Source organism: Salmo salar, chromosome 19, assembly GCF_965601325.2.
Source record: "Salmo salar chromosome 19, fSalSal1, whole genome shotgun sequence".
NCBI classification, from domain to species: domain Eukaryota; kingdom Metazoa; phylum Chordata; class Actinopteri; order Salmoniformes; family Salmonidae; genus Salmo; species Salmo salar.
Genome location: NC_138309.1, coordinates 12,260,978 through 12,333,066, shown reverse-complemented (window position 1 = coordinate 12,333,066; position 72,089 = coordinate 12,260,978). Strand labels below are relative to the sequence as shown.

The following is a 72,089-nucleotide window of genomic DNA, read 5'->3' as shown; positions in this document are numbered from 1 at the left end:
AATGAGTTTACATGCAACCAGGTGCCTTCCTTCCATCACAGTCAGCGAGGTTAAACTCTTGAGAAATTAAACAAATTGTTCCTCTAATGCGGAATAAAACAAACTAAGAAGTTTGGTGTGTGGTGGAAAACCTCTTGGGTTCTAATTATGTAAAGCTTTAGACATCAGAAGGCACTGTAGTCTTTAATGAGCACTTGAGAGAACAAAGGGAATTTAAGTGCATGTTAATAAGAAGAGCGAGACAACGGGAGAGACAGAAAGAGGAGGCAATGAATACAATCTCTCTAACACGCTGTTAATGGGAGCATGCACACACCCCATGCAGCACTCATAGATCTAACTGCAAAGACGTTAGCTATTCACCCTCGCTGTTTAGTGATGAGTTACCCCACCCTGAAAGAGGGTGCTTACACACATCCAATGAAGCACAGGACCTAGACAAAACAATAACAACTGTAGGAATTAGGTAGCTCTCTCTCTCTCTCTCTCTCTCTCTGGGAGCAACAAACACAGAGCTGACATTACATGACCTTATTTATCTGGTATTCAGCACTCTACCACCAACCACAAAGAGAATACCTATCCACTCCCACTTTATTTAGGAAAACGTAAAAAGGTATATGTTTAATTGTGGATTGTCTGTGTACACCAGACAAGTACAGATGGTATAGCAGTAAATAGGGTAAACATTTCTTCATGAAAAACATGCAATTTAGCTGAAATTGAGATTAATGGAATGTCAAGGAAAGGGAGAATTGAGATTTCTGTATTAGCTCTGGAGGGAAATAGCCCTGGTGTGAGGTGTGTGTGTGTGTGTGTGTGTGTGTGTGTGTGCGCACGCATGGCAGGCAGCCTCAGATACTTTCCTCCCTAATCCACTGCTTAGGCTGACTCCTCCCTTCTGCCTCTACTGCATGGTCCCCTGGTAGGATATCACAGGTTAATCTAGCTATCCCTCTCTATCTATCTATCTATGTTTCTCTCTCTATCTCCCTCTCTCTCTCTGTCCCTCTCCCCTCCTCACTCTTTCTTTCTCTCTCTCTATCGCTCTCTCTCCCCCCCCACTGTCCACTGCTCAATGCAACAGTACCTTCACTTCTACAGCTCCAGTTGTTAGCATCAGGATTTACTTGCTAACAAACAAGGTGTGCTGTGTACAGGATGTAATGTTCCACTTCATTTACATTTACATTTTAGTCATTTAGCAGACGCTCTTATCCAGAGCGACTTACAGTAGTGAATGCATACATTTCATCCCTTTTTTTTTTCTATTTTTTTTTTTCTGTGCTGGCCCCCCGTGGGAATCGAACCCACAACCCTGGTGTTGCAAACACCATGCTCTACCAACTGAGCTACCAACTGAGCTACAGGGCCAGACTACTCACTTCACTGGTGAGTAGTCTGGCCAATTAGCATTGACAAAGGCTTAATCCCAATAGCCCCTCTTAGACCTCCCCCTTGCTTTCAAGTGTCCCTCGGTGGGGGAGTTGCACTCGAAAACGGAGCAACTAGTGGTAGGGAGAGATAAATAACCCTGGGTAAAGGGACATCACTACATCACTTGTGCACATCAGAACCCGCCAATGAATAGATAGACTACCACGCAATTCATTGACAACATGCCTTGTGTTTTTCACAGGGATGTGGCAGTAATAGCTTTCCTTATACAGTACTTCTCATGCAACAAATACGCACTTCCATATGAGCCACAAATGAGAACAGCAAAACAAAAATGTGCCTTTAATGTACCCGGCCTCTGGCTGTGGTTCAATGTGGAGTAGTACTGAAGCAGGGCTTTCATTCCATAATAGCAGTTTGAAAGTTTGTCGCATTTCCTTCACTCAGTCACTTTCTGCAATGTCTTAGGGATTCATGATTAACTAGTGGAAGCATTTTAGAACAATTAACACCACTACATTGAACAAAAAATATAAATGCAACAATTTCAAAGATTTTACTGAGTTACAGTTCATACAATTCATATAAGGAAATCAGTCAATTGCAAAATATAATTAGGCACTAATCTATGGAATTCACGACTGGGAATTTCAGATATGCGTCTGTTGGTCGCAGATACCTTTAGAAAAAAGGTAGGGGCGTGGATCAGAAAAGCAGTCAGTATCTGGTGTGACCACCATTTGCCTCATGCAGCGCCACACATCTCTGTCACATAGAGTTGATCAGGCTGTTGATTGTGGCCTGTGGAATGTTGTCCCACTCCTCTTCAATGGCTGTGCGAAGGTGCTGGATATTGGTGGGAACTGGAACACGCTGTCGTACACGTTGATCCCTGGTGTGTATGCAGGCCATGGAAGAACTGGGACATTTTCAGCTTCCAGGAATTATGTACAGATCCTTGCAACATGGGGCCGTGCATTATCATGCTGAAACATGAGGTGATGGTTGCAGATGAATGGCCCGACAATGGGCCTCAGAATCTCGTCAAGGTATCTCTGTGCATTGGCCATCGAAGGTGAGCATTTGCCCACTTCAGTCGGTTCCGACACTGAACTTCAGTCAGCTTAAGACCCTGGTGAGGATGACAAGTGCGCAGATGAGCTTCCCTGACAGGGTTTCTGACAGTTTCTGCAGAAATGTTTGGCTGTACAAACTCACAGTTTCATCAGCTGTTTGGCTGGTCTCAGACGATCCCACAGGTGAAGAAGCCGGATGTAGAGGTCTTGGTCTGGCGTGGTTACATGTGGTCTGCCAAATTCTCTAAAAAGTCATGGTAGAGAAATTAATATTCAGTTCTCTGGAAACAGCTCTGGTGGACATTCCTGCAGTCAGCATGCCAATTGCATGCTCCCTCAAAACTTGAGACATCTGTGGCGTTGTGTTGTGTGACAAAACTGCACATTTTCGAGTGGCCTTTTATTGTTCCCAGCACCAGGTGCACCTGTGTAATGATCATGCTGTTTAATCAGCTTCTTGATATGCCACACCTATCAGGTGGATTGATTATCTTGACAAAGGAGAAATACTTACTAACATGAATGTAAACAAATGTGTGCACAAAATGAAAGAGAAATAAGCTTTTTGTGTGTGTGAAACATTTCTGGGATCTTTTATTTCAGCTCATGAAACAATTTACATGTTGCATTTATATATTTTTTCAGTGTAATATTTACACCAAACCTTTTAGGGTCCATACACAGATTGACTACATAGCTACTCATTCATAGGCAGGAGTTAGCTATGTTGCTTCAGCTGCATTGCATGGCAAATATCTTCAATTATTAATGTTAACGATTCTACAATAAAAAACAATGACAAGTGATTGAGTTGAACAACAAGGCAAGCTTACAAAATTGTATATTCAATTTGCAGTAAATGCTTTAACTAGATTCTTTACATTCACTGAGTTTCACAAGATGACAGCCTGGTTTGCTGGTTACAATTCATACAAATGTCAAATGACCATGTAGCAAGTTAAATGATAGCCAGCTGGCTAATGTTAGCTAGTCAGCTAGCTTGTTAAATATAGATTTTCGTGAAATAACTTTATGACAATTAAATATGCATAACTGTTAGTCTCTACATAAACTAACAGTCTTCTTAACTGTACATTTTGTGCATGATTCATTATGAAGTTACAATTACTTACATTTGCTTCCATCCTAGTATTTTTATCAGCCATCATTCCTGAAGCAACTTTTGAGCTTTGGGTCACAGAGCTTCATGGGAGTTTTGAGTACCACTCGATAGGAGGTCAGCAACTTGATTCACTTCGTTTGTAGGGCCAACTAGAGGGCTGAAAAGACACTACACCTAACTCAAAGTTGAATTGAGACACAACGTCCACGTCATATGGCTCGTAGGATCGCGCAAAGTGGAGAGGGAGGGCTAAGGGGAAGGGATAATGGGGAGGGCTGGGGGGGATATTGTCAATAAGTCAAATACTCCAAAGTGTATAGGCAGGCAGTGCACGGCCGGGTAGCACATTTCGGTTCAGGAGCCAAAATGGATTGCATCAGTTTGTCTTCCCACAGTTTCACTGCATAATGTGTCAAATGAGGAAACTGTGTTGAAGGATGTGCTGATGCTGTAGCCATATGCCCACAGCCTTTGTAGTGATGCTGTGTTGCATGTGGATGGTGCTTAATGAGGGTGTGTGTGTCTGCGTGCGTACATGCATGTGTGCGTGCATATGTCTGACTGTCTGCTTGCGCGCATTTGTGTTTGTGTATGAAAGGGAGAGAGAGAGAGAGAGAGAGAGAGAGAGAGAGAAAGAGAGAGAGTGAGAGAAAGAGAGAGAGAAAGAGAGAGGAAAAGCGCATGAACATATGCTGTATTTATTTTGTAATTTTTTATTTAACCTTTATTTAACTAGGCAAGTCAGTTACTGTAAGAACAAATTCTTATTTACAATGACGACCTAACCCGGCCAAACCCGGACGACGCTGGGCCAATTGTGCGCCGCCCTATGGGACTCCCAATCAGGGCCAGATGTGAGGCAGCCTGCATAAATTCATGCACCTTTTCTAGGGTTGTTGCGGTGACAGTATTACCGTCACATCGGAAGTCATGAGTCATGACCACAGTCAAATTTGACGTGACTGTTGAGTCATGGTAATCTCCACTTATGCACTCTGGACATGCATTAGTAGTACCCAGCTTGCTAACGACCATCAGGTCACTAATAGCCTGGTACTCAGGGCTCTATGATCCATCTAACCACTCTGACATCAATGAAAATGCAATCGAAAATCACATCAAACACTTATCATCAAAACAGTATGCGCTTTTAAAACTCACCTCACTGTGATTGATCAAGTTGAAGAAAGAAGTTCAACAACAGGTTGAAACTGAGTGTAAAACATGGTCGTTGTGGATGTTGTTTCAAAGCTTAACACAATGAAATGGGCAGGGCTTTCTAAGGTGATGATTCATTCAAAACACCCATATGCATATTAGAGTTTATGCCTATGCATAGGCCTATATATGAGCCCAAGCCCAAAATAAAACCCGAATTAAAATAATAATTGTGCCATTACACAATACATAGGCTATGCATATTATGCCCAGCAGAAAAACAAACAAAATAAGTGATATAAATTAAACAAATTCAGAGTTAGCCTACAGTTATAATGAATTTGTATTTGATTTTGAATAGCCTAGTAATAGGGCTTTTTCCCCCATAATTAACAGGCTGACACATTACCTTGAGCTACAGAATATCTCACCACCCTTCGTTTCCATCTCCGCCCCTCTCTCCTTCATTCCTTTCTTAAGGGAGCAGAGAGAGGGGCTCTCAACAGTTTAAGGAAATATGTTTAGTTCTGAAAACATGTTACTACTTGGTTTCCCTAATGAAGCACTGGGCATTTGCAGGAACAGAGTTGGCGAGCCCATAGCATACAGAGTTTGGGCGGAATATCACCTGTCGTGCAACAAGAGGCTGCATGCTCCTCAAACAATGGTTGATGCGTGGAGTGAAATAACTGGAGCTATTCGAGTGCATATAGCTGACATGTCTATTTTCCCCTTGCCCTGTTCCTGCCCATATGACAATGGGCCATTCTAAAGCTAAACAATTTTACATGTAGCCCTTTTCAATTGTCAAAACAATAACACGTTCTGTATACATGTGCATCTAAGAGGTTCCCCAGTAAACATACGGTGCTGCAGCGCACCACAATTACTAACTAGCTAGTTAGTTGGCTAGCTAGCACAAAATTACAAGTTTGTATTTATTGATCCACCAAAAAATGTAACAAATTAATTATATACACATAATGACTTGTTGCTACCAGATGCACTAAACAAAATCATCAGACAATGTTTGTTTCCTGTTTATTATCCGTTTGCTCTGGTGGGGTTACATTGGGCTAGCACAGTAAATAACCACAGAAGTGGCTTAATGTGAAGGCAGAGAAAGATCAGCTTACCTTGTTCGCCAGCTAGATTAATTTATTTAATGACAGCCAACAATATAACTAAACTAAACGTATCTAGCGTACGCGTTCAATGTTTGACGGCCACATTGTTTTCATCAAAGTTAGCTAGCAGCAGTAATTACCCCACTATCAACCTCTCTCTCCCCCCTCACTAATCTGTCTCTCCTAGCTCTTCAGCTAACGCAACTATATTTTACACAGGTGTATTGCCCACTTAGTTTCAGTTAAGAAACATACTGTAGTTTTAATGAATCGCTAGTTTGTGTTAGGCATGTATTATTGACCTCACGTTACGAGACCAAGCTAGTGGTTTGTTTACATGTATTAAAACAGATGCTAGTGCTGACACCTTGTGGTGATAATGTTGACTGCATATTAATTACACCAGGATGATACATTACATGAACCAAACAAATTGCAACTTTACTTCAAGCAACATGTATTTTGAAATTAAATCAAATTAAACTTAAATTATTCCTTTCTACACCGTCTTGATAGTGATATTTGTCCAGTAGCTGTGGAAGTTAAATCTGGTATCCTTCAACATGGTTAGTCTTATTAATTGTCTAATGAAAAAGAAAACCCACACACTGATCTTGCCAGGATCAATCAGCATTTTCTTTCAAGTTATTTGCGAATTATTAACCTCTTACATCTAGACGTTCCGCTAGCGGAACACCTGCTCCAATATCCAGTGATGGGTGTGGCGCGAAATACAAATTCCTCTAAAATCCGAAAACTTCCATTTTTCAAACATATGACTATTTTACAGCATTTTAAAGACAAGACTCTCGTTAATCTAACCACACTGTCCGATTTCAAAAAGGCTTTACAGCGAAAGCAAAACATTAGATTATGTCAGCAGAGTACCCAGCCAGAAATAATCAGACTACCCATTTTTCAAGCTAGCATATAATGTCACAAAAAACAAAACCACAGCTAAATGCAGCACTAACCTTTGATGATCTTCATCAGATGACAACCCTAGGACATTATGTATGCATGTTTTGTTCAATCAAGTTCATATTTATATCAAAAACCAGCTTTTTTACATTAGCATGTGACGTTCAGAACCTCCATACCCCCCGCAAACCCCCTCAAACCTGAATTTACTAAATTACTCACGATAAACGTTCACAAAAAACCTAACAATTATTTTAAGAATTATAGATACAGAACTCCTCTATGCACTCGATATGTCCGATTTTAAAATAGCTTTCGGTGAAAGCACATTTTACAATATTCTCAGTAGACAGCCCAGCCATCACGGCTAGCTATTTAGACACCGACCAAGTTTAGCCCTGACCAAAGTCAGATTTACTATTACAAAAGTTTCATTACCTTTGTTGTCTTCGTCAGAATGCACTCCCAGGACTGCTACTTCAATAACAAATGTTGGTTTGGTCCAAAATAATCCATCGTTATATCCAAATAGCGGCGTTTTGTTCGTGCGTTCCAGACACTATCCGAATGGTAAATAAGGGTCGCGCGCATGGTGCATTTCGTGACAAAAGATTTCTAAATATTTCATTACCGTACTTCGAAGCATGTCAACCGCTGTTTAAAATAAATTTTTATGCCAGTTTTCTCGTAAAAAAGCGATAATATTCCGACCGGGAATCTGAGTTTCGGTAAATAGAGGGAAAAACAGAAAGACGGGGGCGGCCAGTGCACGCGCCTAAGCCCACTGTCCCCTGATCGGCCACTTGACAAACGCGATAATGTGTTTCAGCCAGGGCTTTGAATTACATCATTCAGCTTTTTGCCGCCTTCTGAGAGCCTGTGGCAGCCGTAGGAAATGTCACGTAAGAGCAGAGATCCTTTGTAATGGATAGAGATGGTAAAGAAGGCCATGAAATGGTCAGACAGGGTACTTCCTGTACAGAATCTTCTCAGGTTTTGGCCTGCCAAATGAGTTCTGTTATACTCACAGACACCATTCAAACAGTTTTAGAAATGTTGGAGTGTTTTCTATCCAAAGCTAATAATTATATGCATATTCTAGTTTCTGGGCAGGAGTAATAATCAGATTAAATCGGGTACGTTTTTTATCCAGCCGTGAAAATACTGCCCCCTAGCCATAACAGGTTAACAGACATAAGTTCTCAGATGTGTGAGTGCTTTTCCTATTTCTAATAGTAGAATTTGAAATGGCGAAAACATCTCAGGAAAACGTAAACAATGTGTGAGGATTTGCGAATCCTGTTTCAGTATAGAAATGACAAGTTACATGTACAAATGCATTAGACATGCCCACGAGGCCAATACTAATCCCATCATGTCTGCATTGGGCATGCATGCCATAAATAATCTCACATACACTGTAACCAAAAGGGGAGAGCATGGATAGTGGAGGCAAGAGAAAAATCCCCCGGAGAGTGACCACGGTGAAGGGGAACTTTTACATGGGCTGCAAAGAAGCTATAAGTTCCATCCCTGCACTGTTTGGCTGACTTGGACAGGACGCAAACCCTTATAAAAGTACACTTGTAGCTAGAGTAGCATGCCAACAACTAGAGAAGGAGGACAGTGAGTGTAGCAGAATGAAGCAAATGGGCACAAAATTGCAGGAGGAGATTCTCCCGCAGCCGAGATGCTTACAGTATTAAAATATAGATACATTCATGATAGATAGGAGGCAAAACTACTTCAAGTCTCAGGGGGGATGACATCACATCACAGGGCTACTAGAAGTCACCTGCAGCTCACATCTGTTACAGTAATCCCTCTTTCACCTCCTCTCCTCCTATGCCACAGACACTATAACTCAATGTAGCAGAATTAAATACCCACAAAATTAATTCTGTGGACATCAGCTGCACATCAGCTGCACCTGTAAATCTGTGCAATATCATCAGACAAAATGAGAAAACAAACAGAGAATGTTCAATGACAAAAATACACACTATACTTACTTCAAAGAATCAACACATTACTTAATATCATACAAAGAACGCCTATGTAAATGGTTAGTGGGTTTAGACATTCATCTTACTCCAAAACAAGAGATGATTGAATAGTTAAATGAACAGTGTCTAATACAAATAATAAGCAGAATGTCAGTGCTGGGATGGAACAGAAACCTGCACACCCATTAGCTAGATCTCTAGGAGCAAAGTTCGCCATGCATGTTCTAGGTCTATGCATTGTTACTTTTAACATTATTTTTGTAGTCCTACAACCTATTCTAACAGTAAACCAGTAGCATATATAACTCATTGGCAATATACCCTTTAGTCTCTAAAAGACTTGGGAATTTCTTTGGGACCTTCATCCACAGACAGGGTTTAGCAGCTTTCACAGGTCTCAGTATCTGAGATTAGGAAACATAGAAATTAGACCAGGACTTGCTTCATTATTCTCAAGTCGTATAACATTTGATATTTTTTGTATTGTTTTTCTTTTGTCATAGTTTTCTCTTTGGGACTGGAAATCTGTTAATTAGCTAGTTAACTTAGCTACTAACTAGATAACTAACTTGTCATTTTTAGAAGATCAAGCTGAGGATTGTGTAATTAAAAAAACTAATATTGGATGGCTGTCTATACTATTTATATGTAGCTAGCTAGCTACCTGACATGACCTAGAATAGATGGTTAACTTGATAAACAACTTACATGTGTGCGCCACCTCCTGCTGCTGCTAATGTTACTATCCATGCAGGCAATTCAGCCCGCTGCGATGTATCTTTGGGAAATATAGCTATGAACTAACATTTTCCCAGGACATAAGAACCATCCCACCCGTGAATACTATGGTCAAAAATGCTCATTTTGAACTTCAGAAAACATCAAGACTAAGTTAGCTTAGCTAGCTAGCTGCTTACAGCTGTGATGGAACAGCTGTTGTTTACAAATGCACCGGAAGTTCTTTGCGGTTCCAGGGTTCACTTCTGCATAAAAAAGCTGTCTATTAGTAAAGACAAGATTAAATTGAGAACAGTCTGATGGGTGAAAATATAATCACTTGAAGAGAGAACAGTGTGTGCAGCATGAGACAAGGAGCAGAGTGCAAGCTTTTTTTGTGTCTTTCTTATATCATTAATAGCCTATAGTCCCATCATACAGCCCATATATCATTTCATTTAGAAAGCATTCTAAGGTTTGTATCATTCACAACTAAAGTTGCCTTATATCTCTAAATCTAACGTATAGGACCTGTTGAAAAAAAATTGAACGTTTATGCTCAACATAGCCACTTCATTGGTGCACATGCTCCGCAATGGGAAAATATATTTTATATTTTATTCTATTTTAAGTTTAGTTATACTTCTTACTATAAAATCATATAATATAAATAATGGCACAGGACTTATTTTTTTTATTTTTTATTTCACCTTTATTTAACCAGGTAGGCCAGTTGAGATCAAGATCTCATGTACAACTGTGACCTGGCCAAGATAAAGCAAAGAAGTGCAACAAAAACAACACAGTTACACATGGGATTAACAAACGTAGTCAATAACGCAATAGAAAAATCTGTATACAGTGTGTGCAAATAAAGTAAGGAGGTAAGGCAATAAATAGGCCAATAGTGGCGAAGTAATTACAATTTAGCAACTGACACTGGAGTGATATATGTGCAGATGAGAATGTGCAAGTAGAAATACTGGTGTAACAAACAAACAGAAACAAATATGGGAATGAGGTAGGTAGTTAGATAGATGGGCTATTTACAGATGGGCTGTGTACAGCTGCAGCGATCGGTAAGCTGCTTTGACAGCTGACGCTTAAAGTTAGTGAGGGAGATATAGTCTCCAACTTCAGTGATTTTTGCAATTCGTTCCAGTCATTGGCAGCAGAGAACTAGAAGGAAAGGCGGCCAAATGAGGTGTTGGCTTTGGGGATGACCAGTGAAATATACCTGCTGGAGCGCGTGATGTGGGTGGGTGTTGCTATGGTGACCAGTGAGCTGTGATAAGGCAGAGCTTTACCTAGCAAAGACTTATAGATGACCTGGAGCCAGTGGGTTTGGCGACGAATATGTAGCAAGGACCAGCCAACAAGAGCATACAGGTCGCAGTGGTGGGTAGTATATGGGGCTTTGGTGAAAAAAAATGGATGGCACTGTGATAAACTGCATCCAGTTTGCTGAGTAGAGTGTTGGAGGCTATTTTGTAAATGACATCGCCGAAGTCAATGATCGGTAGGATAGTCAGTTTTACGAGGGTATGTTTGGCAGCATGAGTGAAGGAGGCTTTGTTGCGAAATAGGAAGCAGATTCTAGATTTAACTTTGGATTGGAGATGCTTAGTGTGAGTCTGGAAGGAGAGTTTACAGTCTAACCAGACACCTAGGTATTTATAGTTGTCCACATATTCTAAGTCAGAACTGTCCAGAGTAGTGATGCTACTCGGGCGGGTGTGGGCAGCAATCGGCTGAAGAGCATGCATTTTGTTTTTGCTAGCATTTAAGAGCAGTTGGAGGCCACGGAAGGAGTGTTGTATGGCGTTGAAGCTCGATTGGAGGTTTGTTAAAACAATGTCCAAAGAAGGGCCAGATGTATACAGAATGGTGTCGTCTGCGTAGAGGTGGATCAAAGAATCACCCGCAGCAAGAGCAACATCATTGATATATACAGAGAAAAGAGTCGGCCGAGAATTGAACCCTGTGGCACCCCCATAGAGACTGCCAGATGTCCGGATAACAGGCCCTCCGATTTGACACACTGAACTCTATCTGAGAAGTAGTTGGTGAACCAGGCGAGGCAGTCATTAGAGAAACCAAGGATGTTGAGTCTGCCGATAAGAATACGGTGATTGACAGAGTCGAAAGCCTTAGCCAGGTTGATGAAGACGGCTGCACAGTACTTTCTTATATTGATGGCAGTTATGATATTGTTTAGGACCTTGAGCGTGGCTGTGGTGCAACCGTGACCAGCTTGGAAACCAGACTGCATAGCGGAGAAGCTACAGTGGGATTCGAAATAGTCGGTGATCTGTTTGTTCACTTGGCTTTTGAAGACTTTAGAAAGGCAGGGCAGGATGGATATAGGTCTGTAACAGTTTCGGTCTAAAGCGTCTCCCCCTTTGAAGAGGGGGATGACCGCGGCGACTTTCCAATCTTTAGGAATCTCAGACAATACGAAAGAGAGGTTGAACAGACTAGTAATAGGGGTTGCAACAATGGCGGCGGATGATTTTAGGAAGAGAGGGTCCAGATTGTCTAGCCCAGCTGATTTGTAGTGATCCGGATTTTGCAGCTCTTTCAGAACATCAGCGGTCTGGATTTGGGTGAAGGAGAAGCGTGGGGGGGCTTGTGCCAGTTGCTGCGGGGGGTGCAGAGCTGTTGGCCGGGGTTGGGGTAGCCAGGTGGAAAGCTAGGCCAGCCGTAGAGAAATGCTTATTGAAATTCTCAATTATCGTGGATTTATCAGTGGTGACAGTGTTTCCTAGTGCAGTGTTGGTTCCTGACTTTCCTGAAATGTTGCATATCGCGGGGACTATTCGATGCTAGTGCAGTACGCCACAGGGTGTTTTTGTGCTGGTCAAAGGCAGTCAAGTCTGGAGTGAACCAAGGGCTATATTATAAGCATATCTTGTCTGCTAAATGAACAATCCTACAGCCTATGGCATGGCGCATAGCCAGATAACATACAGTAGGCCAACTCATATTCTGATCTTCTGAAATATATCTTCTTGATATCGTAATGGTTCTTTAGACCTGCTTAAAATAAATAATGGATTTATTGTGATGGTGTATATTCAATTGACTCTTTTTAAATGTAGACATTCCAAAGGCACGCATCAGGGCTTGCATGCTGCTTGTCTGCGTGGACGCCTGGAGATGCTAAACATGTTTATGTTAATTAACGGTAAATTACCGTGAGACAGGCAGCCTTTTGCATGACAATAACCGTCTGACAAAATTTCAGGACCACCACAGCCCTATTATGTGCAAATGCATATACATCTCTTGTCAGTTCTTTGAGTAATTACAGTGGGGTGTTCTACAATAGCAAAGTGATTCCGAGACTGTGTGATCTAAAGTTATCAGAAGACCGTCATTCATAACTCTCACTGGTACTGTATTTCAATGACAGAGACCCTTTGTCTAGCATGCATAGCAGCAGATCAGTGCAGTACCTATACCTTTGCTGTACTCTTCACAGGTGGAAGTATGCCTTAAAACCAATGTGCTAGCTGACAGAACAAAGTTACCACAGAGTTTGAGAAAGGAGCTGAATTACTCTGACTTGAGACAAACCTCAAAGACCACAAATCAAAAGGTGTGTTCAGTGATATTCAAATAGGCTGTGAAGTTTCTCACCCGTCTCATGTGGCATGAATACAGGATCAATGGGTAACTGTGCAACGCTCTACACAGGACTCTAGAATACAGAGCAGGGAAACTAATTTTGCAGTAAAGAAACATTCGGTCTTTACTGAGGTCTGGAGGGCCGCACTTAAAATCTGTTATATTTCCACATCAAAATTTGTCAACAATAGTTCTCTATCCATCGCTTTTGGAATTTTCAATGCTGCCTGACTGTCTAGCATTAATTTTGATGACTATTAGCGAGCTGGACAGAGTGAAGAGACTATAAATGTAGGCCCATTATCATTTCTGCACAGTTCAATTTGATTTGAGTCATTTCAATGCCAACCCCCCCGCTGTAATGTTGTTTTCTGAGACGTTTAGATTCTCTTCTATTTTGGAGTCCCGGATTGGAATAATCAATATGTTTTTGCCTTCCATGGTCGTGCTTGGTCAACCTTGAGTTTGTCTGTTTCTGTTTCAGGACCTCTACAAGTTTGGATAAAGGTGGAGGGATCGCCTTCTCTATTATTCTGTTTAACCTAATTTAATCCAGGGCATTCTTGAATTGTGGTAGTAACTGCTGTCCCTTGACTTTGGCTCCGTGTAAAAACACATTAAATGACAAAAACACGACAAATAATAAATTGTCCAGTTTATTTAACATGTTATTTTATAATAAAACATACTGTGCCTTCGGTGCATCCTGATTCCATTGATCATCCTTGAGATGTTTCTTGCTTGGAGTCCACCTGTGGTAAATCCAGTTGATTGGACATGATTTGGAAAGGCACAAACCTGTCTAAATAAGGTTCCACAGTTGACAGTGCATGTCAGAGCAAAAACCAAGCCATGAGGTTGAAGGAATTGTCGATAGAGCTCCAAAACAGGATTGTGTCGAGGCACAGATCTGGGGAAGGGTACCAAAAAATGTTTGCAGCATTGAAGGTCTCCAAGAACACAGTGGCCTGCATCATTCTTAAATGGAAGAAGTTTGGAACCACCAAAACTCTTCCTCGGCCAAACTGAGCAATCGGGGGAGAAGAGCCTTGGTCAGGGAGGTGACCAAGAACCCGATGGTCACTCTAGAGTTCCTCTGTGGAGATGGGAGAACCTTCCAGAACCTTTTATTATAAAATAACTTGGAGTTTGCTAAAAGGCAGCTAAAGACTCTCAGACCATGAGAAACAAGATCCTCTCGTCTGTTGAAGCAAGATTGAACTGTTTGGCCTGAATGCCAAGCGTCACGTCTGGAGGAAACCTGGCACCATCCCTACTGTGAAGCATGGTTGTGGTAGCATCATGCTGTGGGGATGTTTTTCGGCAGCAGGGACTGGGAGACTAGTCAGGATCGAGGCAAAGATGAACGTAGCAAAGTACAGAGAGATCCTTGCAGCGAAGCTCCCCATCCAAACTGACAATCTTGAGAGGATCTGAAGAGAAGAATTGGAGAAACTCCTCAAATATAGGTGTGCCAAGCTTGTAGCGTCATACCCAAGAAGACTCGAGGTTGTAATCGCTGCCAAAGGTGCTTTAACAAAGTACTGAGTAAAGGGTCTGAATACTTGTGTAAATGTGATATTTCATTTAAAATATATATATAAATTAGCAACAAAAAAAACTAAACTTTTTTGTTTTGTCAAAATGGGGTATTGTGTGTAGATGTATGAGTGGGGAAAAATGATTTAATCAATTTTAGAATAAGGCTGTACTGTACTGTGCTGTATGACTTTTATACTGCAAACCTCTATTTGTAGGCATTGTAAAAACTACTTGAGGATAGCAAATTGGCTTGTCTCACTGGTGATATGCAGAGGTGTAGTGACATGTTTTTCTGATTTAGAAATATCTATCCATTTTTTTGTGTTAACTAAACAGTGAACAGAAGTATTTAATATATTGTATAGATTAATAAAAACAAAGAAGGCTATTAAAATACCTTTTTTTACTTGTATAATGTATGTCCCTCAGTTGTCATTGATGTTACTGCCTGGAAAATCACTGATTGAAAATATGTAATACATGTTATAATATATTATAATATACCTTAAGCATTCTCTCCAGTGGCAAACTGTTATCGGGGGAGGGTTCCATATTAAAGAAAATTATTAGCTAATCACGCTCTTTCACTATGTCATAAATTGTAGGTTGTCATTGATCATTTGGGTCTGTCTAAATCCAAAGTGTAACTTTGTGTCAATTTGAATGAAAATAAATAACAAATAGCAAAAGGATTAATCATATCACTTTAGTCAATTGTATGACCTTCGATATGAGCATTTGTGGCTTCCATTTAAGAAAATCCTAATTTACCAAAATATTCTCACTGGTGTTACCATCATTGGTCAACATGATTAAAATTCATTAAGCTACCATATTAGTTGATTTATAGAATGGGAAGATGTACCCAAATACATTTAAATAAAAGCTATTTTCCAAAATGCCATGCCCAATTGCTATCGTAATTCAAGAACGACACTCTATTTCTACATTGTTTTCAAGCCAATCCTCAAACACTCACAACACCTAGGCCCTCTACTCCATGATGAATCATTATCAGTTCAAAATGGTGTGAATACTTTTTTTCACCATCTCTTTCTTTTTCCGCCCATCCCTTTTTTCAGATAATAATTATCGGTAACAAAAAAAAGAAAGAGTATGAAATCATTTAATTTTATTCTATTCATATTTCTGGTCGCCTTCTTTGATTTCCATATTCTGTGTGGAAGGTAACCCCCGAGGGCTGTGACGAACTGTCATCCGTCCCCTGGGGGCAGGTAGAGCTCTGAGAGCTGCTCTCTGGAGATCCCTAATGATGAGGCTCGCTTTTGAACGGATCGGCCTTGCCACGGCCTATCACTTAGCTTAACTAAGCAGGAGAGAGAGGCAAGTTGACAGGAAGAAAGACAGAAAGAAGGAGAATGGTGGTGAGAGAGGAGGAGAGAGAGAGAGAGAGAGCGAGAGTGACGGAGAGACAGAGAGAGATGTGGGGGGTAGAGGAAGATGATGAGAGAGAGAGAGAATGAGAGAGAGAGAGAGAGAGAGAGAGAGAGAGAGAGAGAGAGAGAGAGAGAGAGAGGGAGAGAGAGAGAGAGAGAGAGAGACAGATATGATCAACTTCCTGGCATGTATAAACTTCTAATTTTCTCTTCTCCACACAGTTTGAAGCAGGTGTCTCAGAGGGCTAGAGTCATGCTGGTTTTCCTTCCTCCAAGGCAAATCATTTATCCATATCATTGACTGGCCAGAGATCTCACATAGGCTACCTGGTCAGTCAAGTATAACTAAGAATCTGATTAAAATGTAAGGATTAAAACCAGCAGACAGTGCAGCCTTCGAGCACCAAGTGTGCAGTGAGCAAACTTAAACATTCAAAGACTAACTTTGCTATGATTTAATTTGACAATAAATCAATCATAAATGCCTAGCGATTTAAGCACGGAAAATTACAATGTTTACCTATCCATCTTGCAAATCTCAAGGTGCGTCAGACAACTTCACAACAACTCATATAATCATAAAGTACATAAAGCGCTCAAAGCCATAACACAGATGTTGTTGTACCAAAATACAGTACGGGCATACAGTGTAATGTAAATATGAACATGATAAATCTAGACGACTAGAGCTTAATCAGTGTGTATCCATTAGATGCTCTTCACCAGCTACACTTAGATTGTCTTCAATCATTCAGTAAGTGATGCTGTGGCATTTCACGCTCACATTACCCAAAACAGCCTTGGTTTAGCTCATTCCCCCCTCTCCATCCCTTCATCTCTCCATCTCTCTTTCTCCAAAACATCCCAAGGCTTCTCTCCCTGCAATTTTCAGTTTAGATTGATTTTAGCTCTCCTGGAAGCCAATTTGGCCTGTTTGCATGTTCTTATATTCTCCAGATGGGATTTACAGGGGGATTGTTGTTAGCTGGCGAGAGACAACAGTGGTGAGAAGTGGGGGATCAGATCTCATATTAAAAATAATGTTAATGGCTATAAATATCAGCAGTCTAGGGGTGAGGGGAGGGAGGCACCGACGAAGCCTGTCTTTCTATCTTGCTCTTTGTACATTATTAAATCATACGAGCGATGGAAACACCTGGGACAGGGTGTGTGTTTGTGTGTGTGTGTGTGTGTGTGTGTGTGTGTGTGTGTGTGTGTGTGTGTGTGTGTGTGTGTGTGTGTGTGTGTGTGTAATCATCCGTGCAACTAAATGTAATGTGCGGTGTGTGTGTGTGTGTGTGTGTGTGTGTGTGTGTGTGTGTGTGTGTGTGTGTGTGTGTGTGTGTGTGTGTGTGTGTGTGTGTGAGAGAGAGAGAGAGAGAGAGAGAGATACTGTATAGATTGTGGGAATGTGTACGATGTGTGTGTCTACATCTAAGTGCATGTGTGTGTATCTTCGCTGACAGGTGGGGAATTGTGAGATTGTGTGCTGTTGGAGCGTGGCAGTGGGGAGACTCTGCTATGTCTCCTTAATACACCTGACTACCCAGCTAGCACATAACGTTCTGAGAACTATATGTTTCTTAGAGTTTGGTGAGAGCGTGGCTGTCCTATGGTTATTTTTGCAACTTTCTGGGAATGGTGCAGGATAGTTGCTTGGCTTTGGAACACTCAGCATATTTAATCAAGTTCAATAAAAAAAAATCTTGGTATTTCATTCCTTTAAACGAAAGTTTCCTAAAAGTTCAAACATGGTTACATTTAATTGAAACAATTGTAATGTTCTAGTAACATTCTCCAACTGCTTTGACATTCGGAATGTTCTCAAATAGTTCAGAGAATGTTAAGAAACATTGTTCTTCTGTGGGAAATTCAGTACTTCAGCATAACGTTTCCTAATGGTTCTATTTAAAGTCATGTTCTCTAATTGTTCTAAGAACATTAAAAGACAATGTTCCTCTGTCAGAATTTCAATACTTCAGCATAATATTTCCTACAGGTTTCCTCATGGTCCATAGAAATCACAAGGAAACTTTAGTTATGTTCAGAGACTGTTATAAGAATGTTATTTTAAAACATATACATTCTGTTCTCAGCATAAACAAAACTCTCTCTATACTCTATCCTGTTAAGTGTGTTCAGGTGTGTTGGCACCACCCACTAATTGACCAATCCTGATATTAACGAGTGCTTTTTTTCTTTGAATTGGGGTTTATTTGAATAGACAAAAATTAACAGCTTTATACGTGTAAAAAAAACAAGGCATGCTAGCTCCATCCTTGTGGCACAGTGCACTAATTCCATGGATAGAGAACAGAAGATCATAGATTCAAATCTCTCTGATGCCTTGCCACAATAAAAAAATGAATGTTTCTTATTTGCCTAAGGAAATTCTTAATGCGTAAAGAAATGTATTTCTGTTTGTGCTTGGAGTTTAAAGAATTTACCCAAAATAAGCTAGCAGTGTTATTAAAAGTCTTATTGAAACATTCAGTAAAAGTTTGAAGGAAGTGACTCAAAAACCTCTAAATAACCTATAATTTCCATACTTAGAGTGTTAATAAAATGTCCAGTGAAAAAATTTAAGGAATCAGAGTAAAACGTTCTCAGATCCTTCCTGCAACCTACAAATAAACATTCCCAGACAGGCAAAATGTTATGATGGCTGTCAAAAGGAGTAGACCAAGGTGCAGCGTGTCGAGAGCTCATGATGAATACTTTATTTTAACTCAGAACACTATACAAACAACGGAAAAACGAACATCACGTTCTGCAGGCTACTAAGCTATGCAAAAACAAGATCCCACAAACCCAGGTGGAAAAAAAAAACCTACTTAAGTATGATCGCCAATTAGAGACAACGAGGACCAGCTGCCTCTAATTGGAGATCATCCCCCCAAAAAAACATAGAAATAGAAAACTAGAACCTAAACATAGAGATACAAAACATAGAAAAACACCCCCTGTCACACCCTGACCGCTCTACCATAGAAAATAACAGCTTACCATGGTCAGGACGTGACAAATGTTCACTTCTGTTGTCAGATTCTTTTTTTTAAATGACCGGTCAGGAACCGTATGGCTTCATTCCCACAACCAATGTGAAACCAAAAACATATGTTCCCACAACTTCCAAGGAACCAAATGTGCTAGCTGGGTACATCCTAGGACACACACAGCACACACGCACATGTCACACTGCACACTAAGATAAAAGAGAAAAAAGTCAAGCTAGTTCTCTTAAACTCCTGTGAAGTAAAGTCAGAAAGAAAAGTGATGTGTGCAGAGAGGGGGAAGAGGGAATAAAGAGAGAGTTAAGACACAGACGTCATCTGGAGGACTAGCAGGAGAGAGAGCGAGAGAAAGAGGAGGAAGAAAGAAATCGGGGTGGTGGGGAGAGGGAGGGAAGGAGGGAAGGAGGAAGGGATGAGGCTACACTCTGTGAGAAGAAATCCACAGCATCTTTGCATTTAAAAACCTAAACTTTAGGATATAAAAGGCAGGAGCAGAAAAGCAGGACACAAAGGAATATTTACAATTCCAGAGGAAAAAAAAGGAATGTGTCTTGAGGGTGAGTGTCAAGATGCTCATCATATCTTAGATGTCAGAAGATATAGTGGCAATTGTTGACAGACTTTGCAGAGGTAGTCACTGTTATTCCATAGAGATAGAGGGAGAGAGACAAAGAGAGAAATAAAGAGAGAGAAGTGAACTTCCCCAACTCCCTCTCCTCCATCTCTCTAAACAATGTTTACTCTCACACCTCTGACATAAAACTGCGGGAGCTATTCGCTCGTAAAACTTTACCTCCATCTCATATTCAAATCTTTCTCTTCAATGACAGAGAGAACAGGTATATAATACTCAGTGAACCCATGCTGTTCAACTTTCTGCTCCCTCATGGTTTGTCAGTGCACTGAAAATGTATCTGTAGTATTTTATATATCCAGTAGACATTCAGGATAAACAACTCCAGCAATGATGTGTACACACACATTCTTAGCAAGTTGTCTTATCAGTTTAAATATCAAGCTGGTGAATCTGACATGAGGTTATACTTTACTGATTTCAATTTAATGAGAGGATAACCCAACTTGACTGACACTCCCAACAGCGATACGGACCTATAATGTAATATGATTAAGGGAGAGGGGCGTGTGAGTAGAAAAATCTGTGTTAATCATGGCAGGATACTCTAGACATCATATCGACAACGATGTTAGCTTGACTGGCAGAAGACCAAGGAGGGGAACCATTTTCAAAACTAGCTTTTGAAAATTAGCAGACATAAAATTCATGTTCACAGACAGAAGAGACTAATCTTCCTCTTAATCATCTATGAAAACTTCCGTGGACTATTGGATCTTATAGGACACTTTCCCCCAGGGATCACAAGCGCGCGTACACACCACAGTTAAACACACACACACTCAAACACACACGCTGTTGATGTTGACGTTGGAGAAGACTGTGATCGTTGCTGAGCTTCATCCCGCTTCAGAGAAGAGAACTCAGGGAAACTTCAAGCGGGGAGACGAAAGCAGAGAGAGGAGACGAGAGCGCTGTAAAAACAACTGATGATTTCCATCAAAACAGATTGTCAAACCAGATGGGGGAGCTCACCAAAACTGGGGCAGGATGGATGGAAGAGAAGGGGAAAGAGACTTTGATTGGCTAAGTGTGCTATCTTCAACACACATCAGACTCTACTCCCCTAGTTATAAAATATGGCTTTCCTAAGCACCCTGCTACTCTGCTAACTTGTCGTCGTAAAAGGTCGTTTAGGATTTTAAATATGATACAGTATACTAAATGATATGTGGAATACTTTGAATTACAGGCACAAATGGTATGTATCCCAGATAGCTAGGGCTCAATTCAACAGAACTTACATTCAGTATGATTCAGTATTTAATATAGTCAGCATGCTTCCAGTGTTCAGAAGTTGTGTGTGTGCGTGTGTGTGTGTGTGTGTGTGCAGGCAGGGGTTTGTATGAACATAGCTATGGCAGGATAGCTTTGTTTCCAGGCATAGAATCCTCCATTCATCATGAAGTCTGGTCATGTATCCAGGGAACACAGCATATCAGTCATTTATCAGACTGAGGGCTCCCCTTTGACCCCTTTAACTGCAACAGATTCATTCCTCTCTCAGAAGGCTGATTTTAGCTCTCCTGGAAGACAATTTGGCCTGTTTGCATGTTCTTATATTCTCCAGATGGGATTTACAGGGGGATTGTTGTTAGCTGAAGAGAGACAACAGTGGTGAGAAGTGGGGGATCAGATCTCATATTAAAAATAATGTTAATGGCTATAAATATCAGCAGTCTAGGGGTGAGGGGAGGGAGGCACCGACGAGGCCTGTCTTTCTATCTTGCTCTTTGTACATTATTAAATCACGCGAGTGATGGAAACACCTGGGACAGTGAGTGTGTGTGTGTGTGTGTGTGTGTGTGTGTGTGTGTGTGTGTGTGTGTGTGTGTGTGTGTGTGTGTTTTGGCATTCCTATAGGCATGTGTGTGTGTGTGTCTGTGTGTGCGTGTGAGTTCTCTCTTCATGCATGCCTGCAGTCTATCTATACTAGATGTGCAGACGTGCATAAGGTTCCCCATAGACTCTCATGGCTGGTGGTGTGATTCTGCATGTGTTGGCCATTATCACATTGCCTCTGGCAACACCCTTCCACTGCTTATCAGCATGCCTGGCATTGATCCACCCTGCAATACAACAAATCCAATGCATCCTTTAAAACAGGCATGCTTAGCCATAACACACCGTCTGGGACAGACCAAAAAAGTGTGTGTGCTTGCTGTAACGATAGGGAGCTAACACAGACGCTTAATTACTTGTCCGAAATATGATGCCATAATTCACATTATAAACTGGGTAGTGTAAGACCTGAATGCTGATTGGCTGACAGCTGTGGTATATCAGATCATATACCACAGGTATTACGTTTACATTTTAGTCATTTAGCAGACACTCTTATCCAGAGTGACTTACAGTAGTGAATGCATACATTTCATACATTTTTTTCCTGTACTGGTCCCCCGTGGGAATTGAACCCACAACCCTGGTGTTGCAAACACCATGCTCTACCAACTGAGCCACACGGGTATGACGAAACATGTATTTTTAGTGCTCTAATTATGTTGGTGACCAGTTTATAATAGCAATAAGGCACCTCAGGGGTTTGTGGTATATGGCCAATATCCCACGGCTAAGGGCTGTATCCAGCCACTCCGCGTTGCGTCATGCATAAGAACAGCCCTTAGTCGTGGTATATTGGCCATATACCACACCCCCCCGTGCCTTATTGCTTAAGTATAGCATCAGATAGGGGTGTGAAAGAAACTGGCGAAACGGGCAGTTGATATTTGAATCTGAAAAATGTATTTCCCATTCTCTCTCTGAGGTGGATTGATCGTAGATGAAACGGAAGCCTCCATAGAAGTATCTGTTCTGTATTTTGCCCTTTACCATGCCTGTAGCGCTCCTCCAAGTCTGCTGTGGAGCCCCAGGCTAAACTGACTCCAGTGAATGTAAGGCAATCCTTCCGGCAAGCTTTATGCTACTCACCTCATATGTTGGTGATATGATGAACTAAGGTTGGAACTTGACATGTTCAAACTTTTATTTTTACTGGTTGCCAGAGAGACTGCTCTGATCAATGACGGATCATCTAGACATCTTCAATAGCTTGATGTTTGTATTCGGACAACTCAGGGCTGGATTGTAAATTGACTCCCTGAAAAACATGTGTTACTGTGTAGACTATTCTGGCTAAATAAAATAAATGATACAACCTTGTAACCCCAATATCTCTCATTGACATTAGTAGTTAAATGTTTTGCACAATTTTGGCACTGACATGTATGCATGATTTACAGTGCCTTCAGAAAGTATTCACACCCCTTCACTTTTTTCACATAGTTTGTTGTGTTACAGCCTGAGAATTTGAGTCACTGATACATTACACTATGATACCAAAATGGAATTTTGTTTGTAGAAAATTTGAGAAATTTATAAAAAATGAACCCCTTTGTTATGGCAAACCAAAATAGGTTCAGAGGTAAAAATGTGCTTAATAAAACACATAAGTTGCATGGACTCATTCCATACTCAATAATAGTGGTTAAAATAATTTTTTAATGACTACCCCATCTCTGCACCCCACACATACAATTATCTGTAAGGTCCCTCAATCGAGTACTGAATTTCAAGCACAGATTCAACCACAAAGACCAGGGAGGTTTTGATTGGGAACCGATTGGTAGATGTGTAAAAATAAAAAAAAGCAGACGCTGAATATCCCTTTGAGCATGGTGAAGTTATTAATTAGGCGTTGGATGGTGCAACAATACAGTCAGTACAAAGATACAGGTGTCCTTCCTAACTCAGTTGCCGGAGAGGAAGGAAACCGTTCAAGGATTTCACCATGAAGCCAATGGTGATTTTAAAACAGTTACAGAGTTAAATGGTTGTGATATGAGGAAAATTAGGATGGATCAACAACATTATAGTTACTCTACAATACTAACCTACATGACAGAGTGAAAAGAAGGAAGCATCTACAGAATAAAAATATTCCAAAATATGCATCCTGTTTTCAACAAGACACTTAAGCAATACTGTAAAAAATATGGCAAAGAACTGTACTTTTTGTCCTGAATACAAAGCATTATGTTTGGAGCAAATCCAAAACAACACATGACTGAGTACCACTCTTCATATGTTCAAGCTTACCAAGAAGACATTGAATGTTTCTGAATGGCCTAGTTATAGTTTTGACTTAAATCGGCTTGAGAATCTATGGCAAGACATGAAAATGGCTTTCTAGCAATGATCAACAACCAACTCGACAGAACTTGAAGAATTTTTTAAAGAATAATGGGCAAATATTGTACAATCCAGGTGTGCAAAGCTCTTAGAGACTTACCCAGAAATATGCTGCCAAAGGTGTTTCTAACTTGTATTGTCTCAGGGGTTAATACTTATCTAATCAAGATAGATTTGTCTTTAGTTTTTCATTAATTCTTAATAAATGTTAGAATTTTTCTTCCACTTTGACATTACAGACTATTTTATGTAGATCGTTGACCAAATTTGACTATTAAATCCATATTAATAACATTTTGTAACACAACAAAAAGTGGAAAAAGTCAAGGTGTGCTTTCTGACGGCACTGTATGTGGTTGAAGTAACATATGTATTGTAAGGTAGACTTCTGCTTTAAATGACTAGTTATGTGTATGTGAGTAGTCGTTATTCATTTAGTGGTGTTGCTTTAACTATGATGATTGTACATTCAGTGTGAGTATATAGTCATGCATGTTACAATGACTCTGTCAAACCTGCAAATCTCAAATAAATATTAATTGTGTTTCTGCTAGTTTAGTTTTCCTGCTTGTTAAAGGAGATAATGCTTAGATAGTGGCAGTATTTCACAGTCCCAAACTCTTCAGTCTGTGTCTTAGGAATGCACCCCACTTTTCAAATCCTGCCCGTGTAGCCTACTAGCCACATTTAAAACCAAATAATGACTTGTTCATAAATAAACATACCCAGCATAAAGAACAACATTACTATATTATTGAACTTAAACTGGCACAAACCTCTGTAATATTGAATATTTATGGGCATCCATGAGCTAGCTTTAAATCCACTGTTGGTTTGGTCCCTATGTGGCCTTAGTGTACTGTCTTTTTCTTTGAATGATGGAGCAGCCAGGGAGAAATGTTAGTCAGGCCACAGAAGCTCTTCACCAGACACTTTGATGTCTACAATATTCAGCTCAACATTGTACATAGGCTGGATTGTCAACTCCCACAAATGTAGCACCAACCTGGATGATGCTTCAGCGGCTGTAAAAGTGCCAGAGAAGACCACCATACCTTGGTAGTATACAGAACAGTCCCCTTCGAGGCAAGCTTGTAGTTTCTCATCCCGCACACCGCTTTCAACCTCCTTCCAGAAACTGGGGCAGGTGGAAAGGTGGCTCTGTGTTGATGTATCGTTCAAATAGTTAGCTAGCTAGCCAAACCACATAAATGGACTTGCCATCACCAGTCCTGCAACTTCGTGGGTTATCACCAGATATTTTAGGTCAACCCTCAACAAGTTATCAAAAACAAACAAAAATTATTGAAAAAAGCTTTTTAAAAACGGATACAATTCTAAAATACTTACAAATGTAGTACAGTAGTTCTCTTCCTAGGCAGCCTCACGGCACCTCAGCGCCATGGCAACCACGGAACAATCAAAGGATAGTACATGCTGTAAGTATGACACCCACCTCTGTGTCAGAGCATCTCCCAGCTCACATCGCAGTGTATTTATGTCATCCACCTATTGCTACAGTAGTGCTAGAGTAGTGCTGATGCACAGTGTTTCCCATTCTAATGAATGTGGTTAAATTGGTTAGGCTGTGGGTCTGGGACACTGACTGAATCTAATGTGTAGACAGATGATATATCGGAGACTCTCATCATCATGGTAGTTCCTCATATGAGATTGGCTTGCATTGCCTAGCTCTGCATAGTCTACCTTACTGTCTCTGTAAGTAGGAGGGATGCGGGTGGGGGAGAGGGGGGGTGTTTCTTTGGGGAATTGCACATTTCAGCAGTATGGATATTGCAGAGTTGGGAGGAAAGACAGAAGGAATAAACAGACTTCCCATCTCTCTCTATTTCCTCTCCATCTTTCTCTCTTCGGTCTCCTTCTCCCCATCTCTTCAGGGAGCTGATTGACACAGGGGTCCTTCCACAGAGGCGGGTGTCTGTCTGATGTTTGGGTCTGTAATATGAGTCTCTTTACTTATTAGGCAAACAGATGCATTATTAACCAGCCACTGTGCAGTGCTCGCTGTGCGTGCGTGCATGCGTGCATTCTATCTATCCTCTCTGTGTATTCTCCCGGTTTGCTACCGTGTCTTCTCATTCAAGTGTAAATTGGCCAGGTCATCAGGCGGGCCATGACAGTTATCGCAGGGGTCTTGAACCCCCTTCAAGAGAAGGGATAGAAGCTGCAGATGCAGCACATCTAATAGTTATGAACAGGTGTTACCAATAAATGAATCAATGTCCCACAGCGCAGTAGGGAGAAATTGGAAAACTCCCAAGTGTGTTTCATTAGAGTTAGACAACATTTCCACTTGGTGTTTCATCAGCTCTGACCTTTTTGTTGCTGAAACTATAATCTTCATAAGATGTTTGAGGGGTCTTAGCACTAATATGTGATTAAAGAATAGAAATGTTTGAATAGAAATGCACGATTCACCTTGATGAGGCCCTCTTTTCCTCCCTGCCTCTTTCCCTCCCTCCCTTGCCAAAGCATTGGTTAGTTTTATTCCTAACGAGGGGAAGGGCACAGGTGGTTATGTTCCTATTGCTATGCCATTACTGCAGGATCATGCAATTAACAGAGCTTGTCTGGAGAGAAACCTATGGAAGGAGGTTTTAATATGATATAAAGAGGGCGGGGCCATTACGGCTAGCAATAAAGCCTGACATTCAGTATGCAATTCCTTTTTAACTTGCCTCCACATTAGATATTAGATTGAGTGTGGGACTAAGCATCGTTACAACCCAGAGGGAAGTGCCGCTAGGTTTGCCTGAAAGCACACTAAATATAAAAATACTGCTGTGAAAGGATTATTCTCACCCAGAATCACACTAAGGGCAAATTTTGCCACAAATTGATAGCTGAGGAACACTTGAGAAAATGAGTGGAAGAGGAGACATTTTGTGTGAGGGATTTTAGTTGCTGTGACTACGTGTATTTACTTGGCTGTTCATTGTTAAATAAAAAGATACTGTACATTGTTTGTTGGTCTCTTGTGATTGTGATGCTTGAGTTTTTCTTTACTGTTCCCCTTGAGGGAACCGCCAAGCATGATGGAAGTCCTATCAGTCCTTTGGATTCCTACTGAGAGACATTAGAATAAACAAAGCCTGCCCACTGGGCCACAAACTGGTTGAATCAACATTGTTTCCATGTCATTTCAATGAAATTATGTTGAACGAATGTGGAATGGACGTTGAAATGACGTCTGTGCCCAGTGGGGGGATGCAAACTCCTGCCAAATTCAGAGAGACAGGGGGATAATTTGCCAATCTGGGGCTTTTGTGTGTCTAATAGCTTCAAACTATAGAGAACTACTAAAATAGGATTTCTGATGACTTGTCATTGTTCTAGAAGCAGTTTGGTCCTTCAATATTCAGAGGACTATGCAGAGAACCAGATTACATTCTCTAAAGTGGCAGCAAAGAGCCCCTCACAATCAGATTGTGTATGTTGATTCATGAGGTCCACAAGGTTTTTCAGCAAAGCGACAAATGCACAGAGCAGTATACAGTATGCTCCAACTGTGTTTATTGTGCTTTACCCTTAGGCAGGACTCAAAAGCTAAAGCCACTAAGATTTGTTTTTATTTTAAGGAAATCCGAAGACTAATGGTGATTGCCAACGAAATCAGACTTTGTTCCATGGTATTTACTTGTTATGGTTTTCATTAAGTTGTCAGTAGTTAATCACCTGTATACTCCATTGTTGGAGCACTGTTGGTAAGTGAGGAGAATGATAATCAATGAATGGTTTTATTTCAGCTGTAAAGATCCAAACTTTGGGCAGGACGAAGCAAAGATACTCTACTGTTTTCTCCCAGAATATTTACTTGTTTTTGCTACATTTACCATTAACTGCAAGCTGAAGCAATTAAATTAAATGTGTAAACTCCAATGCTGTCTAAAATGAGTTACAGTTATTATGCTCTCTGGATGACAGCCTTCAAGTCAACACCAGAGGACTTCAATATCTGATTGCTGTAATCGATTTAATTTGTTTTTTTTTCTCTGGCAGTTTTCAAATGTTTAAATATGTGGCATTTTGTTCAAGCCTGACTGGGTAGAAATTACAGCTGTGTCTCTCTGAGGGGAGCGAGTGTGTGTGTGTGTCTATATATGTGTGTGTGTGTGTTTAAGACTCCTCACCAAACCTACAGTTTAATGAATAACTGCAACTGACATCCATTACGACAGGCTGAACCCACAGATAATATGCCTCTGATGACTCTAATATGTAATTTAGACTGTAATGCATAAAGTATTGCAGTGCTGCGTGCCGTGAGGGCCCACATTGAAGTCTACGATCCTGCTGGGTGAGCTGTTTAAATGAAACACAAGCCCAAAGACGAGGCCACAAAGGATATTTAACAAGAAGCATGCCTGCCTCCAAGAGACTAACTCTGAAACAAAGACGTCTTTAAACACTAAAAGGCCATATTAGCTCAGTGTTTTTTAATGGGTGGTACCAGTTTTATCCTTATTTATATCGGGCCCACAAAGAACAATATACTGCCATCTGTACATCCATAAAAGTGTCCCCCATACACAGGGATTGATGGTACTTTTGGGGTGGACACATGGTGGTGTTATCATTTCACATCTTTGATAAATGTTGTTGATATCTGTGGAAAACACGCAATAGGCGACTTTAACCATGGTTCACACCCATAAGGGAATAAAGATGTACATGTCAGCTAGGTGGCTAACGTTCATCAAAGCTATATATTGGTAACATCAAATACACTCATCTGGCACCTGTCGTGCCAAACGATGTTTAGGATTCATCATGTGCTAGCATCAGAATGTGGAATTTATGTGAACTTATTTTGGATGCAGTATTTGTCGCATACTGCAGTTATACTGCACTCTGACTGCAGTTATAATGCAGTGTACTGCAGTTATACTGCACTCTGACTGCAATCTTTTTTCGTAAGGGTACACAAACCCTAGTTCTAGTTTTATATATTTGTGTCTGCCTCTGTGGATTGAGATAATTTGACCACACAACAATGTAGAATAATTTCTGAGTAATCAAGTCATGACGAGATAAGAGAATGAGATACAGACATAATTAGGAAAATAAATGGTCCAAAAATAGACCGTTTGAGTCAGTATGGGCCTAATCAAAAGTTTATAGGGCTTTTTAAAATGCTGTCCAAATAAGCTGTTGAGAGTGAAGTGGTGAGTGGTATGTTGGTTGCCAGAGCCATTTTACTCTATGCTACTTTATCCCTGGCCTGGCATCTGCAGAAGTAACAGCAGGCCTCTCTGCTCTGCTCTGCTCTCAGCTGTTGGAGTCCAATTAGAAGATTTAGGTCTCGTTTCTGCAAAACGTATGCGGTCGTAACTACTTACCACAGCCACAAAGTCATAAATGTATCTTCTTAAAATTAGATTTTAAACCTAACCTTAACCCTAGCCTTAACCTTAACCACACTGATAACCTTATGCTTAACCTTAAAGGCCAAAATGCTTATTTTTGTTTTTATGATTTTTTTACCATATAGCCAATTTTGATGTTGTGGCTGTGGTAAATAGTAGAAACCAATGGATGTCGATAGCCACACTGATGTGTAGGTAGCGTTAGCTTACTCAAAGTGCCTGTTGCCTTCACACACTAGCTACGTTTCCATTAACTTGTCCAGTGCTTTTCCATTGAACTGTCTTGTGTCGATAATAACAGCTGGACATAATGACATCACACCTAAAAAAAAAAATGTTTTTTTGCTAAAACCTAGTGTGGAATAAAAATTTGCTCATCAATAAATTGGTGACAGCCTGTATGCCCTCCCACCTGTTTCGTGTCTCAGGTAGCCCACAAAAGCCGGCATGGACAGAACGCAAGAATTTACTCCTATTTGCCATACTCTAATAATTATAATAACTGCCACAGTCAGTGCCATGGTGAAACTTGCACTCCATTAGATCTGAAATAACTGGATGGTGAATCTCGCATCCAGCCAACCAGAAAAACAAGGCAAAGCAATTCAGGCATTCTTGAAAGCCCAGATAATCCTTGTCCCGCAAAGAAACATTCTGTTTTATAGTTGATTTAGAAATCAGTAAGCATTCAGAATTAAATGTGGAGTGGAGTTTTATAGTTACTTAATGACATCACATGCCCTGCGTACCTTCAAACTTAGCGGCAATCATCATTTATTCGAAAAACACTGTTTCCATCATCATTTGTTGCTATAAAGAAAGTTTGACAAAATAAAAATCCACCGCTTTCTAACAGATAAAAAGGTTGTTGATCTTTAGAACATTTCTCCTACAGCTGCTGTTTCCATTACACATGTCACAATTATTTATTTTTTTGCGACTTTGCTTTTGTCTAATAAATCTGGGTCAATGGAAACCTGCCTAGTGTGTGGCATGTTGAATATAAAAACTGGATCGAACTAGTCAAGACACTGATCCCCTAGGCAGTTGCCAGCTAGGTTCCACTGCCAAGGCCAATCCTGCTGCCATCTTGGATTTTTTGGACATTCAATTTTATAAGATTTTCTGAATAATAGGCTATACAATCTCAGTATTTAGTGCCATTGTTGATAGCTGAATATAAAGTATCCATAGTTAGGAGATCTTGGTGAGCTAATCAACTTCAATCAATATTGTATTGACAAGTCTAGAAATTATCATCTGCTTAAGAACATTTCAGCATTCTCTTGAGCAGAGTAGATCTCAACCAATCACATTTTTCCAACTCCTAAAGTCAGCCATCTTGCTGTTGTCATGACTGCTTGGCTTACAGCACAGTGCCCACCTACATCATTATCAAAATGGTGTTTCACTGTTCTCAATGTAAATGTATGAGATCAGATAAAGCATCACAATCTACAGTTTATAATACAATAGATGCCTGACAGCATCAACACAACATTTAGCTGTTTAAAACGATTTACTAATTTTATGACAATTCAAACAACCCATGACGTGTTTAATATCTTGTAGCAACAGTCAAATAAGTGGGTTTGGTCTCTTAATCTGACAGATACCTAGGCTCCAATGCAAAGATCAAACTTAAGTATTCCATTGATCCACATCCCAGCCTTGCTGAAAACTACACTGCACCTGGCCAAGCAGCCCAGAGGAAACCAAAATTGACAGGTGTAGGTGTACTTACCATCTCCCTTATTTTCTTATTAGGCTACACTTTAACTACACCACACCAATTCCCTTTGTTCTACTATCTGTTTCATTCAATCTATATCAACGTTTGTTTTATTTTGTTCCCCTTTAACCTAGATCAAAGAACGAATGCCAATCAGACTTGCCTGGTATAGGCCTATCTATATACAGCATCTAGGCACCATTAGTTATAGCATCTATTAATATATACACACACACACACACACACACACACACACACACACACACACACACACACACACACACACACACACACACACACACACACACACACACACACACACACACACACACACACACACACACACAGGAAATAGACCAGACATTTACATAGCTTTCAGTTCTACATGATAAGATAGTGGAGACTTGCTCAGTCCTCTTTCCTTGGTTTCTATGTACCACACTGCATGTTTAATTATGTGGACTTGTTTGGGGTACATGTGCTAAATGATAGTATCGTTTGTGATGCTCCCATATCCATGCAGTATCTTGATTAAATCAAAGCTCTAGAAATAGAGTAGGCTTCATTGATGTACTATTGATTGTTCAGCTGTGAAGATGTAATAGGAATGTATCCATGTACATTGTGGCTGAAAAACAACCTTGATCTCTCTCTCTCTCTCTCTGTGTGTCTGTGTGTGTGTGTGTGTGTGTGTGTGTGTGTGTGTGTGTGTGTGTGTGTGTGTGTGTGTGTGTGTGTGTGTGTGTGTGTGTGTGTGTGTGTGTGTGTGTGTGTGTGTGTGTGTGTGTGTGTGTGCGCGCGCGCGCGTGCAGGAGGGTTGTTTTTCTACAGCAGGCCCAAAACAATATCTCATTGTCTCTGCGTTGCATAATTATTTGGCTCAGATAATTACAATGTGTGAGTAACTATCACTACTCACATCACAATAGAGCGGTTTTGACAATGTCAGTATGCTATTGTATTGTCATGTTATTTATCTGCTTTGATCTTAGAATAAAGAAACATGAAAAGTTGATAGCGATCTGTTTACTATTTTCAACAACGAGAGTTGAATGGGGTTTGGTGTGGGCTTCAGTGTGTCGTGACGAGCAGAGCATTGCATTCAGTTCAAGCGACTGCAAGATGAGAACCATGGACAGCGCCAATCTATAGTGCGCTACAGGTCTGAGAAGGACGTTCGCTGTACAGTACTTTATTAGTGGCCTATTCTGCCACGATTACTTCGACTTTGAACGTAAATTTCTCAACTTACTTCAGACCTGATGTCTTTTAGAACTTGTTTTATTTGCAAGCTCAAAATGGTATAGGATAAAAGTGAATAGATACGCGTATACAATACAATATTTTTTATTAGGCGGGACATCATATATAGGGATTTTTTCTGTTGTTATTTTCACAATGTACATTTGTGAGCAACGTCACTGGACACTAAATCAGTCAAAGCTACGCAGATTCGAAATGTAGAGTAGAACACACCATAATGTGAATATGTACTTTATAAATTCGATAAATGTTTTTTGTAAAAGAGTTTCTATAGATGTCTCCATTGGCTGAAATATGTTGCCTTTTTTCTCTTTTTATGTCATCTCTGGATAGTTAGGCAGCCTACAGTTGGCTTGTTTTCAATATGTTCAGCATCCAAAATGGAACACCATAGACAGCACAAAACAAAAACATTCTTCCGTTCGTGCAAAAAAAATGCTTTGGGCGTGAAAGCACTCTTCTTCTCTTGGACGTCCGTTATAATTCCACACACCTCACTTGACGGAAACCCTAGTTCTATGCCAAAGGCTATACAAACACAAAATAGAGCATTGGAAAATACATGTAGACTAGCTCGGGACTTTTAGTTCTTCGTTTCATATAACCTTCTTCTTATCTGTTCAGTAGTCCGGGTACACAGAGGTACACCGACTCGTCTGTCTGTTGACAAAAGTTAATTGATTCCCAAGTGATAAAATCCAAATAATCGACAAGTGGTAGCCTATTCATCACGGAGCGATCGATTCGGTTATCCTTCCAGATTGGGTTTGGTCGATGGATTTGGATGTATGAACTCCAAGGAAACGTTCATGTTTGAATTAAATAGATACTGTATAGTGTGTGTATGTACACATATGTGTCTGTCTTCTTCCTCCTCTGACAGTTTAGTTCAAATAAAATAGCAAATGTTTGTCTTTATCGTTCCTCAACCGTGGAGGAGTCACGTTTGCGATTTCCGTGATCGCATATTAAATTATAGTGGAAAGACTAGGAAGCCTGAGAAAGTGGAATATTTCCATCCGCCCATGAGTGTGCCCCGTTCCAGCTTCAGATACACCCGGTCCTCGCGCTCCAGTTGCAGAAGAACGCCGTTGCTCGCGGCCTCCCGCGTAACGTCCTGGTCACCGGCGAAAGCTGATATGACCGGGTAGTCGTTCTGCATCAGGTTGACCTGGGGTAACGGAAACAGCACGCGCAGAATTCAGACCTGTTACATCGTACGGTTGGCCTACTCTAATTGCGGACCAATAATGTACCCATTTGGGACGGCTGCTCCGTGGCATAGCCTACAACAATACACTATAGCCCAACTAGGCCAACCATCAGAAAACCTTGAATAGCGATCATAGTAAAGCAAATGTTGACCATTGGTCTTACCTGTATGGTTTGTCTATTGTAAACCTTGACCACATGAAAGCCAAAGCTGTATATTCCCCTCCTTGGCGCCTGGAAGACACTCGCTTTGAGATCGAAATGGTTGCCGATGTTCACTAAAGCCTGCAACACAAAGCGACAAGATAACGCACAAGCAGAACCCAGAGTCACCATACAACAGACTGAGACACCGCAAGGGTTAAACTAGCCAAATTACCAAGCACTTTCACACTGCGTAATAGAGCGGTCCTGTAAAGGCGCGACGCACATTATCCAATGTTGCTCGCCTGTCACTTTCAGTTTTCCAATTGGACAATAAATGTTTATTGTTGAAGTCGATTAACGTAGTGGTCGAATCATTGATTTCAATCAATACACGTTAGTTTGTCGGAGAGGGGGTGGGGGTGGGGCCATCAATTAACATAATACTGTCCATAATGCTCCAGCGCACCAGCTGGGCGTAAAAATACTCCACTTGATGGTTGGAGCATTTACAGCAGCAGTCACATCTATTGTTGCGCCGCAGTGCTTGCGCGTCCCTTAAACCTACACAAGACAGACTATATGCACAATAGCCTACGTATTTTCAAATCACAACATTTGCATCAAGCTGCAGCTTTTATGCATATTTGGGGTAATTACGCACAACGATCACAATGTCACCGTTATCATACTGCAACATTTTCTTGCAGAGGCTCCCCAAAACTGCTCTCAAGTTTTTGAGAGAAAGAAATCTCCCACCGCATAAACGCAACCCAGGTCAAGTTATCATAACCCATTTGCATGAAAACATTATTCTGTACGCCGCATCAGAAAAATATATATTAAACATATTATCAATCTCCAAAATAAGTATCTGTCCAGATAGGGATAATATTTGCATACGCAAATTCCCGGGACGGCTGACCTGGTCAAAGTAGATGGTCATAGACGTGTTGCTCATGTCGGAGGGCTCGTGATTCGTTCCGCGCACCGCAGAGAAAGCCACCTTGGCGCCCGCGGACCGGACGGATATCCCGAGCGAAGAAGTCACCCCGCCGTCCGAGGAAGGGTTGGAGTCGCAGACCACCAGGCATTTCCCCTCCAGTACGATGGGTTCCGTGTCATTCTGGCCGGCGACGCAGAGCACCACGCCGTATCCCATAAGGAGGCTGAGCGCCAGCATGGCACAGGGGCCCGGGCAGCGGGCTGGCACCACCATGGTCTGGTCGGAACTCTGATCCTTCCTGTGCACACTGATCCTACACGGCAGCTCCTTGGAGGTTTGATAGGACGCGATCACCTGGACCAACCTTACTCCTTTCTCTCTCTCTTTCCCCTTCTCTCTCTCTCGCTCTCTCTCTAACACACACACTTTGACACACGCACACACTTTTAGCACACGCACAGACACGCTCTCTCTCACACCCCCTTCCTCCTGTGCCTCTCAGTTGATATTAGGCTGGTCTTCAAACAGACGGCGTGGTGGTGTTTCCTGGTGATTTAATAAACAAATAACAACACATTTATGACAGACTATTAGGTGTTTAAGATATACTAAATTGAGTGCTAAAAATGATTAATTGGGATCCATAGAACTATACAAAAACTCGTGCGTAATACGCACGGAATTCTAAGGTAGCCTATCTAGTAAGTGCGTCAAATATAGGCTATTTAATTTAGGCTATAGTTTTCAAATTAGTAAATATTAGTCAGATGTATCACCTCCCATTATTAAATGAACGTTATTAAATACTCATGCAATTTGGAAATCCTAAAAACAATCATTGTTATGAATTATTTATTTAATTTTTCTTCCTCTCAAGTTTAATTTGGCCACTCTTATACTAGCCTACTCCTTTGCACTATCAAAAACACAAATATATGTTTTCCCGAAAAGACGTCTGGACGTTACCTGTAATAGGCCTATCCATAGCGTGGAGTCAGTCTCACATTCCGCATAGGAAGCCGCGCGCAGAGTGAACTGAGCGGTGGGCTCGCATCCTGTGCTGAAAAGGGATCGCCCCTCGCTTCCCTTTCAAAGGCGACTCACGCCCATCCTTTTTATTAAAGTACAAGTCCAGTAGTAATGTCGTGGGCACTGCGTATAAGGGCACCTCACTCACTAGTAGGCTAGAACAGTAGAATAAGCACAAGTATGGATTAATTCGCTTGTTTACATAACCAGTTGAATGTTGTGAGACTATACATCAGTGGCCCACGCGGGACAGCGGAGTTCACGGCTGCCTCCCAATCTGCACCTGCAATTTATACCCCGCCATCCCCCCTTCTCCTGTCGCGCGCTTAATCAGAGATGAAAGTGGCAGAACAACGGATTATCATTGCTTTTTGCGCTGTTCCTATAATTGGATATGTATGTCACTAATTTGAGCTCAAAACTGGCAGTTTTACAGGAGCCACATAGATACTTGTGCGACACCCAGCGGTATGAAGGCGGTACTGTCAGCTCTTTTTTTTCTCACCACAGGTGCATGGTGAATATGTGTTTGACTAATGAGGACAATTTTCCAGCTACCATAATATCCTGTTGTTTTTATTAACAATGCTTGTGTTTCTAAGGCAAAATCATTAGGTGGAAGTGAGCAGCACCTTGCAGTCTTTCATTGTCACTAGATTGTTTTATTAGTTAAAGCAGTGGGAGTATAGCAGTGGTGGAATTTCAGTAAGCTATTCCTTTGCAACCTTACATTTAATTAATAGTTACGCTATCTATGAATATTGATATTATGCATATCTGATATTATTGATGATATTAGCTGGTGGGCTGAGAGGTCGGGATTCAGTTCCAATTATGTGTCTCCCATAAAAAATGTGCAGCACAGCAACATGTGTGATTTCAGTTTATTCATTTGGCTTAAAACAGTTAATACATGGAATCCCCCACTCCAAGGGCCAAGGGTTTTCCCACCCCATACCAGGAAAACTCTGGACCCTATATACAATGTATTAGTATACATCCTGTACACCTCACCTTAGCCCACTCCTACCCTCTCTGTCCAGCCCTGCCCAAACATGTCATAATACCTCTGAAGAACTCTGTGGAAGGGTCCCTATCATGGCTCCTTGTCTCAGATGGATCTGAGAGTTCTTCCTCAGAACTGCTGAACCTTCACTTAAACTTCGTAATGAGCTGTCACTCCACTCACTCTAAGCTTTGCTAATTGGCCAGATTATGCAAGGAGTTCAGATTCATATACCATGATACGTTTGACTCCACTGATTATCCCAGAGGAGCGAGAGGGGGTGGGGGGGGGTAGGTGTATCATTAAGGATCTGTTAGGTGTGTCATCCATATTTTAAATGCAATTAAAACTGGATTTTCTGACCGGAGGTTGTGTTGGAATTTCATCTATCTATCCGTTCGGCATTGGCATCTGTCCATCTATTAATCTGTTCATCCATTTATTTATTCATTCATTTAAATTAATCTGTGCATCCATCCACCCTGATCCACCCATCCGTAATGAAATCATAGAACATTTTGAAACGCTAGACGAAATCTGACATCTCTTGACATCATAACCATCAACACACTGGAAGCCTTATTTTATATTCCACATGCATGTTCCTTTACATTGAAACATCTGTGCTTTTACAACCACTCATCCAACCACTATCCAAACTGTCATGAAGGGAATAAACATGGTCAACAGTGAAGCCTGGGTGTAGTACAAATCTTCTGACTGATAATATGTGTGGAAGCAGTTGTCTACATACAGTACACAGTATACATAGCTGTGATAGGCCAAACATTCACAGTATACAATTCAACAAATAGATTAACTAAATACAGTGTGATAGGCTATGTTGGAATGAAACCATGCATCCTTAGATAACACAGAATGACATTAAACAGTTAACATCCACCAGTTATCCATGTCACATCATCTAGTGACCCACTTGCCTTGCAGTAGTAAAACACCAGACATTATTATGCACTTGTAGCTATATAGACATCTTAATTACAGCTACCCAACATGCACGCTCCATCCTTCCTTTTCTTATTCCCCTCTTCCCTCCTTCCCACTTTATTTGACAAACATCACAGTGTCAGTGCTGAGTGACAACCCATGCAGGAACAAGCCATCAGACACCCCAGAGCTAAGACCGACCCGCAGGCCTGCAGAAGGACACCAAGCTAGAGCAACAGACATCAAATGTCAAGCAGAGACATGGGGGAATGGGGGGGGGGGGCCTAGTACTCCCATTACCAGAGGCTGCCTCTGCCCTGAGAGGGCCCGCCATGGACCAAGGCTCTGTAATGAGGCGAAGGGACTGGCAGTAGGGAGGACGTTACAGCTATCTGCAGTGACAGCTAGCAGAGCAGACCAGCTCCCAGGACTAGGGGGATCCCGACCCTTCGCCGTGTGCTGGCATGTCTGTCTAAGAGCACAGGCATCTGCTCTAATGAAAAAAGACTTAGCATCAGTCAGTCAGTTCTGCTGCTGGCGGCTGGCGGCTGGCTGCCATTGTTTATCTATAGGCGTAATTTAGAACGCAGTCGGGCTTAGTAAATCCAGAAAGATTAGAAACCATGGTGGTGGTGGGATTTCCCCTGGTGGAGTGATTTGATGAGATAGGCTTTGATTAAGCAATGAGGGTTGTGATAGTTATGATGAGTGCTGCTGTGGCAAAGATGAATGGATGTTCATTTGTTCATTCCTCTAATTACCTTGGCTCTATTTGGATATATATTTGTCTGTAGATCAGAGAATATAAGGAAATATACCTACCACTCTGCAGAGTACCTCACTACTATATCCTCCAGAGACGCCAAATACCATGTGCAGTGCATTAGAGAGAACAAGGCGTATGTGTGTGTGTGCGCCTGTCCATCGAGGCCAAAGAGGTTCCATTTAAACCTGTGATTCCAAAAGCATCCTCAAAGGAAAAACAGAAGAAAAATAGATAACGTTTTCATTGTGTTGCGTCGCCCTTCTGAACCCCACATCAATGAGACACCGTAGCAAAATAAGATTCATTTCCCAGGTTCCTCTGCAGTAGTTTGACCTTTGACACCTAGCCTACCTGCTGAGTGCTATATTGTTAACCTAGAGAGATACACATCCCTGGCCTGCGCTGGAGGTTGCTTGCTTTGCTTTCATTTAAAAAGTGAACTGTTTCCAATATGGCCTAGCCACAACTCCTCCCCCCCTCTCTTTCGCACTCTCTATTGTTATCTTTCTCTCCCTAATATCTGTAGGAATCCCTCATCAAAACTAAACTATAAGGCATGGGGTATGGATGGATATGAACCTCGGCACTTGTACACATTTGTTCACCAGCTGTTTTATCTCCCACTCCCTCTCTCTCCCCCACTCCCTACTCCCTGACCACTCTTTCAGATCTTTCCTTTGTGTGTGTACTCTCACAGTGAATTGGCTGAGTTGGAGACAGCTTCAAGTTGTTTAAAACACACAAACTCTCAATCTCATGTTAACCCAGAAGTGTGTGTGCGCCTCCCACTTTACCACTTGAGAGTCTGCAACCAAGTAGCTATTCTCTGTAATTGTTTCAATATTATACAGTTGATGTCGGAAGTTTACATACACATAAGCCAAATACATTTAAACTCAGTTTTTCACAATTCCTGACATTTAATCCTAGTAAAAATGCCCTGTCTTAGGTCATTTAAGATCACCACTTTATTATAAGAATGTGAAATGTCAGAATAATAGTAGAGAGAATGATTTATTTCAGCTTTTATTTATTTCGTCACATTCCCAGTGGGTCAGAAGTTTACATACACTCAATTAGTATTTGGTAGCATTGCCACAAGCTTCCCACAATAAGTCGGGTGAATTTTGGCCCATTCCTCCTGACAGAGCTGGTGTAACTGAGTCAGGTTTGTAGGCCTCCTTGCACGCACGCACTTTTTCAGTTCTACCCACAAATGTTCTATAGGATTGAGGTCGGGGCTTTGTGATGGCCACTCCAAATCTTGACTTTGTTGTCCTTAAGCCATTTTGCCACAACTTTGGAAGTATGCTTGGGGTCATTGTCCATTTGGAAGACCCATTTGTTACCAAGCTTTAACTTCCTGACTGATGTCTTGAGATGTTGCTTCAATATATCCACGTAATTTTCCATCCCCAGGATGTCATCTATTTTGTGAAGTGCACCAGTCCCTCCTGCAGCGAAACACCCCCACAACATGATGCTGCCACCCACGTGCTTCACGGTTGGGATGGTGTTCTTTGGCTTGCAAGCCTCCGATACTCATTAACACACACACAAGGAATTGGTACTTTGTAAAGAGACTGGATTGCTTGATAAAATTTCCCATCAACCCCTATCTTTAACAAACTATAGGCTAAAAGATCCCTATTTACAAAATCAAACGCTTTCTGGAAATCAATGAAACATGCAAAAGTATGCTTCTCTTCATGTAATCTATTACTGACTATTGTACAGACCGAGAAGATATGATCTATACAGGCTGAAACCATTTTGTTCTTCCACCAGAATGTTTTGGTCCTCCAAAAATGTAATTAGCCTATTGTTGAGGATGGATGAATATAATTTATAAACCATACTTAATAAACTTATGCCTCTATAGTTCAGTGGCACTCTCGGGTCATTTTTTGAAGATTTGGGAATAGGATTCACTATAGACTACCAAGTGGATGGCAGTGTACTGTACTCAAAACACATTTGTTTGCAGGTCAAGAAATGCCAAACCCCTAGGTGGCAGTGTGTTCAAAACTTTAGACATGCCGCAATAGAGATCCTATTAAATTACTAGAGGGGATTCATAAACCCTGAAAGCTACATAATTGGGATAAAATGACAGCCATCTTGGTCAGGGAGAAATCCAAAAACAGTCTAATTGGAAGGAATGGTAGAGGCATAGGTGATGCATTTCCTGCTTTCACTTATGCAGGAAACTAAAAGCAAGGCATGTGATGTATCAGAAATTGTGTCATGGAATTATAGTCGACCTAAAATAGAGTTTATATGGGTTTTATACAATTGTACTGTATAAATAGCCTCTAAAATATATGGAAACAGACCATCAATGTCTCAGATATTGTTTTCTTGGAAAGCTGTGAGTGCTATTATATGATACAATATTCAGTACTTGATGCATTAACAACTTGTCCTATCATCAACTGTTTTCAGCCAGTGTATGGTTGTGGATTGACTGCATTGTTTGAATGGAATGTTGGCATATTAGCAGTTCATTTGAAACATGAATTGAATCATTCCTCTAGAACCTGTCTGGCTAGCTAGCTAACACACATACAGTGCAGATACATTCTTCACATGTATTGTTTTACGCAATATCTCAGCGCCAGCAAACCATGTTTGACCATCTACCTGACCAACATGGCTGACATTTTGAGAATCATAAAAAGGTTAAAACCATTCTAGTATTCTAATTCCTATTTCTATGCGTGCAGCCTATCTGTAACCATGGCTACTGGACATTCTAGAACCCTAATTCCTATTTCTATGCGTGCAGCCTATCTGTAACCATGACTACAGGACGTAGTTAGACAACTTTTCCGCAGTTTTATAGAGGGTTTGGATGAAGGCACCGCCAACCGAGGGTAGAGGACCTACAGGCGAAAAGAAGTGCAGACGTCCTAAAATAAGAAAATCATGACCACAAAATCCCCGGGCACGAGCACTCAAAGGTGGGTATAGAGTGGACCGAGTGTCAACAAAGGCTGCTCAGACTACCATAGCTAGCTAACTTACTAGTACTGTAGTTAATTACAGTTGGCTTACGTAGCTAGCTAACGTTAGCTAGTTACAGAGAAACACCTTTGTTGACTTTTTTGTCAGTTTGCTTTCTAGCTAACTTACTTGTGGTGCATTATGCATATAACTAATGTCAAGCTAGCTAGATACTAGTTGTCTAGTTTGCTAGTTAGTTAGCTGGTTAGCAAGCTAAATGTCTTACATCTATGTCTTTCTAGATGCTTGGCTACCAACAATGCAAAACGAGTGCCACTGACACAGAAAAAGGCCACTGTACCCAGCCGTCCAGTACCAAGCAGGGTACCAACAAAGAGACTCACCTCTCTGCTACCAAGGTCTACTAGACATGCTGCCAGGCCAGCTGGCTGCACTCAGAACCACATAGAGCAGTAAGTGGGTTGCTGACACAGGAGGTTGGTGGCACCTTATTTGGGGAGGATGGGCTCGAGGTAATGGCGGGAGCGGAATAGGTGGAATGGTATCAAATACACCAAACACATGGTTTCCATGTGTTTGATGCCATTCCATTTGCTCTGTTCCAGCCATTATGAGCCAACCTCCCCTCAGCAACTTTCACTGTACACAGGTACTGGTAGTCTACACAAAGGCCAGGATAATACTTTTGGGTTGGGTGATGTAACAGTTTAGATAATCCTAGTTTATGAACGGCAATAAAATAATTATCAGTATTGTGTCAAACTTGTTACAGTAGCTAGCAGCTTAAACTGGGCGGGGGTGAACAATTCACAAAATAAAAGTAATTCCATGACACAGGGAAGGGGAAAAATAACATTAATCCACACACACTACTTCAAATGATTAACCAAAAATGATAAAAAATATTTATATTCCCACTCCCTCAGTCATTTGAAGACTCAAATACCTTGCTTAGGCTCTGAGGCCTGAGAGGGAGGGACTGCACTAGACTGTAGAGGTCGACCGATTAATTGGAATGGCCGATTTTAATTAGGGCCGATTTCAAGTTTTCATAACAATCGGACATCGGTATTTTTGGACACCGATTTGGCCGATTTATTATTTTTTATTTATTACTTTATTTAACTAGGCAAGTCAGTTAAGAACACATTCTTATTTTCAATGACGGCCTAGGAACGGTGGGTTAACTGCCTTGTTCAGGGGCAGAATGACAGATTTTTACCTTGTCAGCTCGGGGATTCAATCTTGCAACCTTACGGTTAACTAGTCCAACGCTCTAACCACCTGCCTTACATTGCACTCCACGAGGAGCCTGCCTGTTACGTGAATGCAGTTAGAAGCCAAGGTAAGTTGCTAGCTAGCATTAAACTTATCTTATAAAAAAACTATCAATCATAATCACTAGTTAACTACACATGGTTGATGTTACTAGTTTATCTAGCGTGTCCTGCGTTGCATACAATCGATGCGGTGCGCATTCGCAAAAAAGGACTGTCGTTGCTCCAACGTGTACCTAACCATAAACATCAATGCCTTTCTTAAAATCAATACACAAGTATATATTTTTAAACCTGCATATTTAGTTAATATTGCCTGCTAACATGAATTTCTTTTAACGAGGAAAATTGTGTCACTTCTCTTGCAACAGAGTCAGGGTATATGCAGCAGTTTGAGCCGCCTGGCTCGTTGCGAACTGTGTGAAGACTATTTCTTCCTAACAAAGAGAGCCAACTTCGCCAATCGGGGGATGAATCAACAAAAGCGCATTTGCGAAAAAAGCACAATCGTTGCACGACTGTACCTAACCATAAACATCAATGCCTTTCTTAAAATCAATACACAGAAGTATATATTTTTAAACCTGCATATTTAGCTAAAAGAAATCCAGGTTAGCAGGCAATATTAACCAGGTGAAATTGTGTCACTTGTCTTGCGTTCATTGCGCGCAGAGTCAAGGTATATGCAACAGTTTGGGCCGCCTGGCTCGTTGCGAACTAATTTGCCAGAATTTTACGTAATTATGACATAACATTGAAGGTTGTCCAATGTAACAGGAATATTTAGACTTATGGATGCCACCCATTAGATAAAATACGGAATGGTTCCGTATTTCACTGAAAGAATAAACGTTTTGTTTTCGAGAAAATAGTTTCCGGATTCGACCATATTAATGACCTAATGCTCGTATTTCTGTGTGTTATGTTATAATTAAGTCTATGATTTGATAGAGCAGTCTGACTGAGCAATGGTAGGCACCAGCAGGCTCGTAAGCATTCATTCAAACAGCACTTCCATGCGTTTTGCCAGCAGCTCTTTGCGATGCTTCAAGCATTGCGCTGTTTATGACTTCAAGCCTATCAACTCCCGAGATTAGGCTGGTGTAACCGATGTGAAATGGCTAGCTAGTTAGCAGGGTCCGCGCTAATAGCGTTTCAAACGTCACCCGCTCTGAGACTTGGAGTAGTTGTTCCCCTTGCTCTGCATGGGTAGCGCTGCTTCGTGGGTGGCTGTTGTCGATGTGTTCCTGGTTCGAGCCCAGGTAGGAGCGAGGAGAGGGATGGAAGCTTTACTGTTACACTGGCAATACTAAAGTGCCTCTAAGAACATCCAATAGTCAAAGGTATATGAAATACAAATCGTATAGAGAGAAATAGTCCTATAATAACTACAACCTAAAACTTCTTACCTGGGAATATTGAAGACTCATGTTTAAAGGAACCACCAGCTTTCATATGTTCTGAGCAAGGAACTTAAACGTTAGCTTTGTTATATGGCAGATATTGCACTTTTACTTTCTTCTCCAACACTTTGTTTTTGCATTATTTAAACCAATTGAACATGTTTCATTATTTATTTGAGGCTAAATTGATTTTATTGATGTATTATATTAAGTTAAGTGTTCATTCAGTATTGTTGTAATTGTCATTATTACAAATAAATAAATAAAAAAATCCGCCGATTAATCGGTATCGGCTTTTTTTGGTCCTCCAATTATCGGTATCGGCGTTGAAAAATCATATTCGGTCGACCTCTACTAGACTGTACTCCATGTCAAGTCAAATCAAATCAAAGTTTATTTGTGACGTGCACCAAATACAACAGGTGTAGATCTACCTAACAGTAAAATGCTTACTAACCAACAGTGCAATTTTTAAGTAAAAAATAGGTAATAGGTGAACAATAGATAAGTAAGAAAATAAACAACAACAGTAAAAAGACAGTGAATAATAACAGAAGCGAGGCTATAACAGTAGTGAGGCTGTATACAGTCACTGGTTAGTCGGGCTAATTGAGGTAGTATGTACATGTACAGTTGAAGTCGGAAGTTTACATACACTTAGGTTGGAGTCATTAAAACTTGTTTTTAAACCACTCCACAAATGTCTTGTTAACAAACTGTAGTTTTGGCAAGTCGGTTAGGACATGTACTTTATGCATGACACAAGTAATTTTTCCAACAATTGTTGACAGAGAGATTATTTAACTTCTAATTCACTGTATCACAATTCCAGTGGGTCAGAAGTTTACATACACTAAGTTGACTGTGCCTTGAAACAGCTTGGAAAATTCCAGAAAATGATGTCATGGCTTTAGAAGCTTCTGATAGGCTAATTGACATCATTTGAGTCAATTGCAGGTGTACCTGTGGATGTATTTCAAGGCCTACCTTCAGACTCGGTGCCTCTTTGCTTGACATTAAGGGAAAATCAAAAGAACTCAGCCAAGACGAAGTCTGGTTCATCCTTGGGAGCAATTTCCAAACGCCTGAAGGTACCACGTTCATCTGTACAAAAAATAGTATGCAAGTATAAACACCATGGGACCAAGCAGCAATCATACCACTCAGGAAGGAGACGCGTTCTGTGTCCTAGAGATGAACGTACTTTGGTGCGAAGTGCAAATCAATCCCAGAACAACAGCAAAGGACCTTGTGAAGATGCAGAAACAGGTACAAAAGTATCTATATCCACAGTAAAATGAGTCCTATATCGACATAACCTGACAGGCTGCTCAGCAAGGAAGAAGCCACTGCTCCAAAACCGCCATATAAAAGCCAGACTACGGTTTGCAACTGCATATGGGGACAAAGATTGTACTTTTTGGAGAAATGTCCTCTGCACTGATGAAACAAAAATAGAACTGTTTGGCCATAATGACCATCGTTATGTTTGGAGTAAAAAGGGGGAGGCTTGCAAGCCGAAGAACACAATCCCAACCGTGAAGCACGGGGGTGGCAGCATCATGTTGTGGGGGTGCTTTGTTGCAGGAGGGACTGGTGCACTTCCCAAAATAGATGGCGCATCATGAGGAAGGAAAATGATGTGGATATATTGAAGCAACATCTTAAGACATCAGTCAGGAAGTTAAAGCTTGGTAACAAATGGGTCTTCCAAATGGACAATGACCCCAAGCATACTTCCAAATTTGTGGCAAAATGGCTTAAGGACAACAAAGTCAAGGTTTGGAGTGGCCATCACAAAGCCCCGACCTCAATCCTATAGAACATTTGTGGGTAGAACTGAGAAAGTGCGTGCGTGCAAGGAGGCCTACAAACCTGACTCAGTTACACCAGCTCTGTCAAGAGGAATGGGCCAAAATTCACCCAACTTATTGTGGGAAGCTTGTGGAAGGCTACCCGAAACGTTTGACCAAATTTAAACAATTTAAAGGCAATGCTACCAAATACTAATTGAGTATATGTAAACTTCTGACCCACTGGGAATGTGATGAAATAAATAAAAGCTGAAATAAATGATTCTCTACCTTTATTCTGACATTTCACATTCTTAAAATAAAGTGGTGATCCTAACTGACCTAAGACAGGGAATTTTTACTCTGATTATATGTCAGGAATTGTGAAAAACTGAGTATATATGTATTTGGCTAAGGTGTATTTAAACTTCCAACTTCAACGGTAGGTATGGTTAAAGTGACTATGCATATATGATAAACAGAGAGTAGCAGTAGCGTAAAAGAGGAGTTGGTGGGTGGCGGGACACTGCAGATAGTTCGGGTAGCCAATGTGTGGGGGCACCGTTTCATCGTTCTAATTGAGGTAGTATGTACATTCATGTATAATTAAAGTGACTGTGCATATATGGTAAACAGAGAGTTGCAGCAGTGTAAAGAGGGGTTGGGGGGGACGACACAATGCAAATAGTCCGGCTAGCCATTTGATTTCCTGTCTTATGGGTCTTATGGCTTGGGGGTAAAACCTGTTGAGAAGCCTTTTGGTCCTAGACTTGGTACCGATTTTCATGCGGTAATAGAGAGAACAGTCTATGACTGGGGTGCGTGGGGGTCTTAGACAATTTTTAGGTCCTTCCTCTGACACCGCCTGGTATAGCGGTCCTGGATGGCAGGCAGCTTAGCCCCGGTGATGTACTGGGCCGTACACACTTCCTTCTGTAGTGCCTTGCAGTCGGAGACCGAGCAGTTGCTGTACCAGGCAGTGATGCAACCAGTCAGGATGCTCTTGATGTTGCAGCTGTAGAACCATTTGAGGATCTTTATTTTTTTATTTTACCTTTATTTAACTAGGCAGGTCAGTTAAGAACAAATTCTTATTTTCAATGACGGCCTAGGAACAGTGGGTTAACTGCCTTGTTCAGGGGTAGAACAACAGATTTCTACTTTGTCAGCTCGGGGATTCGAATTTGCAACCTTACGAATTACTAGTCCAACACTCTAACCACGAATAGGCTTTGTCGTGCCATCTTTACGATTGTCTTGGTGTGTTTGGACCACTCTAGTTTGTTGGTGATGTGGACACCAAGGAACTTGAAGCTCTCAACCTGCTCCACTACAGCCCCGTCGATGAGAAGGGGGCGTGCTCAGTCCTCCTTTTCCTGTAGTCCACAATCATCTCCTTAGTCCTGGTTACGTTGAGGGATAGGTTGTTTTTCTGGCACCACTCGGCCAGGTCTCTGACCTCCTTATAGGCTGTCTCGTTGTTGTCGGTGTTCAGGCCTACCACTGTTGTGTCGTCTGCAAACTTAATGATGGTGTTGGAGTTGTACCTGGCCACGCAGTCGTGGGTGAACAGGGAGTACAGGAGGGGACTGAACACGCACCCCTGAGGGGCTCTAGTGTTGAGGATCGGCGTGGCAGATTTGTTGCCATCTACCCTCACCACCTGGGGGCGCCCCGTCAGGAAGTCCAGGATCCAGTTGCAGAGGGAGGTGTTTAGTCCCAGGATCCTTTGCTTAGTGATGAGCTTTGAGGGTACTATGGTGTTGAACGCTGAGCTGTAGTCAATGAATAGCATTGTCACGTAGGTGATCCTTTTGTCCAGTTGGGAAAGGACAGTGTGGAGTGCAATAGTGATTGCATCATCTGTGTATCTGTTTGGGCGGTATGCAAATTGGAGTGGGTCTAGGGTTTCTGGGATAATGGTGTTGATGTGAACCATGACCATCCTTTCCTCAGATGTGAAATCTTTTTATCCAGAAATATTTCACCTGCAATTGATTCATCACTATAAAAGAGACACAGTCCACTTTCTTCACATGAAGAATTTTTGGGTCTTGCTCGTTATTCACTACCACCAGACCTTCAGAGATACTCATTCTTTCTACCCTTTTGACCGCCTCTGCATAGGAGACTCAACTGCCCTGAGTTTAGCAACCTCAGTCTCTTTCACCCTATTCAGGTATTCCAAGAATGTCGCCTCATGTTCTCCACTACAGCTACAACACCTTGCTCCTTGACCATTCTCTTCTGCTACACATTCGGAAACCCCTTCAAAGTGATATTTCTCACATCTCGGGCTTCTTCTTTCTGGAGACACTTTCTACATGTCCAAACATTTTAAAACGATGACATTGCAAAAACCTGTATATAAAAGCTCTGACAGGATAGGACATAGTTCACTGGGGTCAGGTGGGACTCACATCAAAAACACAAGAACAGATGAACTCTTCTCTTTCCTGCCATTAACTAAACAATTCATCCTACGTTCATTGACCACCGCAGGAATATTCTTCAGTACATCAATGTCAGTTTTCTTTCGAGACTCCAGAAATTACTCCCTTGACAGGTGCCCTTTTCTGTAGCTCAAAACATGACACAGCATAATCATAAACTTGCCTGAGACCCAACAAAAAAAATCTAATTTTTTTTTGTGATCTTTACTTTACCCAAAGCTTTCATATTTTCAACGGATTCACCAAGTTTGGCACCAATACTCCCAGAATACTACCATTCTTTCGTATAAAAGTCCTTTCATCCTCACTTCCACCGCTATCCAATTCAAGTTCCACATCCTCTTCCCGCCACCTTCTCCGTCATTTGTTACAGTAGCTAGCTAACTACTTCGACACTTAATGTGTAACAGAGTGTAGGTGCCTCGTGCATTACGGTAAGCATCATGTGATTTGGAAGTGTGAGCTTTGGTCCGTTTGAATTAATTGTTTGCGTGCTCTGATTGGTTGCAGGTATGACAAGAATGCACCTCCACCTGTTTCCTATGGTCCATGTCCTGTTCTGTAATCTGCAGAGAGAAAGGACAGAGTTGCTACTGTCTCCAAGTCCCATGGTTAGAATTGAAATTAGAATAACTTTATTTTATACAGTATTTAATTCTTCAAAATGATGTTCATAAATAGTTGACAAATCTATCCAGTCTGTGTGTTTGTATTAATGTGTTAGCTGTAAGTATCCTGAGTACGTGTTTGGCTTTGTGGACTTGGAGACAGCTAGGTACGAAACGTGGTCATTTCCGTAAAAAAATTCCAAACAGTCCCTTTACAAGTCAGAATGTTGAATAAACTTCATTTGAACCTACTCTGCCGATTGTCTGTGGTTTTGGTCAAAATTTTTGACAAAATATCCACAGGAAAGTGTTATTAACCCGACATGAAAACGCGTCTCTCTGTGTGTGATAATCAAGATTTGTTTGCTCGTGACCAAAGGCGCATGCACAAGACGGAAGTACAGGCGACGCATGCATGTAACCAACGTCTGCATGTGTTTACATGGTTTTGAGCATGTGCCAGGTGATATACACTGCTCAAAAAAATAAAGGGAACACTTAAACAACACAATGTAACTCCAAGTCAATCACACTTCTGTGAAATCAAACTGTCCACTTAGGAAGCAACACTGATTGACAATACATTTCACATGCTGTTGTGCAAATGGAATAGACAACAGGTGGAAATTATAGGCAATTAGCAAGACACCTCCAATAATGGAGTGGTTCTGCAGGTGAGGACCACAGACCACTTCTCAGTTCCTATGCTTCCAGGCTGATGTTTTGGTCACTTTTGAATGCTGGCGGTGCTTTCACTCTAGTGGTAGCATGAGACGGAGTAGGAGGGCAACAACCCAGCAGCAGGACTGCTACCTCCGCCTTTGTGCAAGGAGGAGCAGGAGGAGCACTGCCAGAGCCCTGCAAAATGACCTCCAGCAGGCCACAAATGTGCATGTGTCTGCTCAAACGGTCAGAAACAGACTCCATGAGGGTGGTATGAGGGCCTGACGTCCACAGGTGGGGGTTGTGCTTACAGCCCAACACCGTGCAGGACGTTTGGCATTTGCCAGAGAACACCAAGATTGGCAAATTCGACACTGGCGCCCTGTGCTCTTCACAGATGAAAGTGACAGACGTGACAGAGTCTGGAGACGCCGTGGAGAACATTCTGCTGCCTGCAACATCCTCCAGCATGACCGGTTTGTCGGTGGGTCAGTCATGGTGTGGGGTGGCATGTCTTTGGGGGGCCGCACAGCCCTCCATGTGCTCGCCAGAGGTAGCCTGACTGCCATTAGGTACCGAGATGAGATTCTCAGACCCCTTGTGAGACCATATGCTGGTGCGGTTGGCCCTGGGTTCCTCCTAATGCAAGACAATGCTAGACCTCATCTGGCTGGAGTGTGTCAGCAGTTCCTGCAAGAGGAAGGCATTGATGCTATGGACTGGCCCGCCCGTTCCCCAGGCCTGAATCCAATTGAGCACATCTGGGACATCATGTCTCGCTCCATCCACCAACGCCACGTTGCACCACAGACTGTCCAGGAGTTTGCGGATGCTTTAGTCAAGGTCTGGGAGGAGATCCCTCAGGAGACCATCCGCCACCTCATCAGGAGCATGCCCAGGCGTTGTAGGGAGGTCATACAGGCACGTGGAGGCCACACACACCACTGAGCCTCATTTTGACTTGTTTTAAGGACATTACATAAGTTGGATCAGCCTGTAGTGTGGTTTTCCACTTGAATTTTGAGTGTGACTCCAAATCCAGACCTCCATGGGTTGATAAATTGGGTTTCAATTCATTATTTTTGTGTGATTTTGTTGTCAGCACATTCAACTATGTAAAGAAAAAAGTATTTAATAAGATTATTTCTTTCATTCAGATCTAGGATGTGTTGTTTAAGTGTTCCCTTTATTTTTTTGAGCAGTATACATTTAAACGGCAGTACCGGCACTCTAAATGTTGGGTGAACAATACTTTCCTGTGGATATTTTGTCTCAAATTTCAAGCGGCTGAAGGATAAACCGGTAGAGTAAGTTCAAATGTAATGTTATTAAATATTCCGGGTTGTATGGAAAACTTTGACAATTTTGCATTGCTGTTTTAGACTATATCAAGTATTGGTATAAAAGTATATTTATTAGGCAAGGAGACAGCTAGCAAGTGCCCAGTTCATGACTTTTTTGGACCCAGCCTTATTGTAATTTGTGTTTTATTAGACTGCCACCTGAGATCCTAATGAAGATCCTGTGGAATCTGGATGCCTCTTCTCTCTACTGCATTGGCTACGTCAACAAGCTATTCTATAAGCTGGCAAAAAACAAGTAAGGATACTTTATATCCGGAGGCAGTAGGACTCTTCTCCACTATCTAGCGACCCTATTCAATCACATAATAGGTGAATCTGTTGTCTAATTTTCTTGCAGTGCAATGTGGCGTAAAAAGTATTCTGCAAAATATGGGGAGAGTAAGAACTTGAAGGCCAAGCACATGGACGAGGTTCAGTATAATTTCAATTGAATAACACTTTTAATTATCCCACTAGGGACAAAGTAGAGGGCAAGCTTGCAAAGCAGTGTGAATTCAAATACAAGAAGCAGATACAAACATGCACAGCATACATATTACAAACTACTTATTTACTTTACAACATTAAATATTTACATACCCAGTCTACACAGAGTACAAAACATTAAGAACACCTTCCTAACATTGAGTTGCACTCCCTTTTGCCCTCAGAACAGACCAATTCATTGGGGCATGGACTCTAAGGTGTTGAAAGCATTCTACAGGGGTGCTGGCCCATGTTGACTCCAATGCTTCCCACAGTAGTGTCAAGTAGAGGTCAACCGATTAATCGGAATGGCCGATTTAATTAGGGCCGATTTTCAAGTTTTCATAACAATCGGTAATCGTTTTTTTGGGCCACCGATTTGTCGTTTAAAAAAAAAATATATATATTTGTTTACACCTTTATTTAACTAGGCAAGTCAGATTAAGAACACATTCTTATTTTCAATGGCGGCCTAGGAATGGGGGTTAACTTCCTTGTTCAGGGGCAGAACAACAGATTTTTACCCTGTCACCTCGGGGATTAGTTTTTGCAACCTTCCGGTTACTAGTCCAATGCTCTAACCACCTGCCTTACATTGCACTCCACGAGGAGCCTGCGTGGCAGGCTGACTACCTGTTACGCGAGGGCAGCAAGAAGCCAAGGTAAGTTGCTAGCTAGCATTAAACTTATCTTATAAAAAACTATCAATCTTAACATAATCACTAGTTAACTACACATGGTTGATGATATTACTAGTTTATCTAACGTGTCCTGCGTTGCATATAATCGATGCGATGCCTGTTCATTTCTCATCGAATCACAGCCTACTTCGAAAAAGCACTGTCGTTGCACCAATGTACTTAACCATAAACATCAATGCCTTTTTTAAAAATCAATACACAAGTATATATTTAGTTAATATTGCCTGCTAACATGAATTTCTTATAACTAGGGGAGTTGTGTCACTTCTCTTGCGTTCTGTACAAGCAGTCAGGGTATAAACAGCAGTTTGGGCCACCTGGCTCACTGCGAACTGTGAAGTCCATTTATTCCTAACAAAGGCCGTAATTAATTTGCCAGAATTGTACATAATTATGACATAACATTAAAGGTTGTGCAATGTAACAGGAATATTTAGACTTAGGGATGCCACCCGTTAGATAAAATACGGAACGGTTCCGTATTTCAATGAAATAATAAACGTTTTGTTTTCGAAATTATAGTTTCCGGATTCGACCCTATTAACCTCTTGGGGCTATGTGGGACGCTAGCGTGCCACCCGTGGTGCACCCTATCAACAGCAGGTGCATTTCAAGAGCGGCAAATTTGAAACCAAATAAATGTCAAAATTCAAATTTTTCAAACATACAACTATCTTACACCCTTTGAAAGAGAAACATCTCCTTAATCTAACCACGTTGTCCGATTTCAAAAAGGTTTTACGGCGAAAGCATAAAGTTAGATTATGTTAGGAGAGTACATTGACAATAGCTGTGTGTAATGTTTTGTCAATTCAAAGACAGGCGTCACCAAAACCATAAAACCAGCTAAAATGATGCACTAACCTTTGACAATCTCCATCAGATGACACTCCTAGGACATTATGTTAGACAATGCATGCATTTTTAGTTCTATCAAGTTCATATTTATATCCAAAAACAGCGTTTTACTATGGCGTTGATGTTCAGGAAATCGTTTCCCTTCAATAACCGGCAGTCAAGTCAGCACCACAAATTAAATAATTAAAATTAGAAAACATTGGTAAAATATTATATTGTCATTTAAAGAATTATAGATTTACATCTCTTGAACGCAATCGACTTGCCAGATTTAAAAATAACCTTACTGGGAAATCACACTTTGCAATAATCTGAGCACTGCGCCCAGAAAAATACGCTTTGCGATACAGACAAACGGCCATGTTGGAGAGATCTAAAATCGAAAATACTATGTAAATAATCCATTACCTTTGATTCTCTTCATCAGATGTCACTTCCAGGAATCCCAGGTCCATAACGAATGTAGTTTTGTTCAAAAAAGCTCATCATTTATGTCCAAAAATCTCCGTGTTGTTAGCACATGATCTAAGCCCGCCGGACTTCACTTCATGAACGAGGGGAAAAAATATATTTACGTTCTTTCAAACATGTCAAACGTTGTATAGCATAAATCATTAGTGCCTTTTTTAACCAGAACATGAATAATAACCTTCGTGCGTTTGCCAGCAGCTCTTCGCAATTCTTCAAGCATTGCTCTGTTTATGACTTCAAGCCTATCAACCCCCGAGATTAGGCTGGTGTAACCGATGTGAAATGTCTAGCTAGTTAGCCGAGTCCGCGCTAATAGCGTTTCAAACGTCACTCGCTCTGAGACTTGGGAGTGATTGTTCCCCTTGCTCTACATGGGTAACGCTGCTTTGAGGGTGGCTGTTGTCGATGTGTTCCTGGTTCGAGCCCAGGAAAATGCTACGGGCACTATTCACTGCAGCTAATGTAGAAGGAAAAGCTGTGTACATTTGCAAATACTGTGCCAAATCATATGGGAAGAATGCAACAAAGATGCAGAATCATCTGGCCAAGTGCATAAAGTTTGCCCTGCGCTCACAACAATCAACCTTTGACAAAAGTCCCTCTACTTCTATTCGAGGGGAAAATGATGACTCAGACACCTTATTGATAGCAACAGCTCATGGTCCTCCTGGAATCAGATGTTTTTTTGACTCAATGGAGGAACATAGAGAAATGCTGATGAATGTCTTGCTCGAGCTGTGTATGCAACTGGTTCACCTCTGATGCTCACAGGCAATGTGTATTGGAAGAGATTTCTGAATTTTCTTCGCCCAGCATATACCCCTCCAACCAGTCATGCTTTATCTACTCATTTGCTGGATGCAGAGTTAAAGTGAAGGTCAAGCAAATCATAGAGAAAGCAGAGTGTGTTGCAATCATCTCTGATGGGTGGTTGAATGTTCGTGGGCAAGGAATAATTATCTACATCATCTCCACCCCTCAACCAGTATTCTACAAGAGCAGATTCAAGGGACAACAGACACACCGGTCTCTACATTGCAGATGAGCTGAAGGCAGTCATCAATGACCTTGGACCACAGAAGGTATTTGCACTGGTGACAGACAATGCTGTGAACATGAAGGCTGCTTGGTCTAAAGTGGAGGAGTCCTACCCTCACATCACACCCATTGGCTGTGCTACTCATGCATTGAGTCTGCTCCTCAAGGACATCATGGCACTGAAAACAATGGATACACTCTACAAAAGAGCCAAGGAAATGCTTAGGTATGTGAAGGGTCATCAAGTTATAGCAGCAATCTATCTCACCAAGCAAAGTGAGAAGAATAAGAGCACCACATTGAAGCTGCCCAGCAACACCTGTTGGGGTGGTGTTGTCATCATGTTTGACAGTCTCCTGAAGGAGAAGGAGTCTCTCAAGCAAATTAGAGTTGTTTTTTTTTTTTTTTTGCCTGAAAACGAGCCATCCTCAACAAGATTGGAAAGTGACAGTGAAGACGAGGCCTCAGAGTCTGATGTTTAAGAGGTGGACATTGAGGAAGTTCAGGGAGAAGACATGGAAGCCTGAGAGGAAGACAACCAAAGCTTAGTTTCTAGATTATAATTTTACAGATGTATGTTGAAAACATTTTTGGGAGATGCATTGGATCATTGGGGATCATTCAATATTCCCTTTCTTTTGTTGTTCAGTGAAATCCACCCATGTGAAGAGTCAACTCATTTAATTAAAGTTCAATTCGTAACTACATTATTTTTTTCCCCCCCATTTGGAAGGATTTAATCATTTGCTATGACGTCTACTTATGATAAGGTAAAAGGTTTCAGTCTCCATATGATATGGTAAATATATCCAATGCAAAAACATCTACATTTAAATGGTATTAATATTAATTTGCGTAAATTCTCATATATTCCTGTTAATTCCCACGGAAAGTTTCCACCTCAGAATATTCCCCAAAATGTGCAACCCTAGTAGTGCCCCAAAAAATGTGATTTGATTCACCTGACCAGTCTATGTCATGGAAAGAGCAGGTGTTCCTAATGTTTTGTACACACAGTGTATATACATAATACAGCAGTTTTTTTTTCTTCAATGTATTGAGTATGTGAATGGTTCATGATTTAGTATGTAAGTGAATACTGTATGCTTGTATGTACTAATATAGCATTATGAACCAAATGTATTATCATGTGTCTGCTCCTCTATTCAGGTTGTGGAGAAGCTGAGTATGATGAAAGTTCAGGAGAGACCAGAGGGCTACTGGAGAAGGCTGTACTTTAGGACCATAGCTGGCTACAACCACACCAAGTGGTTGAAGGAGCTGAGAACCATCAATCCCTTCACAGGCCTTCCCAGCCACACAGAGAGAGTCCTCAGGTTAGATACTGTACTGGCTCTGTAGCTGAGGCTACAATGTAGGTAGGTACAGACTCCAATACCAGTATTGTCAGAACATACTACCGTAATTTCCGGACTATTGAGCGCACCTGAATATAAGCCGCACCCACAGAATTAAAAAAAAAATAGTATTTTGAACATAAATAAGCCGCATATGTCTATAAGCCGCCGGTGCCTACCGGTACATTGAAACAAATTAACTTTACACAGGCTTTAACGAAACACGGCTTGTAACAAAAATAAATAGGATTTAACGAAACACAGCTTGTAACAAAAATAAATAGGCTTTAACGAAACACGGCTTGTAACAAAAAATTAAAAATTACCAGTAAGCTTTAGTTGTCTTTCTGCACTGAGTCAATTCCTCACGCTGCTGTTTCCAACGTCTTATCAGCTTATTAAGACCAAGCTCCCGTGCAGCAGCTCTATTTCCTTTTTCCAACAGCCAGATCAATCGCCTTCAACTTGAAAGCTACATCATATGCATTTCTCCGTCTTTGCCATGATGAGGTTGACAAAATGACTACCGTAATCAGAATGCTGGGAAATTTGAGAGCGCTCGATTTAATATAAACAGTAAACAAAAAAAGTTGTTTGACCTTAACCCGTTCGGCAATTTCATTGGTCTAATAAAAGCTTCATGCCGCCAAAAAACTAAGCATGTCACAGAATGTGTTGTTTTTGAGAAAAAAAAATTGAAAGCGGGGAAAAATCTATATATTAGCCGCCTCATTGTTTAAGCCGCGGGGTTCAAAGCGAGGGAAAAAAGTTGCGGCTTATAGTCCGGAAATTACGGTATTTGAAACTCGCGGGCCAGAATTCCTTGTTACAATATGTCATGTTTGGGCTATGCAATACCTTTTTGTTAAAGGTCCAATGCAGCCGTTTTTATCTCAATATCAAATCATTTCTGGCTAACAATTGAAGTACTGTAAAACTTGTTTTAATCGCAGTCTCAAATAGCCACCTGTCCCTTTTAATAGCTGGCCAACAGCACGCTTTAGCAAATACACGCCTGGGTCTAAATTAATTGTTTACGAGGTTACCATTGAATTACCATGAATTGTTACAAGGTTTAATGTTTTTATTTGTTACATTAAATAATTCAGTAATGACTAAAAAAAATGAAGATAATCATCCATTTTTATCACCTTTATGAAGCTGCTAACCATTGGCTGCTTGAAAAAGAACATAATATCCAACGTCTTCATCAGGGTATAATGACAAACACTGCGGGTCACTAGGTTATATAGTGTCAAAGGACACGTGTCTGTAATGGCCAGGTGTGGCCTGACATCATTGGTTAATGCTCAGATATAAAAATAACATACAAAAAACATGAATGGATAGCATACAATCATAGATACAATTTGGTTACATAGGCCTACAAACTTTTACAATGAATGGCTTCAGATCAAAGTCTACGTTGAGACCGAAGGGAGCAAGGGTCTTTAAATTAAAGATCCAGACAGCCTCTCGTTTAGCAATAAATTGTCGAGCTCACCCCCTCTCCTAGGGAGGGTGACATGTTCGATGCCGATATAACGTAGGGACGAAATCGAGTGGTTCGCTTCCAAAAAGTGGGCTGCAACTGGGTAAATAGAGTTTTGCACCTAATGGTGCTACGATGCTCTGAGATTCGTACTTTTAATTTGCGCTCGCCCACCTCAGTTTTATAAAATAAATAACTGCCTTAGTGGAGCACGTGATAACACCTTTGATTGGGATCTGTTTCCCTGTTTGGGGGTGTTTTGAAGGATCTACATTTGGAAGTGCCATTGCATTGTACCAGCCATTACACTTGTAGTTTCCAGCCATTGGCTGCTAACAGCTGAGAACTCCTAGCTAGCTATCGAGCACAAAAAGAGTCTACTTCGGGAGTACAGACCATAGATTGTGGTACAAACCCCCCGACATCAGCTGATTTCCCTCTAGTGGCGAAAGTAAATCTTTTTTTTTGTCACATACACATGTTTAGCAGATGTTATTGCGGGTGTAGTGAAATGCACAGTGAAAGAGGAACATAATTATCCTGTCAAGGAAAAGTTTTCCCGAAATAGAGGATTACTAAGACAAAATAAATGTTACACAAGCTAGGTTTCCATCCAATTGGTGACAGATTTTCATGCGAATATCCTAAAATCCACATAAAAAAATATGCACATTTTCCCACCAGTGGTCAGTGGCGGTTCTAGACCATTTCAACTGGGGGGACCAAGCTGGGGCCAGTTACATTAGATGTTATTGTTGTTATATCGTTTTCTTCACTACATTGCAGGCATTAGCAGGCAAAAGACCATGTTCATCATCGTTGCCACTGTCTAATAACGGATGTAAAAAAAGAACGATAGCAAAAATTAGTTATGTAAAAATTATTTCATACTCCACATTTAGGGGGGCCACAAGGGGGTCCAAAATTGTTGTCACAGGGGCACTGGCCCCCCCTTGCAGAACCGCTAGTGCCAGTGGTGTGTTTCAGGTTGTGGATAAAAATCAGTGTGTGATGTCCTAGTGCACACACAATGTACTTTTTCATTTTCATGGACTGAATAAAATTCTAAAGTTCAATGTGTTTCCATCGCATTTTCATCTCTACCGATAGGTTTGACGCAAATGTGCCTACTCTAGTCTTACGTGCGCTCTAGCCAACAGCTCGCAGATACAGTCTACGCGATGAGATTATTATTATGGATAAGAGGGAGAGTATTTGTCAAACGGTAGTCAAGCATCGATCATCATGTCACCAGAATAAGACCCTAAATAAGTTCATCACTTATTTAATCTGTAGCCTAATATACTGCATGGTTTCCTGAGTTGTAATGGAAAGACCACACCCCATATCGTCGCGTGACTCCAAGTTTACTTCAATATGATGGCTGTTATATCAATATTTGCGCATAAAGGTTCCACTTCCATTTGGTGACATTATTAATTGTACAGACACAAAAAGATCCCACCATATCAAATTAACAAATTATCTCTCTGCATTTCCATCACATCTGTCTGGATTTGTTTTTCTCGATATGTAACTGTGGTTGTAAACGTGGTTACAGTGTGTAAATGATAACACATTAGTGCAGGAAATTAAGAAATGTATTAAAATGCTGGAAGTGAATGCTGGAATTGAACAATTAAAGATGCACTATGCAGAAATCGCTCCGCTATTTCCTGGTTGCAAAAAATCTAATAGTTTGCCTAATTTCTGTTTGTGACAAAACAAGGAAGTATAGTGTAGAATCATTGTACCATCTAAACTACTGAAATATATTTTCCATAACCAAAAATGTTGTATTTTCAGCTGTTTGAAGCTGGTGTACAAAATCGAAGTAAAACTAAACTTAAACATAGAAGCATAAAAATACATAGAACAGATCTACCACTTCTTAGACTTGCTTTCAATGAGAATGCTAAAAATGTGTTATAGATCTATGCGAATTTGGTCAGGTCACCCAGAAAGTTACATATTGCAGTTTTAACTATGCAAATGAGCAAAAGCTGTGTGATTTAAGAAAATAGAAGCCTGTCTCTAATAATCGGCTCTTGTGTAGAGTGATTTAAGCAAATAAACGCCAAGGCTATTAAGGGAAGTTTAACGGTACCTTACTGTGATTGCTTTAAAAACAAAAATTGCTTAGGCTTAGCAAAGAGTAATTTCTCAAGCAAAAATGTTGCTAGGACTGTCTGGGAGTGTTTTGAGTGAGGAGGGGAAAACTGAAAACTAGCTGTTATTGGCTGAGCGGTTTGGAATTCTCTTTCTTATCGGTATTAACTAATTTACTGCATCACCAGGCAGGCCAAAACTCCGTCCCACCAAAACAGGCTGCAATTTCAGGCAGTCTTTTTAACCTCTCTAGGGGCTGTGGGATGCTACCGTCCCACCTGGCCAACATCCAGTGAAATTGCAGAGCGACAAATTCAAAAACAGGAAATACTCATTATAAAAATTCATGAAACATGCAAGTGTTATACATCGGTTTAAAGATTAACTTCTTGTTAATCCAACCACGGTGTCAGATTTCAAAAATACTTTACGGCGAAAGCAAACCATGCAATTATCTGAGAACAGCGCCCAGCAGACAAATCATTACAAACAGTAACCAGCCAAGTAGACGAGTAACAAAAGTCAGAAATAGCGATTAAAATGAATCACTTACCTTTGATAATCTTCATATGCTTACACTCACAAGTCTCCCAGTTACCCAATAAATGTTTGTTTTGTTCGATCAAGTCCCTCTTTATATCCAAAAAACTCAGTTTTGTTAGCTTGTTTTGTTCAGTAATCCACTGTCTCAAACAACATCCGGTGAAATTGCAGAGCGTGATAATCAACAAAACAGAAATTCTCATAATAAACATGCATAAAAGATACAAATGTTATACACCAGCTTAAAGATAAACTTCTTGTTAATCCAACCGCTGTGACAGATTTCAAAAACTCTTTACGGCGAAAGCAAACCATGCGATTATCTGAGAACAGCGCCCAGCAGACAAATCATTACAAACAGTTAGCAGCCAAGAAGAGGAGTAACAAAAGTCAAAAATAGCAATAAAATGTATCACTTACCTTTGATGATCTTCATATGGTAGCACTTCCAAGACTCCATGTTACACAATAAATGTTCGTTTTGTTCGATAAATTCCCTCTTTATATCCAAAAACCTGTTTTGTTTGTGCGTTTTGTTCAGTAATCCATTGGAACAAAGCGTGGTCACAGCATGCAGACAAAAAATGAAAAAGTACCATAAAAGTTCGTAGAAACATGTCAAATGATGTTTATAATTAATCCTCAGGTTGTTTTTGTCATAAATAATCGATCATATTTCAACCGGACAATAGCTTCGTCAATAGAAAAGGAGAAACAAGAAAGGTGCACTCCCGGTCACGCGCTCCCAGTCACGCGCTGGACTCATGTCTGGAAATTTCCACTGTCCTCTCATTGAATGTGGTGTTTCTCCCTCATTTTTCAGAGTAAAAGCCTGAAACAATGCCTAAAGACTGGCCACATGTAGTGGAAGCCATAGGAATCGTGAACTGCGTCATAAGACTTTGTATGGTGGATAGGCTTTCAATAGAAAAACAGGCATTTCAAAATAAAGACACTTCCAGGGTGGATTTTCCTCAGGTTTTCGCCTGCCATATCAGTTCTGTTACACTCACAGACATTATTTTAACAGTTTTGGAAATTTTAACAGTTTTGGAAACTTTAGAGTGTTTTTCTATTGAAATCTACCAATTATATGCATATCCTAGCTTCTGGACCTGAGTAGCAGGCAGTTTACTCTGGGCACGCTTTTCATCCAAAATTCCGAATGCTGCCCCCTACCCTAGTGAGGTTAAACAGCTCTTACAAAAAAGGGGCATTATCATAATTTTCACAACTTCACAGGATTATTCAACCTCATAGTGTGGAAATATATATAAAACACAAACAAAAATCACATTTTTGACTGCACTGGGTCTTTAAGAACTTATTACACATCAACCAGTTATTTGGCTACTATTTTCTATGCTTGCACCGATATGACATTTTTGGCCAATACCGATAACTGATATTTTCCTTGCCAAAAAAACCTGACATTGTAGCAGCCTTTTAAGCATTCTAGTACAGTTAAATAGTTAAAACACACACATGGACGCAGCGGTCAAAGGCACTGCATCTCAGTGCAAGAGGTGTCACTACAGTCCCTGGTTCGAATCCAGGCTGTATCACATCCGGCCGTGAATAGGGCGGTGCACAATTGGTCCAGGATCATCCGGGTTTGGCCTGTGTAGGCCGTCATTGTAAATAAGAATTTGTTTTTAACTGACTTGCCTAGTTAAATAAAGGTTACACACACACACACCACACTGACCAAAAAGTTATTTTGTTGGTATTTACGTATGTCCACATTACCAGTAAAACATAATCAAAGCCTATTTCTTTCGCTTACTTGCTGTGCTGTTTTGTTGTTCATTTGTTCAGTCGTTTCTCATACTATGGAATGCCATTTGGGTCTGCTATTTAAATAAGCTTGTTGACCAATCAGGACCTGTCACAACGATTCATCAATACGTATGCTATGATGCTGGTAAAGTTATCTCATGCACCTACTGGTCATAAAACAAAAGCTAGCTAGCTCATGGATGCAAAGAATGTTCTTCCCCCAAAAACATAGCAAAACGACAATCTGTTTCAGTAGCTATAGTTAGCTAGCTAATTATATAGCTAGCAAATTATATAGATAGCTAATTATATAGCTAGGTGTCTTCATCTAAAATAACCCTAATTTTATAAGACAGTTCTTATTTGATTAATGGTGGTCAGACCCATCTATGTGAAGCTAGCCACAATAAGGATTAGCCACAATAGTGGACTTTGCGGTTAGCCTTCAAAATAAAAATGTGTTATTGACAGTGATGCAAATGAATACAAATAGTCGAATTATGCCATTATTGACTAGATCATGCTAACGAGGTTGGAATGTTATATAAAATCAACAAAAGACATTTTGTTAATTTGACAAAAATCAGTTGAAATCACACTGGATGTATTATACTTTAGAATTGCATTGGGGGCATACTTATTTCACTGTACAGCCTTACCTATGGATTGTGGATTAATGACATGGGGTATCAGTCTACTCCGTGACACCCAGAGAACATTAGCCTCGTAGCTCTTATTGCGGGACTCTGAAACAACTGTGAATTTAGCCACATTTATTGTCAACCTATGTTTATTTCCCAAGGAAAAGCAATACTGCGTGGATGTTTTGGAGTCTGTTAACTCTGAGGAAGACGTTGGGAAAAAAATATATTGTGGGTATTGAGTAGACTGTTACCCCATTTCATTGCTTCACATTCCAACCTTGTTTAAATGATCTAGTCTAAATATAGCATGATTCCACCAAATGTAACCTTCTGCATCACTTTCACAAAGGTACTTTTATTTTGATGGCAAATTCCACTATTGTGCCTAATCCTTATTGTGGCTAGCATCACAACACATAACCCGGTCTTGTCGAGCATCACTAGCCAGATGAAGCTAGCTGGCTGCTTATAACATTAGCTTTGGGCAACAGGGTTAAGTAGCTGGCTAGCTATTTATTTTCATGAACTGAAGTTCAATTTCAATAGGTGAACAACAAGTGGCTACCTAGCTAATACTTACTCACAAGGATTCCTAAATCATTGCTAAGAATAATGAAAATGACTGCAGTTTCTACTGGTCATTGTTTTAAAGCTGGTTGTATTGGTGCTAGCTAGGTACCAAGCTAAAGCTAGCTACCCCAGAAGTTGCAGCCAAACAAATAATGCTTTATTACCAATGCGGTATTGTAAACACATTGTTCGTGGCCAGTGTTTGCTTGTTTGAAGACTTTTTTTGTACAGCTTTGACAGTGCTACTGATAGTAGTGGTGGCGCTTGGCTTGCACGTGCAAATTCATGAAACACAACATTCTATAATAGAACTGTGTTATTTGACGTGTCAAATTAAAAGCTTATTTAACGCTTTAAATAGTGTTATTTGACGTTACCTTTTTTGACACGCAAAGACCCAAACGGCGTTCCATAGTATGTCGTGAAGGTGATAGCAGTGACTCTATTACTGTGTAACTCCAGTAGGGCAACATGTGTACCGGTGCTCAACCAGTCGACAAAAGCCAACATCTCCCACGACAGAGAACGGCTGATTTTCAAGGGCAATGAGTTGTCTTGCTGAAATTTTTTTACCCTTTCAAATAACTGCTCGACTTGATGACTGCTCGATCCACACAGCAGACATTGTGGGCTAGGTTAGGAATGCTGTGTTGCACGTGTAGGGCAAAATTTTACATGGCGTTATTACGTAATGTACCTACGTTTATATAGGTATGCACGTCAGCTTTGACATCGGTTTTGCGCATCGGCTTTAAACTAGACATCGGGCCGATACTGATGTTGACATTTTTAGCTAATATTGGCCGATTTCCAATATGTTCACAGATTTTTATATCGTGCATCCCTAGTATTTACATAGCTATAACACTGTGGGATTTCCAGGCTTCATTCAGCGCTGTCAAGGTAATCTCATATTCTCTCTGCCAAGTTAAAAACTGTGTATTTTGAAGCACTTCGCTGTTATTCGGGCTTCAGGTTAAAGCATGGGGATTAGGGTTGTGCCGAATAGTCAGACAAACGAGTAAAGGTATTTTCGGGTGCCAGCGTGCGTCTTTCAATCCAGTGCGAGGTACTACGTGGACTAAATAGGCAAACTAGCCAGTTGAGTTGTTTGTAAAGAGAAGGGTGTGCTGTACATTGATCCTGCTGCTTTGATTGGATAGAGCGAAGGTGTATTTCTCAGTTCACTCAATTCTCTTCATAACTTCACCTGAATCCGATCACTTGTTTTTGGTCTGATCATTTAGATTGCTGCTGCCTCGTGTTAGCCTGCTGTTATGATAAATCAAATGGCGAGGACGTTTGTTAGCCTCCCAAGCTATCAATGTGCATAATATCTAACAAGCCGGTAGGGAAAAAATGTGAACTGCACAGGCTGACTAAGTGACAGCAAGCTTGTCTGCCCACTGCAAGTTTAGGATACACAGACATCCCTCCGCGTGCTACTCCTAATCTGCAGTTTTTTGGTCTATAAACATGCAGGGAGATAGGTATTTTGACAACATCTATTTAGGTATTTTGACAACATCTATTCAGGCATATCCAATCTGACTATCAACTGTCAATTTACGGATCCAATTACGAATACGACTATGGCCATGTCGGCACACCCCTAATGGAGATGATACGAGCCTCCAAATATAAAATGCCTTGGTCGTTGCACCTCAATAAGCACAAGAAAGAGGATTTCGACTCCCACCATCTCAGATTGTTCTGAAATTGTCCCTGCAACATTATTTAGTTGAAATATAATTTGATCTGAGAAATTACGATAAAGGATTGCATCCAGATTGGCCATAATCAATAAATATATAGTACCTAACATCAGATTTGGACCAAACTTTTTTTTCTAACAATGAGTAAGACATGAAGAATCTAAAGACATGGTCAAAAGCCACCCAGGGACCCACCCCACGCCCCACACCCAACACCAATCCCACCCCAACAATGACTATATAGTATCAGTTCTCTATGTCTGACGGGTAGTATGGAGTTGCGGTTCTGAGTATTGTTTCTTCATCCTATGTACTGTATTCTCAGTTTATTTATTTATTTATTTATTTATTCCTCTATTCAGAGAAATTTGTCATTGAAGTTGTCACATCCTACATCCTGATATTACCAGATTTTGACCACTAGATGGTGCTGTTTCAATTTGGGTGCAATCAATTAGCTTAATTTCTCAGATCAAATTCTATTTCAACAAAATGTAGGAATGCTAATCTTATCTGTTTCTAACTACAGAAATGTTTTCAGAACAATCTGAGATCACTCCGCTTCCATTTGTTTTTCTCCTCTGTTATATTAAAGCGCAGGGAGGGAGTTTCTGTCTGAAATGCGATCCCTGCTATGGGGAATACCGATTAAAAACACACACGGGTGAAAGCTCACTTAGCATTTCCTCTGCTGTTTTAAGCTCTGTTTTATTTTATTATTTTTTTTCCTCTGATTAGAAGCAACGCTGGCACTTCATTTCTGAGTTCCATGGCAGTGGCTGCGGCATATGGAGAAATAATTGTGTTTCTGTTTAAATAAATGACTTGAACCCCCACCCCTCCCTACATCCCCACCTGCCCAGACTACTACCTCTGGAGACCTGTGGGTTCTTGCCATGCAGGAGGTTGCGATTTACCCAGGTAATGATAATTTCATATGACAACAGTCAGACGAACAAAACAACACAGTCAATGGAATTCTCCCAGGGCTCCCCAGGGCTTCCTGGCTGTTCAGGTTCTTCGTTTTATTCTGTTATTTAATTTATGTTGGATGATGGGACTGCTGCCAGCAGACACAGGATGCATCATCATGTGGGGGTATCCCTGGGCTGTGTTTGTAGAAAGAACTGGGTCAGAAATGTATCCTAATACATGCAATTTAATTTCAGCTATCTGGAAGTAATTTTGGTTTTAGTGGGTCATTGTCAATGCTGTGATTTCAATAGCCAAAAACACATTGGTTGGTTTCTTCCTTTAAATGCTTTATTGAACAATGAGGGTAGAGTGGGAATTTATTTTGCTTACATTGTATGGGCTCAGTCACAAACAGTTTACAAAAAGATAGATATGTTTTCCATTAAGTAATACTGACATAGTCAGAACAACATATACAGAAACAGTCATCATAATTTGACAATTTTAGAAATCAAATCATTGTTGTAGTAATTGAGTCCAAGATTCGGACTTGACTCGGACCCAAGTCACGATTTTCTTGACTCGTGATTCGACTCAGACTCGACCAGTGATGACTTGGACTCAGACTCAACCAGTAGTGACTTTGATGTCAGAGTCTCTCTCCCTTGCATTATTCAACATTATAGCTACAACAGAAAATGTCAGATGGCTGTTCAAAACAGTCATTTATCCAACTTTCTACGTTACAAAATGTAGCTTTGACTACTAACAAGGGACTCGGACTTGGACTGGAATGCTAGGAACTCAGACTCGAGATTTAGTGACTTGACACTGAATCATGCTTTGTATATTCTATTATGTACATACTGTACTTCTCATAACTTTTTATTTATTTTTGTCCTTCTACTTTTTATTACTTGTTATGTTTGGACTTCTCTATTTTGTATTTTATTCTTGATTGATATTGTACTGCATTGTTGAGAAGGAGGGTTAGCAAGTAAGCATTTCACTGCACCATGTGCACTTGACCAATAAACTTTGATTTGGCTACATACCCTATTGAAAACTACTAAAATGTATGAAAATCACTTCATTAAATTGTTCTCCTCTCTTGTCCTCTGTTTCAGAGAGCAGTGTGTGGCCTGGGAGATCACAGTGTGTGACAGGTCGGTCTGTGAGGGGACTTTTGAGCAGAGCCACACCTACTACAGTGACTCGTCAGTGACATTGTGCTGGACCAATGGTTCATGGCCCGCCTTCCACCAACTCTCTACCGTACAGCTTCACGGTGTCAAGAGAGTTCCTCTCAAATGTCCCAGCATCATCAAGTGAGTTTGCTTTCTTTCCCTCCTCACCATTTCTTTCTTGTTCCCTCCATCTCCTACCACCCATCCTTCTAGCCATCCAATATCAAATCATATTTGGGAGGTTTTGGTCCTTTGAGTGAAAAGAGCTCTTGTTTTTCATCTGCCCTCTCCCCTCCCCCCTCTGTCCCCTCTGTCACCTCCACCCTTCAGGCCAGGCTGGAGGTCTCTGATGGCTCAGTTGGATATTGACACCATCTCTAAGAGCAGCCAGGTGATTGGTGGAGACAGACTGGTCAAGTTGGTGCTGCTGTCGCCAGGCATCATCATCGGCATCTGGAGGGTAGGCCAACATTCACAGTATGTGCTGATGATGAGTTGATTTGTTGCTGATAATGATGGAAGAGGAGAACGATAATGAGGGTGATAATGATGGTATTGGTCTATTCCCCAATGATGATGAGGATAATTCGAAGGGGAAGGAAGATATTGAGTAATAATGGTGTTTCTCTATTCCCTGATGATAATAATTATGATGATGATGATCAGGAAGAGGAGGATGATTAGGAGGAATAATATGATCTTAATGATTGAATAATGATGACGTCTATTGCCCGTTTCTCACCACAGGGCCAGTCGTCCATAGCCTTTGTGATGGCCACCTTCCACTACCACAGGCTGTTGGAAAGGAGTCTCCTGGGCTCGTCTGTTTGGTATGCAGCCCCTGGCTTCCCCCACCCCCACCTGGGTCCAGGCCATCCACAACTCTCTTTATTCACCTTTTTCCATAGCTTTATTATCCACAGATGGCCCGCTGGCTGTTTCAAAGTGTCTTTGAAGACCGATGTCCCCTAACATGACTAAGGGTCAGATTCTTTGTTCCACTATTTAACCCGGAGTTATACATTATTCATATATTATTTTTCCTGCTTATTTGTTAAGTACATTAGTCTGTTAGTTTCTATATAATGCTTGTGTTGTTGTTTACATTATGGCAGTTCCCATTGCCAAGTGTACTCTAGGCACTCTACTCTCAAACTCTTGAGGGTCAAGAAAATAGTCAATTTCAATATTTAACATCTATAAACCAATTTGAGTTCAGCTGTTGACAATGGTTAACTAATGGCACACAATCAGTCACTTCTTCTGGCCCGCAAATGTACACTTAGGGCCAATGTCAGTAACATGCGTGACAGTCTCTCCTGGCACAGAGTGGAGGAGAGATTGACGGGAGGAATGTACCGAATTGTCTGTTCAGTCAGTTAAAACACAGCTCAAAAACCCATACATACTCCACAAGACACGCAGTCAGGGGTCTCTTCACCCAAGTCAGAACAGCGACTGGGAAACGCACGGTACTGTATAGAGCAAAGTAACTCAAGGCAAGAAATAAAATAAATTGGAAATAAAACATATAAAACAACAACTCAAGGAACAATGCGGACTGTGAAGAGACACACACACTCCCATGATTTTTTTTGTTTGTTTTATATTTCTGTTGCTGTTCTTTTTTTATTAGTAGTCTGTATTTTGTCATGTTTTGTGTGGACCCCAGGAAGAATAGCTGCTGCATCAACAGCTAATGGGGATCCGAATAAAATAAAAAATGTCTAAGATGATTTGTGCCAACTGCACACTGCCTCTACGTTGGTTCTGTGGGTTGATGTGACAGAGCTGTAGACTTGCAGATGGTGTGCTAACTCCCTCTCCTGGTGACAGGTGGGAATGGTCCTATAGGCCTTTGTTTTACATTAATTCTCTCTCTCGGTCTGTGTCTCTGTCTCTCATCTCTCTATCACTTTTTCTCCCAGCCCCTACACCATTCCAGAGAACAGGCCTCTTTTTGACGACGTGGACCCAAACTACGGTCTCCATGGTTACACGCTACACATTACCCTCCACAACACTGTGACGGAGATCATGTCTGGCCACTTCCCTCAGCTCTTCTGCCGGAAAGGTTAACAAACCACTGTCCACAGGGCTCAGGGTTAGGGTTATCATAGTCTCGCATGGCCGTTCTTCCAAATCTCGTCTCATTGACTCGTCTATTGGAAGTCTGGCGAACTTAAGTGTTGGATTTTGCATTTGAATGGAAGCGCTGGCGTTCATTTTCCATCTAGACACCGTACTCTACCCCCTTTGTAGCTTCTTACTGAGGAGAACTTCCCCAGGCGTTCAAACAGAAGGTGAGAAGCCTGGGCTCCTGAGGAGAATGATAGAGCTGGGTTGTTTTTAGCTTAGTGACACTGTTTAATATCAAGTCTGTACTGAAACTTCCTACAGTACTGTGTGCCCTCGCTCGAGTTACTGAGTCAAGTCTTCATTCCTCTGCCTTGTAGTTGCTCTACACAGCTACTTGACCATAGGCTGTTGTTGATGTCTTGATTTGGTCCTTGTGGTTATCCAGGTCAGATCCATGAAGGTTTCATCCAGCTGAATGCCATCATCAGGAGTAACCAGTCTCGGCAGACCCCTCTCTCTGCCAGGGTCAGCCTGCCCTGGAGGTCTGATGCTCTGGAGGGGACTGTGAAGGTACAGGAAAGGAACACTGACTCACTTGTTTAATTTACAGCAACCACCTGTCATAAGGCCTACCTAACGTTGACATAGCAATGAAATAACAGATGGCATAAACCATCATCACTGATTTTTAGCTAAAGCAGCATTTGTCTGTGTTTTTCTCTCTTCTCTCCTCTCTCTGTGTGTAGAACTGCTGCATGATGAGCCTGACCCTGCTGGAAGAGTCCCAGATACCCTTCTGGTGTGTCAGCACGCCTGTCTCCATGGTGCTGGCCAATGAGGAGCCTTTCTCCTATGACTACCAGGGCCAGCACTTCCTGATCAAGTACCAGGATGCAGAGGGAAAGGTGTGTTTTTAGCGTTATTCAATTATCAGTCATTGGCAGATGCAGCCGTGACTTTTGTTTCTCTACCAAAGTGAATAATAATGATAATTTATGTATTATATTATTTCATATGATTGTGTGTAGGTACAGATGGACGTGGTGCTGCTGGAGGAACAGAGACAGTTCTTCCTTATTAATCTGGTTGTCTACATCAGCACAGTCAAAGTCAACCAGCACTTTGGGCGTGCCTACTAAGGCTACTGACTGTTTAGGGAGTGGGTACTGTAAGTTTGTACTATATGATCTCTGCCTAGTTTTTTAGGTACATTTCCCTATGCCTAGAGCTGTTCTGGTAACCATATTACCGCCACACTGGCAGTCACGAGTCATGAAGGCAGTCAAATTCCACGTGACCGTTTAGTCACTGTAATTAGGCATCTCCAAGCTCTGATGCTACTGCTGGTCATTAGTAGCCTACCAAACTTGCTAACTGCCTGGTACTCAGCACTCTATTGTCTCTCTAATCACTCTGACATCAATGCAAATATATTCAAAAATCTAATCAAACACTTCATGAGAGCCCATCAGCTCATGTTACACAACATTTCTATAGGCTATGCAATTGCGGGAGATAACAGCTAATAAAAAGAGGATGATCCCATCAGCTTTCTATAAGCTAGGCCGACTATATTTATTTCTCAACTTTATTAATATTAAGCACATTGCTTATATTGAAAATAAACCACGGGGAAAAGCGTCCTCCTTTCACTATTTAAGTGCATAGATAACATGTATTTTTTCCTGCTGCCCATTTCGATACAGGTGCATGATAATGGTCCATTCTAAATCAAAACAAATGTCAAACATATATATTATTTAGTATATGTAAAGACAAGATTAAATCAAGAATAGTCTGATGGGTGACAATATTAGCCTATCACTTGTGAATTCTAAATTATCACTTGTGAATGATGCCCCCTATGTTGGAATCGTAGTCGCACACCTCATGTAGCCTAGCATACAGGCCTGTATGTTTTAATAAGGTTTGTATCACAACTAAAGTTGCCCAAAAACTTTTTTAAATTAAGCACATTAATCAGCTGTGTAGAGCCTAACTGGCCCCTGACCATTATTATTATAGAAGCAGCGTGTGAGTTTCAAGTTTGGGGAAGATAATTTTCACCATAAAAATGCATCTTTATAATAATATTACATGCATAACTGCATCTGTGGTCACTTTTGATAATGGTGTTTTCCGCTAATGGAACATTTGTGCTTATAGCCTACTACCATGTGCGCATTGCTGCACATATAATGTGAAGAAATAGCCTAATAGTTTATCAACATTTTAAGCTAAAAGTGCTGATCTGTTGCATCAGCCACATTGCATAAAAATATTTTGGGGATGTTAGTGGTTGTATTCATTTGGGATCTATCGCATCCCACAACTGTCCCAGACTATGTTTGGAATATTTATTTCTTCCACAGAATAGAATAGGTCGACTTTTGTACTATGGGGGTGATGGGTTTGGATTTATAAACTTTGAATATTATTAATCATTTGTTATGCTAGAGACATGAGGGGTGCCATAGTCTAGGGTCTACACCAGAAGTTAATGGTTATCTGTAGGAGGAAGGTATATGGTGGGTGCAATTAAACTGGGAATGTACTGAGTGTAGGGAAAACGATCACATGTGGCCGCCATTGATAAGGCGAGAGAGCCATGAATTAGCGATGCAGGGTGTCCAGGTCAGGTCACGTTAAGGGGGAAGGAACAGTTTATTGCTCGTATCACTTAGTTTCCTGCCTAGCAATAAAGATACAATGTTTAGCGAGAAGGAGACTCCACCCAAAGTGGGGTATGTATACCACCACTGGTGGAACCATGTCTTTGTCGGTACAGCTGTTCGATACTCTGGGATTAATAAACTTGGTTTAAACTTTCATAGTGTCCGTCGTGTTCTTACTCTGATAATTAGAACTTAATAAGAGGGTAGATTGACATAGGCTAGTGCTTTTGCTCTCCGTTAAGCCTACTTATCTTGTTGGCTGACGAAAAGTACATTTGGACAGGTCATCCAATATTTTCAGTATGCACCTCGGAATTGGATAAGGACACGCGCAGTTCTGTCCCTGATGTGTCTGCCTTAACTTGTAGCCTGTGAGAAAGACCCAATCACGTGACGGAGAGCCGTATGAGTGAGAGACGCATCGGATTGCGCAGCACACTCAGGAAGAAGGGCACAACGCAACACTCCGGGATGCAAAAGGCATGGATTTTTTTTAGGGTGCATTACGGCCACAAAGGGAATGCCACTGTGAACTTCGAGGCATTATCAAGTGCTTGTCAAATTGTGAATAAGGGACTATGCAAAATAAAAAACA

At 41.0% G+C, this 72,089-nt stretch overlaps 2 protein-coding genes across 2 annotated transcripts; one reads left to right on the top strand and one right to left on the bottom strand.

Annotated features, from left to right (window-relative positions):
• Positions 1–32,384: 32,384 nt before the first annotated feature.
• Positions 32,385–35,898, bottom strand: cbln2b (cerebellin 2b precursor). The gene is made up of 4 exons (XM_014157192.3): positions 35,585–35,898; positions 34,598–35,164; positions 33,694–33,813; positions 32,385–33,487 (listed from the first exon to the last, which is right to left on the bottom strand). The coding sequence occupies exons 2-4, from the start codon at positions 34,889–34,891 to the stop codon at positions 33,290–33,292; spliced, it is 612 nt and encodes a 203-aa protein (XP_014012667.1). The 5' UTR covers positions 34,892–35,164; positions 35,585–35,898; the 3' UTR covers positions 32,385–33,289.
• Positions 35,899–41,098: 5,200 nt separating this feature from the next.
• On the top strand, positions 41,099–71,648 carry fbxo15 (F-box protein 15). Its single transcript, XM_014157193.3, has 12 exons — positions 41,099–41,330; positions 41,616–41,786; positions 51,026–51,130; positions 51,233–51,305; positions 55,599–55,765; positions 66,681–66,881; positions 67,071–67,200; positions 67,488–67,570; positions 68,669–68,814; positions 69,265–69,389; positions 69,566–69,724; positions 69,848–71,648. Exons 1-12 carry the CDS (start codon positions 41,296–41,298, stop codon positions 69,956–69,958), a joined length of 1,506 nt encoding a protein of 501 aa, XP_014012668.2. The 5' UTR covers positions 41,099–41,295; the 3' UTR covers positions 69,959–71,648.
• The last annotated feature ends 441 nt before the right edge of the window (positions 71,649–72,089 follow it).

Excerpts from the sequence above, each read along its gene's own strand:
- cbln2b (XM_014157192.3), bottom strand. The coding sequence starts at position 34,891 with ATGGTGGTGCCAGCCCGCTGCCCGGGCCCCTGTGCCATGCTGGCGCTC. Across the intron at positions 33,814-34,597 it reads TGACCATCTACTTTGACCAG|GCTTTAGTGAACATCGGCAA; the intron begins GTCAGCCGTCCC and ends TTTGTGTTGCAG. Across the intron at positions 33,488-33,693 it reads ACAATAGACAAACCATACAG|GTCAACCTGATGCAGAACGA; the intron begins GTAAGACCAATG and ends CCGTTACCCCAG.
- fbxo15 (XM_014157193.3), top strand. The coding sequence starts at position 41,296 with ATGACCACAAAATCCCCGGGCACGAGCACTCAAAG. Across the intron at positions 51,131-51,232 it reads TATAAGCTGGCAAAAAACAA|TGCAATGTGGCGTAAAAAGT; the intron begins GTAAGGATACTT and ends ATTTTCTTGCAG. Across the intron at positions 51,306-55,598 it reads AGGCCAAGCACATGGACGAG|GTTGTGGAGAAGCTGAGTAT; the intron begins GTTCAGTATAAT and ends TCCTCTATTCAG.